Genomic DNA, 72,089 nt, shown 5'->3' on the forward strand with positions numbered 1-72,089 from the left:
CGTACTCGGCGCGTTGTCAGCGTTCGCTACGGTCGGCGGTGACGTGTTTATAAGTTTTACCACTGTACGCGCGGGTTGCGTACATGAATTAACTATTATGAGAATATTTAATTAGCAGGTGCGCTTTCTTGTTACAAAGTAAACCCTCTCAGTCTAATAAACAATGTTTCTTCAAATTTATGTTTGTTTTTATACATTTAATATTAGTGTTATTAATTTTTAATATATAATATTAACATTTAACCAGTATTGGGTAAATTACTTTAAAAAAGTTTTACATTACTACCAAACACCGCATTTAGTATAATATATTTATTTTTATTTTTGCATGTGCAACTAACAATGTTAATAGGGTTGGCAAAATACATGAATCTTTATCATTAAGAAAACAAAAAAAAAGTTTTAAACTGTTAATTCAAACTTGGTATTAATCACTAAAATATCACTAAATATCTTAAACGCTGTGTCTTTAGAGCTATAATAATAGTTCATTTATTAGGGATTGTTAATTTTAAAATTAAAAGTTTATTCAGTTATTCAGTTTACAAGTTACCATTTTTCCAATTTACCAATTTGTGTTTTATTTTAAAATGAAGCAAGGACACAAATTTACGTCATTTGAACAATTTGAAAGTTCTCTTAAGGTCTACAAAGATACCAATTTTGTAGATTTTTTTCATATAAGTCTGCAAGACATTGGCATCAATTAATTCCAAATATCTCAATAGCAGAATGGCATCTGTTATATTAAAATAATATAACATTACATTTTGTTGAGTGCACGGAGGAACATACAAAAAAAACTCGCCCTTGATCAACGAACGACATTGTAAGTACTTTCTTTTTAAATTAATAAGTTGTAAAAGTAAGATAATTACAATATTAAAATGTTTGAAGTACAATGCGCCAAGGCTGTGAGGCTTTACTTGAAAGTGTCAGATGGTGGGAAATCTTTCGAGATTACTAAAATTACTGAAGACTATAACCATGAAATTTCCCGAGTATTATATTGTTATCTTCCTAATCAAAGGAAAATTACACCTGAAAACAAAGCAGTAATATTAGAACTGATGGACCTTAAGGCCAATAAAAAAATGATACATTTAATGTAATAATATTTTAATATAACAGATTCTGTAGCCAAGTCCTTTAGTACCACCACCCCTTCTTTTATATTTCCAATTTGAGCACTGACCTTATCACACACCGACGGACCTGTCTAGCTTGTGTGTAATGGTGTTATAGCTTGGCTAGAATTGGTTGGGTTCACTGCGCAAATACTAGCGAGCTATGTGGTGTAGTGATCTGTAAGGTGTGTATATGTGTTTGTGTGTGTGCTTAAAAACTAATGATAAGGGGTAACTCTAATTATTAAATGGTAAAAGGTTGTATATTGTGTTACTGTATAATTCACAAATGTAATAATAGTAATGGTACAAAATATAGGCTAATCTCACAGCAACACAAATTTACAATTGATATAAAATATGAATGTTAAACTGCTAGGCTCCCACAATACAACAGTATAATAATAAAATATATGGTAAGCTATTTGAGCTGCTAAAGATAATACGTACCTAAACAAAATAATGATACAAGGCTGCTATTAGAGCTGTAACATAAATATAAAGACAAAAACAAACTCACAGATTGTGGAGCACAGACTGGCAGCTGGTCCTGTAGCTATGCTATAATAAATAACTGTGCAAAATGTATGATACAAAAATATAATAATAATATTTGGGCTTCCTAGCCCAACAGTGTAGAAATAATAAATTCTAGAGCCCGTAACTTGAATAATACAATATGCAAATAAAATATGGGCGTTTAGCGCCCGTAACAATGATAATTATAATGAATATAAAAATAGTGGCGATTCGCGCCCACCACAATAATAATTTTAGTGGAAGAACGCGCCTGGAAATAATAATATTATGATATCTAACAATGGCGACTTGCGCCTATTTATAGTAAGAATATTCACGAATAAATATAATAAGAGTGACGATTCGCGCCCACAATAATAATAATATATTGACGATTCGCGCCCAAAATACAATACATTTCTATTATAACGGCGAATTTGATTTTAATATTAATATTATATAATAAAAAGACGACAATTTGCGATCGTAAAAACAATAATCAGAAGCAGTGGTCGAATAAAATTTTCGACGATTCGCGCCCAAAATACAATACATTTATATTATAACGGCGAATTTGATTTTAATATTAATATTATTAATAAAAAGACGACAATTTGCGACCGTAAAAACAATAATCAAAAGCAGTGGTTGCATAAAATTTTCGATCATTAATATTTATTCTACCCATTACATTCGATCAATCGTATTCTCAAACAACTATCGAATATTGAATGTCTAATATTATTTTATTCGATATACTTCTTGATTATCGAATAAAACCATTGTTTTGTCTATAATATTTTCAGTTGTTATCACAGTGATTGCTGATACAAAATTTAAAATTTGAACTTGTTTGACACTGTTACGTGCTTACTGCTTAAACATATTATTTCGTATTTAATTGTCTACTGCAAAAATAACAATAATAGGTAAATATTACTATGAGTAGGTACTGAGAAAAAAAATTAAAGGCAAGAACGTTACTCTTGCGCAGAAGGAATGTCTTGTGGATTTTATTGAGACGCATCGAGAGTTGACAAAAGGCAAATTTAGCACAAATTTCACGCACAAAATTCTCAACATGTTTAGCAAAAAATAAAGTTAGATTTAAATTCAATGATTGGTGAAACAAAAAATTCAAATAAATGGAGAAAATTAATTATCATTTTAATTGTGACAAATCTTTAGGTAGAGTATGCCCATTATAAATTGCCATATGGCTTTCGAACAACAGTACCAATATTGTCTATAATTATTAATAAAATAGGTTTTTTTTAGAAATGTAATATGTAAAATAATGAAAACGATAAATTCAAAGAAGTACTGATGTCGGTATGCTGCAGTGTTGCCTCGCTTTACCAAATGAAATAATGTACAATTGAAGTTAAAAATCTCGTATTTTTAGTAAAATTATCGTACAATAATTTTTATCATAACCATGAACACTCATAAGTGATTAGATACTCTTTTCCTTCGACCACCATTATCAATTATCATTACATTAGGTTGTTTCATTATAAATTACTATCAAAATGTAAAATGAATGTTGCAACATCTTCTGTACTTAACCTCAAAAATCAAATTTCAAATACATATTCCCCAATCTCCAATATTTTATTATAAAAACACTATTGTAATTAAATACATGTAAAATATAGTATAATCATATTCACCAGTAAACTATTTATAAAATGTTATAATAATTATATAATCAGTTCGTTATTTAATTTTACTTCTTAAAATATGTCAAATAAATAAAATATAAGTATGATAGTCTTAGTCTTAGTTCAACTATTATAGTATTATGTATTATATTTGATTATTCAATTTTAAGTGTTGATCTATTCTTATGCCAAGGTATTTAATGAAAGGGTGTTTAATTAATTTTGGACAGGTGCATGTTATGGTTGCAATTAAATTTTTTGTGTATAATAATCTTGTTTTTAAGTGGTGTAGTTTTAATGTCATTGGTAAAAGCTATAAATTTTGATTTGTCATAATTTATTTCTAAACTATTATTCGAAAACCATTCATCAATTACTAACATATCAGCTTCACATTTTCGCCAAACTATCCCAGTTAGAGTCAGAGACTATGATGGCCGTGTCATCTGCATATGAATACATTTTTCCATTTATATAAAGATTACTTAATTCAGCTACGTATATAATGTATAGAATTGGGGAAAGTACTGTACCTTGGGGGACTCCGTTATGAATTTGACCTATTTCACTTACTGTGTTACCTATTCTAGTTTGTTGGGTTCTTTGGTTTAAGTATGATTCGGAAATTTTGAAAGCTGTCCCAGTAATGCCAAGATAGTGTAGTCGATTTAGTAAAATAGAATGAGATATGCGGTCAAAGGCTTTGCTTAGGTCTAGGAATATACCGATAGTTTTATTGCGTTTGTCTATGTTATTATATATTTCATTTGTAAGGTGTGCTAATGCATCTTCAGTACCTAAACCATTTCTAAAACCATATTGTGAATTAGGCAATAAATTATTTTCTTCTAAGTAATTTGTAGATTCAATATTAAAGCCTTTGCAAAATGGAATATATTTCGAGTTGAAGTCATTACCTATCCATGCTTCTGACGTAATTATAATATGACATTTTTCATTTAAAGAGATATATAAATGTTCTAAATCGTTTACATGTTAGTTTATACTTCTAATATTTGTGTGTAAAATATTGAGGCTTTTGTTATGTTTAGATAAGTTTATATTTATATCATTAATGTATTGTAATGGGGTTTTATCGGAGTCTAAGATTTCAAATAGTGTATTTGTTGATGTCATAATAAGCTTAGAGAATGTGCAATAACGTTGATTATATAACTGTGATTAGATTTAGATTTAAGCGGCAATATAAAATTATATGTGATTAAGGTCTTTTCGTGATGATAAGCTAAGAAAATAATTAATGAATATGTACACATTAAGATTAAAAAATATATATGCATGCGTTATATTACATAGTGATGTTGACGTTGATATTACACTTTTTCTAGGTCTTGTTGTATACTTATATGAACTGTTTTTGAGCTTTCATCTTTTTTCATGAGAATGTCGCCGTTGTTGACCCATATGAATTTGAACTGTTTATCTTTTCCAGTCTTTCTTGCCTGCCCAAATAGAGTTCGACGGTCTTTCGTAAGTCTTTCATTGACGTACACTTTGATTTCATTAGACCAAGAACTAAGAATGTTATTTGCCGAGAGTTTGGAAATTTTGTTATTGCGTATAAGGGTTCTTTTCATCTCAGTAGTTTCAAGTTTGGCAACAATAATACTGTTCTTGGAGTTGTTGATGTATATTATTTTTGCTTCTATGACGTTGATAGTAGTATTTGTTTTTAGTCCAATTTGTTTAACGATTTCAGAACAATTTTCATTTGTGGTTTGTGGTATTCCAGTATATGATGTATTTATTTAGATTTAATTGTTCAATATTATCGATTTTGAGTTTAAGTGACGAGACCTCGCTTGATAGATATTTATTTTCGTTTGAGACTTTTTCGTTTTCTATTTTTAAAACTTTTATTTCGTTGAGCATCGAGTCTACTTTTTTAATTAAAAACATCAAACTGTATACCCATAAATTCAACAGAGCTAATAAGTTCTTCAATTTTAGTTTCCATCTTGGTTGTTGGTTGAATTTTGGTTACGCTAGATTCCGTTATTTTGCAATCACAACAAACAAATTTGTTTTTATTTAATTTTGATAGTTTTTTAAAGTTGGTTTCAGAGATTCCTGTACAGTAGAAATGTACCGTACTTTTACAAACATTACATATTAGTGTATCTTCATTATGGGTTAGAGTTTCTAAACATTTGGCACATTCTGTATTCATAATAGTAACGTGAAATCTGAGAACGGTAATTAATTAATTGAGAGAAAAAGAAAGAGATAAGGGAGTCGACGTACTAATCGACTGTATCAGACGGTGCACAGAGCAGTACTGGCTTGGTCGCCAATTTTCATTTCTGACTGGGGACCGTCGAGGTAACTCTTTGTGAGTTCAATGAGGCCATTGCCACAATCAGCGGCATCCATGTCTTTCATCAGTTGTGGCCACCAGAGGCAGTCGAACGCGCCCGAGATGTCCAGGAAGATTGCATGGACGTATTTTTCTGTTCTTGCCTTAGACCAGTCGAGTTAGAGTTGGATTGCATCAATCGTCGAGAGGTTCTTTGTGAATCCGAACTGTCTTTTTGACATGACGTGCGCATCAGTGTCGCGTCGGATTCTCTCTACTATCACGTGTTCTAGCGCTTTGGATAGCACGAGTAGAAGGCTTATTGGACGGTATGATTTGGCCTCGGATGGATCTTTATCCGGTAATTTTTTAATCACGACGCGTGGCCGTCTTCTATGTGCCCGGGAACTTTTTCACCCGGAGGCAGTTGTTATACGCATGTGTTATGTTTTCCACGAGCACCGTTATACCGTCCATGCCTGGGAACTTTTTAGGTGCCATCCGCCATATGGCCCTTCTGACTTACTTGATGTCGCAGGGTTCGATGTGTCCGGGGTCGTCTGACCATTTACTGAAGGAGCCGACCATCACTCCCGTCTCCGTCCTGGCCGTTACTTGCTCAGGACTCTCGTTTTCGTAACTGTCGCTGGGTGTCCATCAGTCTTTCCCCTGTTTCCTTAAGAGACGTGGTCCTCTTTGCGGACGGCTCTCAGAGGGTCTAGTACCGGCAGTTTTTAGCCATTTGAAGACTGGGCCCCAGGATTTGCTATTCCCTGTTTCCGTTACAAAGTCTCGCCAGGCCTCACGCCTAGCCTTGAAGCAATGTTTCTTATGGGCCGTTTTGGCGCGTATTGCCCGTCACGCGAACGCACTGTTGGCGTTCCTGAGTTTCACCTTCCAACGGCCGAGGGTGCTCACTTCTCGGCCCAGCGTCTCGTTCCACCATGGAGGAGGTCTGTGCCTACATTTCTGCTTCTTTTTCATGTGCTTTTCGCACGCTCTTCTCAGTACGTCCGAAAGCGCTATCGTACATCTTTCGACGTCCGGACACTTGAAGTCCCTTATCCTAGCGTCTCTTAGGTCTCTTAAGGTCTTACAGAACTTAGTCCAGTCCATCTGGCTGTAATTGTAGCCTCGTGCATCTTCCTCGGTGTGCACGCGCGCGTTCTTCTGCACAATGATGTCGAAACTTATTAGGGCATGATCGCTCGACGTCAGTTCGTGAGTGGCGGACCAGTTCACGACTCTGACGTTGTTTGACGACAAGCACACCGACCCATGGTTTCTGAACGTATACCCAGCTGGTTATGGACTCTTAAATTTCTCTGACTTATAAAGTCGACACCACAATGTCACCTCGATTGCCATACCGTGGACCTCGTGTTCACGTCAGTACCCACGAGTACGTCGCCGCCCAGTCCATCCAGTATGGAGTCCAGGGCGTCGACGCACCCTTGGGTGGGTTCAGAGAACTGAAAGTAGGAAGAGATCAGCTGAACGTCGTTCCTTGCAATCATGGCCACGGCATTATGCGAGGTAACTCAACTGTCTTTGGCCCAGGACGCTTATGGCTTTATATTTAAAATATTGTCATAAATTTATTTGAAATAATGCAGGTGGTTAATAGGGCAGAAATTAACATGATAGCAAGTAAAATGTAAAAAAAGGTGGTACCTTGTGTCACAGGAGATTCGACTGCAGCTGATGTTTGGTCTTCACGTTCTTGTTCATCCATAATCTCTACTGTAATATAAAAAATATTATGTAAAAATATTGTCATAAATTATTTGAAATAATGCAGGTGGTTTATAGGGCAGAAATTAACATGATAGCAAGTAAAATGTAAACAAAGGTGGTACCTTGTGGCACAGGATATTCGACTGCAGCTGTTGTTTGGTCTTCGTGTTTTTGTTCATCCATACTCTCTACTGTAATTTAAAAATCAAATAAAATGTAAAAAAAATAAAATTATATAAAATGTCACTAAAAGTATATAGAAATAAATTATCACCTTTTTTTTGTTTCTCTCACATTCACAGTTTTCATTGTTCAAACCAAAAAAATGTTTACCGTAGTTCGCCGTTATTTCTTCTCCAGCATTAATTGCTTTAACTGTTTTTGCGTACCAACATTCTCCCTGAAGCTCCCATTTAGTATTTGGGGAGCAATCATGATTTATATATGCTGCGGGTCCTAGGAACAACATGTCTTTTCCGTTTCGAAAACTAGCCATTATTGAAAAGTCATTAACACCCACCTGTAAGACAAAAAAATAAAAAACATTTTTTTAATCAAAATATAAATATGTTATAGGTAGTTTTAGTTAAGCAAAACATACTTTTATGTCTTCAGGTTTAATTAGGGCAGTTTGTCCGCAGAGTGTGTTAATGACTTTTCCAATGTTGATGTTTCTGGTAGCTACAATTTTTACATAATTTTGTTTATCTTTAAAATTATTGTTTTTGGTGTATCTATATGAGGTATTGGTAATTGAAACCTCATACATTTCCATTTGCTTAGCAAATACTTGTTTTTCACGCTTAGTTTTCAATTCAAACTTTTCAGCACATGTCTTATGCGTTTTGAACGATGAAAACCTACGGTTGTTTTTATCAGAAGCAGCACCATATATGGTCAAAACAAGAGATTCATTAAAGGTCTTTTACCCAAATATCGTTCACGTAACATGTGTAGCACATATGTTAAACAGAGTAGCAGAAAAAGTTAGAGAATTGTTCCCTAATGTAAACAAATTGATTAACAATGTAAAAAAATGTTTTTTAAAGTCACTTTCCCGTATTCAACTTTATAAAGAAACACTACCCGGTTTGCCATTGCCACCTGAACCAGTTATTACAAGATGGGGTACATGGATAGAAGCAGTTATATTTAATGCAAATAACTATTAAGGTATTAAAACTGTAGTAGAAAAACTAGACAATGATTTGTCGGCAAGTGTAGAGAGTTGTAAGAAAATGTTCAATTTGCCTACAGTAAAAAATGATTTAGCATTTATAAAAATTAACTTTTCTGGACTCATTCAGGCAATTACGAATTTAGAAGATACTAAATTGACTTTAGTACAATCATTAGAGATTATGAAAAATATCATTTCAGAACTATCAAATATACAGGGTGACAAAGGTTCTATTATAAAAAGTAAAATAACTCAATTGCATCAAAAAAATAAAGGGTTTCAAGTAATGGAACGAATTGGACAAATTATATCAGGTAACAATGAAATACAACTTCCAGAAAACTTCAACCCTTGCTCCGTAGCCAACATGAAATATGCACCACTGACATCAGTAGATGTGGAAAGATCGTTTAGTCTGTATAAACATATACTGAGTGATAGAAGAACAAATATGACACCTGAGCACATGGAAAAATATATTATTGTCAACTCTTTTTATAAAAATTTAAAATCATACATTGTATCTATTTATCAAAATATTTTTTATTAATAACAAAATTATGTTTTTATTGGTTTAAATTGTTTTTTTTTTTTTTAAATATCTTTATATTGTATTTTTTTCATAAATATGTACCAAAGATATGGTATTAAAGGATTTAATAAATTTTTATTTTTTATTATTCTTAATTAAAGTATTTGTTTTATTTGTTGAATATATTTTTAAATATTTACTGTTCTTTAATAAGTGTTTTAAGTTGATGTCTATAATTAAAAATTAAGTTCATCTAATTTTGTTGAATTATTATTTATGGAAGAAATTAAAAAAATATATTAAAATGCATATATTTTGGGTATAAGAGCATATTTTTGCATATTATTAAAAAAAATAAGAGCATATCAAGTGCATATTTTGAAGTTTTTGATGCATAAATGCATACTATTTTGGCCTTTTTTAGTGCATACAAATCCGGACTCTAGCACATAAGGCTTTTCTTTAAATTTTATATCATATCCGTGTTAAATTAATTTTGCATTTCTTAATTTTTACTCAACTACTTAGATTTTTAAGATAAACGCTATTAAATATTTTAAAAAACGCTTTGTATAAGTTATGTTTAAAATAGTTTTATTCACAGGAAATACACGAGTTACACAATAAAAATTCCAATTTAAAATCCGACAATATTGAGGTAAATGAATTGAATGAGAGCCTTAAAGAAGATATTGGAAATGCTGTATTAAAATTGGTATACATATAATTAAAAATATAATTATTATTACGAGTAGTTTATGAGTTATAAATATTTAAAGTTTAGACAAGCGAAGTAGTGGACAAACATTTTGCGGGGTGAAAACTAATTTAAAAAATAATTTTAACTTAATTATTGATAATTACAGGAAGAATTCACGAAGAAATATGAAACCCTACAACTCAAATATGAGACAATTCACACAAAGGGTGAACATTTAAAACAAAAAGTTGTTGAATTGGTAAGATACACATAACTAAGTCTAAAATATTAAAACTAATAGTAATAATACAACAAATATTTTACAGCAGAAAAAGGACAAAGAAAAAATGGTAACTATAAACCACATTAATGAACTGTTGAACACAAAACTGGCAAAACTGGAAAATAATATTTTAAAACAACTTGAATCCAATGTTTCTGTGTCTAAGAAGTTTTCCGAGGTAAATTCAACAAACCTCGTAAATGACGAAATAAATCCAGTGATCGTCCAAAAACCAACGGAAAAAAACATTTAAAGTTGAATGTATGGAATTGGTCAAACAGGTAAATTGTTTACATTAAATAAATATTAAAACACAATTATTACACTGTTCTGTAAGTTGTCCTTAGCCTATTAAAAAAAAAAAATAATTAATACCTATGTAGTAAGAATTTATTATTTAAAAAGCATACTTACATAATTTTTTACTACCGTGCACAGAATGGTGGTGTCCAGTCCACTCTGATTTTAAGGCATTGGTAAAATTAGCTAAACCAACATCATACGAAGATGATTTAGTTATTAAGCGGGCAAAATCAAGATTTGCCTACTGGTCAAGAGGAAACACAGTAATATTAGTTGGAGTATATTTTTAAACTCAATATTAAACATACATTTATTGAATCATTTTCCATAACAGGTTCGATGTTGTACTTCTGACCAAAAACGTTCTGTAGCCCCAAAAATGTATTATTTACCATCATGCTGGCCCACATCCATGCATGGAGACATACAAAAAATGACGGATAATTTTAATAATTTAAATTGTTAACTATTATACGTCATACATATTTAGTAATAAAATATATAATATAATATACTTACTTGATAATCGTTTTCCATACTCTAAATGCATATCCATGTGACAAAACTGTCAAACTGAGGTCAGAACTTAGGTACCACGTTTTCAATAGTAGATTAGGACTTAATACTTAACCCTTCGTTAGTGTGTTGACGGTTTTTTGTATCTTTGATGTGTTAGGGTTAGGTTTATTACACCCCACAATGTAAAATAACAAAAAATCAAAATTATAGTTAAACTTTTATTCAAATTTAATTTCATAACAACTAGTTAGTAAAGAAATGTATTAAATAAAAAAATTTTTTTTTTTAAATTTCATATAATACACATATTATATATAGTTTCATATACATAAATTATGTGTTGGGGTTTGAGATACCCAAAAAATGATATTACTCAGTTGATTGTATGATAAAAGTTAAACATGAGGTAATTTATTAACCAAAACTATTTTGCATTGTAGAGTACTATGTATAGACAAGAATACTATAAATGTACTATGTTAAAAAGGATTTCATGGAGGTGAAGGTTTGATCTAGTTTAATCACTATTTGTATCACGCAAAATCTTATCACGTGGTGCTTAATAAACCGAACACACTAACGAAGGGTTAAATGTGTGTTGTATAGTGACTATAGTGTTGTATAGTTCTATAATATATATTATATATTATGTATATATTATATATATATAATATGTGCTCTTCTACCATATAATTACAGAATGAATAAATAATTGGAATAAGAAATAAAATAATTTTAATAATTTAAAATTCACCACATGTCACGAAGTCCCATCAATGGATGGTCTTTTCACTCATCCCCCCTGTCTGAATTGATGTAAATAATTGTAATTATCAACCTGTTTGTTACATTGTCCTATTATTTTGTCTTTTCTATACTTATACTTTTATCACTTGTGCTTATTGTAAACCATTATATTACAGATTGTACAATTGTCTAGTTAAAAAAAAAAAAAAAAAATTATTTCAAATATTGACAAAGTACGATCTATTACGTAATTTAATTGATCCGACGGCGCCACGAGTCCTGTATGTTTTCCGATATCAGAATAATTCTTATGAATTAACAGTATTTGATTCTTATCACTCTAACTTTTTTCTACTATTAGATTTATCTTACATTCGATGCAATTAAATTTTTTAATACATTTGTAAGCTAGGTCAGGGGCGTCATTTGGGGGGGGGGCAGACTATGGCAAATGCCCTACTCTAAGAAATTTTAAAAAGTCGGCAATTCTTTGTCCGGTGATCAAATGCTAAAATCTGTAAATACTAAATTTGTATTTACTATTTTGTATTGAGAAATCAGATAATCTAAATGGTTTATGGTTTATTAAAATGTTGGGAAACACTGGCTCCTCGGTTTATGATAATCGCTAATGCGCAAAACAAGAAAAATTCTAAAAATAGATATCATGGATTTACAACAAATTGTTAGTGTAGATAACATCGAACGCCAATTTTGCCGACTTCCATAATCCATGATGACATCTAACCATTAATCAGTACTACTATATAGTATTATTACTTTTATTATTGTTATTAATTGTTATACAATTTAGAATAATAATATGTGTTCAATTGATGATAGTCAAAAATTGCTTATGTTTTGGACGGTGTAACGACGTAACGTGCTTGTTTATTTGATATATTTGTATATTGTACTCATAACTCAAACGTGATTGTGGTTTATTACTTAGTAATTAAAATGAGTGAAGTTTCTTTAAAAAAAAGAAAAAGAATTAAACTAGAATGTTTGATTTGTAGCAGTGTGTTTGACGACGACTATCGTAGCAAACACGAAAATAAAATACATGGAGGAAAACGTGTACGGGTTAAACATGTCGGAGCACCAAATAATCCTTTTGATTTAGCTCGAAAAAATTTCCAAAAACAAGTAATTATTAAATAATTTGACTTTGATAACCTACTGAAAGAAATATATATTATAAAAACATACTAAAACCAGATATTTATTTTATACTTAAAACTCTATCGGAACTTCCAAGCGCATTTAAAGAAACACTAAAAATTTTGACTATTTTATTAACTTTGCCCGTCACTACAGCTACCAATGAGCGATTTTTTTCTTCTTTAAAACGCGTTAAATCATTCTTAAGAAGTACAACTGGGGATGAAAGATTATGTGATTTAATGGTAATTAATGTTGAAGGAACTATGAGTATGCAAGTCATGTTAACTTAGAAGAAGCTGTCGATATGTTTGCTAATCTTAAGAATCGAAGATATCCATTAATAGTTTAATGCGTTTAATTTTTAATTTTAATTTATGTTAATTTACATAATTTACATCTACGATAATTTTATGTTTTCATTGTAAGTTATTTTAACTGCTGTAAAGTATTAAATATACAAATAATTAAATAATAAGTATTTATTTAATTAGATTTATATTATTATTCCAATAAACTTATTGATAGCCGATAGGTAACTAATCCTGTAAGTAAACGAATTAATGTTTTACTATCTTTAATGTTGTTATTTAATTGGGTAAATTGAAACGTTTTATGTTCTTTATTGTTTATCATCATGTCATCATAATTCATTACTAATTTTGATCCCTTACATGTTTTGTTCCGAAAAAATATTTTATTGATAGTCTGTACGTCCATAAAATTAAATACATAGGTAACCTAAATTTTTTTTAATATTATGAAGTCGGCAAATTTAATATGTTGCCCCACCCTTTCAAAATCTGAAATGACGCCCCTGAGCTAGGTAGCCCGAAAAATATGTCACAGAACAATCTTCTAACGTAATAGATTCATTTATTTTTTTCGTGTTACATTTTTCTGATATTATTTTTGTGGGTGAAGAAGACGAAGACGAGGATGCTGTGTCCGAACATGATTCTGATCCTTCATAAATAGTTTTGTCAGGTGTAATAACATCTTGCACTAGGGCAGGATTGTCTATATTTTGACTACTTTCACAGTTGGTACCTTTTGAAGTGATTAAGGAAAACACACATGTACTTCTAAATGAAATTCTGATTGTTCTCGCCATAGGATTTTTATTATATCCGCCTTTTTGTCGGAAAATTGAAAAAAGGTTTTCTAGTGTATCTTGATTTAATCTATTTGTAAAAAGAAACTGTATATTATTATTTTTAAATTCATTGTCAAAAAAACTCAACACTCCGTTTATAGTTTGAGTGAATCCGCTAAAGCACGGTGGGCGAGTTATTTTGCCTTTCATATTAATTTTGTAAAGATCATTGAAATAATTTTTTGAATTTTCTAGAAATGGTTTAACTACACCTGAATTGGTTAATGCACAATTATATGGATTGTCACTGAATAAATTTCTACTGTTTAGACAGTCAAATAAAGTTCATAAAATCTATAAAATCTGCTGTATCGAGTGCAGTTTTACTTTTTAATTCAGCTGTAGATATACATGTTCGTAAAGCAGATGCCATTGAGTGGCTAAAAATTTGAGTAGCAAATTTAACGCTCATTTTCTGAAATGAGTTTGGATGTATATGAGACTCTGTTATTATAAGTAGAGCGTTACTTTTTTTATTTTTTTTGTCAATGTTATAAGTTGCTATGACATCGTTAAAAGATATTATTTTTTCATTTTTTTTAAACGTATTTTCTATTAAATTATTTCTTACACTTTTCAGGAGATGAGGCGTGTCAAATAAAGAAATAATTTTATTTTCATTTACATAAAAATAAGGCTTATTTTCCGTGACATTTAACGACTTCAGGGCACTTTGGTTGTTCGACCCTTGATCACAAATAATAACTTTGGGTAAAATACCAATATCAAAAAGTTCTTGCAATACATCGATAATAAGGTTTTTGTAGAACTGCATGTTTAACGGCAGAATGAGCAAGAAAATAAGTAACAGGGATTTTCCAGGGTGAATATATACCTCTTGCCATGAAGACTAAACAGCTATTCGCAGTTGTGGCTTAGCCCATCATGGCGGTGTTTGCATAAGCAGGAACCCGGTTCAAAATGATGGCGTCGTGGTCGGTTGGTCACGAGGTTTTTTGTCGATGTTCTCGGAGGCGTGACGTGTGGAAACGTGATCGTCGGTTGCAAAAGAAGGTACCTACGTATCGACAGGTCGCCAGTTGCAAAAGGAATAATTCGTTGAGTCGGCGACGGAGCTTCGTATTCGTCGAAAAGTGGGGCAGGTCAGTGTCGGCGTTGTTGTCATTATTTTACAATAATATAATTAATACATTTTTGGAGACAGGTTGTTCTGCCGGTGTTATGATGCCGGGTGCGACCTAGGCGCTGACGGCATCGGCAGTCGTAGGCAACGGCGTGTGGACACTGCAGGTTGTGGGGGTCGGGGGATATCTGTTACATAATACTGCGATCACGGATAGACCGGAGGGCTATTTCAATTATAATACAATAATAACAATATTAATATTAAAAGCTGATACGTCTGATATAGCTGAGCTCGTATCTGGTATAGTTCCTTCTGGATAAATACAATATTAATATATAAAACTATTACAGGTGCAGTTAAAAAGTTCACTTCATTTTCTAGATATACAATAGTATTGATTAATTTATATTACTAATATTAACACCAATGTTTCTTTAACTATTTATATTAAAACATACAAAATACGGCCGTGATGTAACACGAACTCACTAATTATTTGTTATTTAACCGATACGGATACGGGTGACGCTCCACAGTCGATAATTAAAATAAGATAAAAATTGAATCGAATGAATGACAATGTGTATGGAAAAACCCGATAACACTATTAAACAAAAACAACTTAACCCTTTCAGTCCCGACTTTTCATTTTTGAAAAAAAAAATTTTTTTTTGTTTTTTTTTTATTTAGCGCGTACATAAGTAATTCTAAAAATTTCAAAATTTTTGCACATCGGGACTCAACGGCACAAAAATAAGACTTCAAACCGAACGCTACATATTATGTTTTTTTTATACGTACCGATAAAACAATTTCGTTATCTTCGAAATGATTGTGGTGTTTATAAATAATAATCATTTATAAGAATTCACATAAGCATTAGATTGTATTTATAGTAACGCTGTACAATTATTTTTTCGTAACAACTTTTATTATTGATAAAATTAAAATTATAAATATGAATTTATAAAAAAAATAAATATCGTACTTGTATTTATTGGATGGTAAAATATAATGTAATACATTTTAAAAATCTAAACATGAAATGTCCTAAAACAATTTTTTTTCCCGTAAAACATAAATGTACATTGCATTTGTCGCAATAGACATGCGTTCTCCCTTTACAGCCCGTATTTTTGCATCTGGTCGCTTCTTTTCGAGTGTCATGATCCGGCAAGTGACTCACTTTATCAAGTTGAATAGATGTCGATGGTCGTGAGTCTATATGTTTTAATTTTTGATTTTCTGAATACAATTTTTTTTTTATTGTAGGTGATGGTGTATTTGGTGGTCTCCCTTTTTTCTTCGTAGGTGGAGTAACTGTTTTGCCCATATAAATTAATTCTTCTGCCAATCTCATTCTAAATTTTAATAAGTCCATAATTTCTTTTTTAGGGACTTTTAATTTTTTAGTATCTTCAATATACTCTAACCAACTATTACTCACAGCCATGTCAAATGCATGAGCAACCATTCGTAGTGTCCATTTTTTGGACTTTATGAAGCAGCGATAAAAACTAACAAGTTGGTCGTGTTTGTCGACACCCCCCATTGTTTTATTGTAATGCCGTACTATTTCTGGTCTTTCAATATATATATAAATTCTTTTTTTTTCGGTCCCATCTTTTAACTACGTCAACCTCTCCTAATGTTACAATATTTGAGCACAAATATATAGGTTTGTTGTCGTACCACTTGACAAGACCTATATTTACATCCGGGACGTTAGAACTGATCTCAAACGTAGTCCCTCTTCCCAAATTTTTCATTGTTTTATCCGATAAAAATGGAGGATTACAATCGATTCGAACGTATTGTACCTGTTGCATAAATTTTTTTTTTTTGCAGTGTATAAAATAAATTTATTGATGTAAAAAAATTATCCATAGTAAGATAGTGACGGTTACTTTTTAGGGGTTCAGAAAGAAACAAAACTACTGACCCACCTAACCCAAATACTTTCCGTAATTCTTCTGATACTTCAGGCATATTACCTTGATACATAAGTAAATTGTACACAATGCCGCTTTGACCACATAATAAATGAAGTTTTATTCCCCATGGATTTGGTTTTCCTCTTATGTATTGTTTTACAGAAAGTTGGCCTTTAAATGGAACGATTTGTTCGTCTACCGATAAATTTTTCTCTACAGGTAGTTCTAAACATGTTTTTTTAATTCGGTCAAAGAGAGGTCGAACTTTTATAAATTTGTCATTATTATTTTTTGGAATATCCATATTATTAATTACATGAAAATGTGATCTTAGGCTAAAAAAGCGATTTCTATTCATCGTATCTGCAATCATATTTATTCGCGTATTGTACTCCCAATACATTCGAATACGCGGAAACTTCAAAGCACCCATCACTAAATGCATACCAACGAATTCCTTCATTTCTTGGATATTTGTAGACTTAAAATTATTTGTATTTTTTTTGAACAGCGTACAAATTTGTAAAAAATGACATATTTTCAAAATCAGAATCGTTGAAATATTTGGAAAAATAATATATAGGGTTTTGAATTTCGTCTGGACAGTCAAATGGTTCCGTATCGTCTAAACTTACCTTGGGAGGTCTAAACGGTTTTTGTAGCCATTTCATATTTTTTTTATCAATTGTAAACCATCCGGGGACATCAACTTCCGGAACATCATTTATATTTTCAAACCCATAATCGGTGCAATCCGGCAATTCAAAGTTTTCATTTTCATCAAAATGAGCTAATAGCTCGTCAATCTCTTCATAACTTTCACTTTCAAAATCACTTAACTCGGATATATTTCCATCTAATAATTCTATAAGTTCAAATTGAGTAAGTTTACTCATTTTAGAAAATAATACTAAAATAAAAACAGTAAAATTTATGTAGCAACCGTTCAAAGATAAAATAATAAAAATAATAAAATGTCAGAATACAACGATGAGTTCTGAACGACTGATAATAATCATTCCGTATTAGCATTCATTATATTTGTTTATTTTTATTCAATGGTAATAGTCTATTTTTGTGTCGTCGGCCGTTCGCGTCTCGCGCGCTCGTGGTGAACCGGCGAGTCCCAATGTACATTATAATGTACATATGTTATACCGCCTATAAACTCTGTTCTATTGTATGTAAGATAACAAAAGTGGCGGCAAAACCTCAACAAGCATGTCAGTAATTTAAAAATAAAATTTAAATATTTTTACGTTATCATTAACATCGTGACAAGACAAAAACATCTGGAAAAATAATCATTATGTGATTGTCATATCCTTTTGCCTCTTATTTTTTTCCCTCGAATTATTGGTAACACTGTAGTAAGTATTATATTTTTATTGTGATTCTACACATGATTACCAATTCATAGACATCTCAAACAAGCATGTAGCTCTTATCATTCTTTAATTATTAAATATAAAAATGTGTGTACATTGTAATGTACATGGGGACTGAAAGGGTTAAATATCGAGAAAGCAATTTATCTTAAGATAATATTTTGAATAGGCTAAATTTGTATAGTAAGTATATTGAACAAATATGCATTGAAACCAACAAAAATGACCCAATAATGCTAAAAATGATCTAGTAATGAAAAAAACGTCGAAATATGCGAAAAAACGCAAAATAAAATGTTTAGCTTTGAAGCACTCGTAACATGAAACGAATTATGTAGGTACTTGGAAAACATTGTCTAAGAACAACCAAAAAAATATGCACTGTTCATTGAAATCCGGCCTCTAGTTATCATAGTTTATACACCTTTCTTTCTTTTTGGTAAAACATGTAGTTCACTATTCTCAGTTTCTGAGTCGGAAGTCATTACGAAGTATTATAAATTTTTAAACACAGTCAACAAAAATTAATAAACATAAAACATATAGTCAATGGTCATATAATAAAATATTATAATAAACTGATAAAATATATTAAATTTCAAAATTATAATCATAATATTGGTCTACGTATTAATCATGATAACTTATAGTGTCTATGAACTGTTATTAATAAACTATGAAGTAATGAAAAGTTATTAATAATTATTGAAACGTCCCACTGATTTGTTACGGCTGATAAAATACAAAAATATCAGTTGACTGCAGAAAGGAGTCATGTGTGGAGATGTCCCTTTCTGTTGTAAACTGTTATTTTCAAGTGCTATTTTCAGATGTTCCGACGGACGGATTTATCTCTTTTCTGCAGTAAACACATGTATATACACGTGGTTAGTGTAAAATATATTAGAACATGTGTTAAACCTGGTAGTTTCTAAATCATGTAGCGCGACACAAATAAGCGACTGTTTAGACTTAAGGGAAAGTCCGCGATTTCTTCATTTTTCCGAAAACAAAATTAATTCTTAAATTTTATATTAAAAATTCAACAGAAACATCCACAAAAAAATAAGTTGCGAAACTAGATGGATAGTATGCCATTGGTTACAGTTTCGCAATGGGACGATAACGACACTTCGAATAAAGCGTCTAGCGTATTAGAAGTTCTACTTTAGATATTGAGTTTTTGATATCATTATTCGTATTGGATAAAGGTTTTAGTATAGGTTTACCACTTTCAAAGTTCCTACAAAAATCATACTCAGTAATATCATAAGCTGGCTAACCATATTCGCTCAGAACCGTTTTTCTTACACAATGATATTTTATCATTGAATTCAAATTAAACACCATCCATTACAGTGACCCACTAAAACCAACCTAACCTACAGCAGAGCGACACACACTTGCCCACCTTATTTGTTTTATAATTAATTATACGTAAGTTGTTGGGTAACTTAAATATCTATTTAACTTGTAAGGAACTATAAATTATAGTAGGTTTATTAAAATACATAAAACAATTTTAGTTATCTATATGCCATAATTCAATACCTACATCTGCCCTGCTACTGGGAAAAGCAGTAGGTAACTACAAAAATATCAAAAATGAGGTTTTGATGTTATATTATTCATGAGATAATTCTAAGTATCGTTCTATTAAGGTTAAATATAGATAAAAGGACATTTAGTGAACTAAAGTTCAATATAAAAATATCATAACTATTGTTGGTACATTTGAAAAAATCGTACCTTTCCTAAATGAAAACTTAATATTTAACGATTCCTATAATTAAAAGCAGTACACTGTAAATACTACAATTACCGTAAGGACCAAAAAAATTAAATGCTTTTACTGCACTGTTTTCTACAGTAACACTTTTATTTTTTTTTTGACTAGTAGGTTTACTTTACAATTTATAAAATAAATTAATACCTAATATAATAATAATAATGAACTTTATTGCAACAAAAAAGTACCAAAGTACCAAAAATAATGACATAAAATACCATAGGTTACATATTGCAGCACTTCCTAAAAGCAAAGCTTGTGCTAGGGGAGCGAGTTCTCATCACACAGTTATTCAAATACAATTTTACATAATGGTCTTATTATAATTCTAATATCTTTGAAAAATCAATATACTTAAGATAATTGTTGAATGACTTTAAATTATCAAACTGATTAATATTAATATTGAGCACACGACATAATTCAAAACCAGTATACAAGACACTTTTTTGTCTAAAAACTTTTTGACACTTCAGTAAGCGTATATTAACATTTTGCTTATATCTAGTATTATGTTCATGATCTGATACAGCTATACAGGTATAAATGTTTATGTTTATACAAATCTACTAATATAGCTTGATTATAAATAATTTTAAAATTATTTACATTGGGTTTTTCATAAATCAAAACAGTACTTATTAGTTTGTATATTAGCTTACACATAATTTTTTTTAGCATACGAAAAAATAAATTTTTTTTTTCAGTCTAAATGGCTGCAATTTGTTACATATTATTTTATTTTAATGCGTGCCATGGGGCCAAAGTACAGAATATAAATTTAACATAATAAAAGTACAATACAAAAATGTGTAGAAGATATAACAATTAAAATAGAAAAGAAAAGAAAAGAATTACAAATTATAACTTAAAAACTAAAAGACGTATCCTCATTGGCAATACGCATACTATTTAGAGGTTTATTACGGGAATAATTTGTCGTACACAGTGGAATAGTGGAAGGATAGGAAGAGCGGACTTGGACACAAACATTACTAATTGGGATCGCGTGTTTCATAATTTACAAATTAATGATGCGGTTCGTGTGTTTTATCATATTATTTTTGAGATTATAGATACTCATTGTACCAAAAAAACATTATTTAATAATAAGCATCCTATATGGTTCAGCCCAATGTTGAAAGATTTAATTTATAAGAAAAAAATTGCTCACATGTTGTTCAAAAAGACTACTTCGCAAATTAATTACAATAAATTTTCTTTATTACGTGCTAAGTGCAAATCTAAATCCAAAATCGATTATAATATTTATATTTTTAACATGCAGAATTCTATTAAAACAAATCCTAAATTATTTTGGAAATTCCTTAACCATAAAAATGTGTCCGACCCTTCCGAACACCATGATATAATATGATAATGATCTATTTGTTAGAGGTAAGGATATTGTGGATTGCTTTGCTCATTACTTTTCCAGCGTCTATGAAAACCAAGTTTCTTCATCCTTCAAAACTCATCAGCCACCCATCAATAATAATTCAATTGAAGTAAATCTCAACTCATATACTTTAAGCATTACAGACGTCCTAAACAAATTAGAAAATATCACTAATAAAACGAGTCCTGGTTGAATCCTGACATGATTTCAAACTGTTTCTTTATTAATTGTAAATTCGTTTTAGCTATTCCTTTATTACGTTTATATAACTTATCCCTCTCTAGTGGTTGTTTTCCATCTAATTGGAAGATTAGTTTTGTTAAGCCTATCAATAAAGGAATAGATTTAACGAATGTAACTAAATATCGGCCTATTTCTATTATTCCAAAACTATTTGAATCCATTATTTATGATAAAATATATCCTTTACTTACTTCGCTACTTAATGATGACCAACATGGTTTTTTGAAAGACAAGTCAACAACGACTAATCTTTTAATCTTTCAAAAATACGTACTAGATGCTTTTGCTTCCGGTTATCAAGTAGATGTAATTTTTACAGATTTTGCAAAGGCCTTTGACAAAATAAATCACAATATTCTCTCAATTAAGCTGTATTCTATCGGTATTCGTGATCCTTTTTTGTCTTGGTTGGCTTCCTACTTAACCAACAGAATGCAAACTGTCAAATTAAAAAATTTTCACTCTGATCCTTTCAACATTCCATGAAAGGAGAATAATCATCGATTTTATTTTTCTATATAAAATAGTAAATGGTTTTTTAAATTGTCCCGAATTACTCAGCTGCTTAAATTTTAATGTTCCTCATTGTCGAACTAGATCTGCAAATACTTTTTACATTCCATTTCAAGGAACTAATTACGCACTTTGTTCACCTATTAATAGATTAATGAAAATAACTAATGACGTCCAGATAGATCTATTTAGTTTTCCTTCTTTTGATTGTTTTTGTAACTATATTGCGCATCTTTAAATTATTTCTGCTACCTATATTATAATTGTCTATATTATATTTTTATATTGTTTTTATTGTTTTTAATATTATATTTTTATTATGCATATACTATTTACTGTATTTCTTAATAGATTTAAGTCTACAAAATTGTTATTAAATTATAAAAAATTGTAATTGGGTTCTACCCGTTTGAATTAATAATAAATAAATAAATAAATAAATAATTATTGTATCGTCCGGACGGTTCGGGCGATCATAATTTTATATTATTATCGTAATCGTCGCTGTGCTGACATTATTCGCATGTGACTATTGTGACTTGTTACAGAGGTATATAGGTAGGTACTACAGTTGAGTTGAACAACAGACTGTTTTCTTGTAATAATATTGTTGACATTTAAAAAAAAATAATTTCTTATAATTAAATTAAATTTTAATGTTCAGTATTTATAATGCCCGGTAGTACGTTCCAATATTTTAACTGCGGTAAATCCTCCAGTAAATTTCCTAATTTAAAATTTGGTATCACGTCAATTGTTCGCCGAAAATAGTTCGCGCGACAATTGCTCGCGCGTCTAATGTTCTCCTGGAAATTGTTCGAATACGAAAATTGTTCGTGCAAAAATTGTTCGTATGTTCACATAACATTAAATAAAAATAAATAAATAATTGTAATAATAATAATAATAATATACTAATAATACATAAAAAATAATTATAATGTTAAGTATTTTTCCACGTTTGTGGATGTCAATAATATTAAGTACATAGTTTTTATATTTGTAGTTGGAAATTGTATGCAACACCACGGAGGTAATCCATTGTTACACAGTTATTATAAACTGCACATATTTTTTTAAAATTTTCACTTTTATTTTTATACATTTTTTTTGCTAAATTTCCTATGACTCCATGACTTGTAGCAGCGGAGGTTTGTGCATCTTGTTTCATGTTATACATTAATTCCTTTGTCTCCACTTGAGCATTAAATGGTACATGATTATGTTCATAACTTTTGACAACTTCGTCATTTTCCACATGAACACGACCACCACACTTATACTTTTTATACAATGAACATTTCCAAAAAGTTTTTTTTTCCGTTTGTTTTTCGCGGTAGAACATGTAACTTTTATGTACGAGTATATCTGTATCACTTTTTACGTATTTTAAAACCATAGTAATTAAATACTTATTGCGGTAAAATAAATGATGGTCAAAATTATTGGTTGTACTGTTGTTTGATTTTTGTGACAGGTATGTGTTAGTATTAGTATTGTTATTATTAGATAACTACTATTCCAGAACACATTGGGATTTTTGTGCTTATTATATAATGTTTGATAACGAGATACGTTATCGATATGGTTTTAAAACTTCACACATTTCACACTAAATCAAATAGTATGTTATTTATACTGGCGTATAGATTACAAAATATATTACGTGATAATCAAGTCTTATTATTTTTTTCTTTTACGAACAATTCATGCACGAACAATTTTCGTATTCGAACAATTTCCAGGCGAACATTAGACGCGCGAGCAATTGTCGCGCGAACTATTTTCGGCGAACAATTGACGCATATCCGGCTCCTCTGTTATTTTAAGTAGAGCGTTACTTTTTTATATTTTTTTTGTCAATGTTATAAGTTGTTATGACATCGATAAAAGATATTATTTTTTTATTTTTTTTAAACGTATTTCCTATTAAATTATTTCTTACACTTTTCAGGAGATGAGGCGTGTCAAATAAAGAAATAATTTTATTTTCATTTACATAAAACTAAGGCTTATTTTCCGTGACATTTAACGACTTCAGGGCACTTTGGTTATTCGACCCTTGATCACAAATAATAACTTTGGGTAAAATACCAATATCAAATGTTCTTGCTATACATCGATTATAAGGTTTTTTAGAACTGCATGTTTAACGGCAGAATGAGCAAGAAAATAAGTAACAGGGATTTTCCATGGTGAATATATACCTCTTGCCATGAAGACTAAACAGCTTATCGCAGTGTTACATGTCCTTCCGAATCTACCCAGATCTTCGTAACCTTCTATAAAATCGAAAACTTTAGAATATTCTAAAAATTCTTTTATTGAAATTTCATCAAAGGAAATACTACAAGCCTTTTCTTTGTACTCCTTAAACTCAAATTTTTTTTTCAAATGGGTCATTAATATTTTATTAAAACCTGGTAAAAATTTGGATTGACCAATCCAACCTAGGACTGTCGACGGACCTGGTAGGTTAAGGTTTTGTAATCTTAAAAATTTGGCGATTTATAAAACATTGTTAATGCTAAATTTTTTTCTTCAGTGGTCCTTTGGCGACGTTTATTTCGTAACTGCATAGTAACAATAGCTCTTGAATGATTGAACCAAAATTTATGTGAGGAAATCAAATTATTTAAATGGTTACGGTTTTTAAAATTATTAATTCTGTTTTTCAATTTGGAAATGTGTTTTTTTTTTATTTTGCATTTGATGTTGTTGAGTAAATATTTTTGTTTTAATTTTTTTTCCTAGGAGTATCATCGTTCATAATATTATAATTTTGTTTTCTCTTTAGGATAATGGTACTAGGCATATCAATTATATTGGATACATCGGTTGTAGTATATTTTGAAGGACTAGGAAATACTAGCTCAACACACTCTGTATTTCTGACTTTTGTGTAATCTTTTTTAGGTTCTTCAAATCTAATGGGAGTTGTAGGCAAAAGTTCGGAAACAACTAGTCCAGCACTCAAACTACTTCCTACAATTAAGTTAAATAAAATATAGTTTGTTATTAGACAACATGAACTAAATTTATTTAGAACTAATTTTGTTGTTGTTTCTACTCCAATATAGTGTTAAAATGAGAGTGATATTTTACAAAGTATATTTATGAATAGGTAATAATCACGAACATTTATTTCCGAAAATAGTTAAACCAAAAATTATGTTTTAAAAACATTAAGTTTTGGCTTTTTGAAAAATGAGCATCCCCCCCTACCTTAAACTTACACACATCGTAGAAAGTACCCCGAGCTACCATGCCTGCGAGTTTGGTGAGTCTGCTACAATTATCACGGAGGCGACGTTCTCATTGTGCATTGGTGGTATACCGCTGTATTCACCCGGCAACAACTAAACGCCATTTAGAAAATCGTATAAAATCAACCCTTTGACCTGTCGTTTTGAAACTTACACACATCGTAGAAATTAACCCGAGCTACCAAGCCTGCGAGTTTGGTGAACCTACTACAAATATCACGGAGACGGCGTTCTCATTGTGCATTGTTGATACAGTGATACGCGTACAGTACCTTTAATGCTAAATTACGTATAATCTTCTTTAAAAAATTCCAAAAACCGTATAAAATCAACCCTGGTAACACAGAGTCTATAGGTTCCTTCACAGGGTCGCAATAGCATGGGACGATCGGGGGATGGTCGTTTTTTCGCCAAATAATCGAGAGGTACCCCCACGTTGAGAACTTTTATCATTTGCCGGATGAATCCCGCGGTAGACCAACAATGCACAATGAGATCCGTGACGCCGTGATATTGATGTCATGGTCACCAACTTCACAGAGACGGTTGTAAGTATTTAATTTTTTTAATTTATATTTTATTTAGTTTAATTAATTATGTTATTATGATGTGTATAACTTTTTTAAAATCTTTAATAATGTTGTATTGTGGTTTTTCTTATCTATATTAAGTTACATATATAATGATTCAAATATTTGTTTTGTGTTCTTCAATTAGCTTCTAAAAAATAAGTCACTAGAAACGTAATATAAGTCTAAAATAATTTGTACACTTTCCATCCAGTTGAATAAAACAGACATAAAATACCTACTATTGTACTTTTATTGTAATTACAAAAGTTGGTAAGCTTGTATACATGATAATACTGAGTACTGATTATTGCGCATTTGCCACGATTATAATCATAGACTTAAAGAAATAGGCGGAACATAAGTCCCGAGGACTGGGAGGCGTGGTCGTGCCAAACGGATTAAGAGAGATAGCATGAGTTTTATGGTAAGAGTGAGAGAATTGGCCTCTGCTCCGAGGACAGCCAATTAGCGGTTTTTCAACGCCCGATCCTTGGAACAAGCTCCACCCACTTGCACGCGTTATCATACCTAATGTTCCGTCTATTTCTTTAAGTCTATGATTATAATGAACAGGTTATGCGTCGGCGCAACTTACCAGTAACAGGTGGTTGAACAACAATGCAAAACGATCCGTCAAAGGGTTGATTTTATACGATTTTCTAAAGGGCGTATATTTTTTTTTCAAAGGGAGTATTATTAACGAATCAAATGTCGATTCACACAGCTGATTGGTTACATATTTTTATTGGACAATTATTGAATTTTCATACATTTTTATTTTGTTCCTTATATATTGTCTTTGTAGTTTTGGTACTGATTTTATTGGTTTGAATATCCCATTTTCGAATTGTGATCGAAAAGGTATAATATTTTTTATTACATATACGTATGATCCTTTCCCTGGAAATGTACTGTCACCACTTCCCCTTCGACACTGGCTACTATACCAGCTAGGTAAGGTTCTCCTCTTGATGTTGCTAGAACTGGAGTTCCAACTATTGGCTGCTACAAAAAAGAATAAAAAAACAACATTTACTTTATATGTTGATAGAAGTTATATTTTGTATTAGAAACCCAATTTTCCATTATGTCACGAGAGGAGTTCGAACAGGATGGTACATTTTCGTGGTCCACTGCAGGTTCAGGCTATGAACAATTAAATCAGACTTATGAATTTTCATTTTTATTATTTTTTTTTCATAAAATTAACGTTCCAGATACATCTAATCTCGAGAAACTATTGAGTTCCATTTAAAACGTGTTCTATAATTTCAACTCACCAAATCTATTGACGCTAGTCCCCAACAGGCTGCCGAATTACAACAACATGGCTGTAAATGGAAATCTTCTGCTGTGGGATGATGTGCAGTGTACTTTGACGGCTGCGATTCCACAACATCATTTTCGCGTCGACGTTTAGGGGTCATTATTTTTGACATAGGGTTTACGGGGTTGTGATATACTTCGAAAATATAGTCAATATCAGCTAACGTCTGTTGTGAGGGCGTGAAAGGATCACAGCTGGAACATACTTTCCAAAAGTATCTGTTAATGTTATATGATTGGCTACCACCCCTGATAGTTTCGTGTAAAAATACGAAAAACCCTGGAGGCACCGACCTGACGGCTGGAGAGTGCCGGAGATTGTACACGCGTACTTGCAATTGCCAAAGTCAATTCGCATGATATTGAACCGATTGGTTAAAGACTTGTAAATCGGATTGTAATTGCTCAAAGAATCATAATTGAATCTCGCATAAAAGTCCGTAGGACTAGTATTTATCGATATATATTATTGTAAAAGAGTTGAATAACGATAATTTTTGGAATTTTTTAAAACACGATTATACGTAATTATAAAAATATTATGTCTTTCGAAACTGAAATAAACACCCAGTCAGGGGCGTATTTAATGAGCCTAATTTAATATTATTCGTAGTCGGCCTAGTTACGACTAAAAAATATTTTTATATTAGACTCACCCGGCTAAGTATATAGACTCACCCGGCACATTACATTAGACTCACCCGGCACTTTATATTAGACTCAATCTGCACTTTATATTAGACTCACCCGGCTCATTACATTAGACTCACCCGGCACTTTATATTAGACTCACTCTGCACTTTATATTAGACTCACTCGGCACATTACATTAGACTCACCCGGCTCATTACATTTACTTTAATTGAAGAACACAAAACAAATATTTGAGTCATTATACATGTAACTTAATATAGATGAGAAAAACAACAATACAAAATTATTAAAGGTTTTATAAAAGTTATACACTTCATAATAACATAATTAATTAAACTAAATAAAATATAAATGAAAAAAATGAAATACTTACAACCGTCCCTGTGAAGTTGGTGACCATGACATCAATATCACGGCGTCAGGGATCTCGTTGTGCATTGTTGGTATACCGCGGGATGTTCTGGGATTGAGATTGTCTAATATGGGTGATACCACAGAGTGGCGCCCAACGGGGTTCTTATTCACGGGCGGAGACATTTTTTTTTTTTGTGCGTGTGCCCTGGTATCTCAACCTTGGCACGTTTAATTTTTCGAAGTGTTTATGTACAAGAAGTACAACAGTTTTTACGTGTGGTCTGGGAAAAATTCCCTTGGTACACCAATTTGTATGTACAAGTTGAAGTACGACAATTTTGGGTAGTAAAACCCGGAGGAAGTTTAGTGTTTTTATTTGTTAAAGTAAAATATACTTTTTGTGTGTGTTTTGGGGTGCAGTAGTAACCCAGAACGCAATTTTGTGCGTGTGTATACCGAGTGAGTAACACATACGCGTTCGATAAATTTTTCTTACGGAAAAAGCAACGCTTGTACCTCGTGAGTACACCAATATATAATTTTTTGTTTTTTTTTTTTGTACAAGTGAAGTGCGACTAATTGTACATTTCTGGTAGTGTAACCGGGAGCAAATTTTTAGTGCTTTACAAGTTAAAATAACAGTTATAAGAGTTTTGGGTACAGTAGAAACCCAGAACGCAATTGTGTGCGTGTATACCGATTAACTAACAAATATGCGTTCGATTTTTGTCTTACCGACAAGACAACGTTTGTGCCACGTGAGTACAATTTTGCTAACCGTGCGTCTACACATATACGCCAAGGTGAGCAACGTTTTGTAATATACTTAAATATTAATATTAGGATTGTAGATTAGTTTTTTAATAATTTAAATAATTTTTTATTAGTTTAATTTTCGTTCGCCCTTCAAAATTGTATTTAGTTTATTTCAAAAAAAAAAATATATTTTAATTTTTATTATTCAAAAATTAAGTAGTTATTGTTAAGTATAAATATATTAATAAAAATCAACTTCTTTCATTACAAAATTTTTCTTTCATTCAATTAAATCTTAATATGATATGAATGACGAAGAGCTTATAGCCTTAGGTTCGAAAATTACTAAATTAACAGATATTTATTCACATAAAAAATCAGAACTTATTGAACTATGCAAATCTAAACAATTAAAAAGCGTAGGAACCGTAGATAATCTAAGGGCTAGATTATCAAAATATTATAAAGGGATCACAGAATTAGACGACATTGAAGAAACCTTAAGCGAATTACAAAAACACGAAGTTCAAGAAAATTCAATAAAAGATAAAATCGACATTAAAGATTTACTCATACAAAGTAACTTAAGTGATTCAAGTCCGGAAACAAGTAATAGTACAAAAAATAAATCAATTACTAACGATTACTAACGAATCATCTTTTTCAAATGATAATTAAACCAGATAGTTTTTCCGGACAAGGAGACATCAAAACATTTCTTAGACAGTACGAAAAAGCAGCACAAATAAACAATTGGGATGACAATGAAAAAATGAAATTCTTATCAATATTTCTGAAAGATACTGCCAACAAATTTTTACAAAACTTGGAAAACAAAGGAAGAAACTAGTCATGGGAAAATCTAAAAAGCGAGTTCATAAACGAATTTCAACCAATAGGATAGTCTATAATACTGAAAGACAAATTAGAAAATAGGAAACAAAACGACTTAGAGTCAATTTCTAGTTTTGTTACGGAAATAGAATATTTATGTAGTCAAGTAGACAAGGATATGAAAGAGGAAGATATTTGTGTTTACATACTAAAAGGTATAAGGGAACCTATATTACACGCAATTTCACTTCACGACAACAGTAACTTAAAAAAGTTAAAAGAAAATTTAAAAAAATATGAACTTATGCAATTTAGAATTAATTCAAGAAGCTCAGGACTTAGCGAATACACAGACATTTTGAACAAACAAGTAATGCAATTAAATACCGAAACAAAAGACAGCAACCAAGAAATTAAACGTTTAAATACAAAATTAGAAGGAATAGACAGTTATTACAAAAACAAAATTGATCAACTATGTACCGAAATGAACAATTTAAAAAAATACGACAAGACAGTAAATTTTGAAGATAGATCACGCAACAGAGACAAAAGTCCATATCCACACAAATCAGATTACAAAGGCAGGAACAATTATACGGAAAAAAGTCCTTATCCCGATAGGTACAACGACTATAAGTTCAGAGAAAATAGTAAAGATAGATATAATAACCATAAATACAGAGATAACAGCAGAGAAATTAGCAATAATAGAGATAGGTCTTATTCAAGGGATAGGAAAAACTTCTACGAAAGGTCCAGAGATACAAGCAGGAATAGATATAACAACAGAAATCGTGGAGATGACGCAAATAGAAAACGGCACAGTAGGGACAACAGCAGAGAAAGATACTCAACACTGGAAAAATTTAATGGAAGAGAAAACATAATATGCTACAAATGCAATGAAAAAGGACACTATGCAAACGATTGCAATTTTTCAAAAAAACGAATAGCACCCGAGCTAAGAGAAAAATCGGAATATCTACCTCGGGGAACAAATAATATTAATTTAAAAATCGACACCTCTAAATTTAACAGAGATAAGAAAATTGAAAAAAATAATTATATTCATTTTGTAGAAAATTGGTACAAATCAAAAAATTCAAATAAACTAATAACTAATGAAGTAAACGACGATGACGAAAAAGCTATAGAAAACATCGTAACAATAAGTAGTTTGAACCCACTAAACGAATTTCAAAAATTCCTACTCAGCAATAACGATAGAACCGACTTCCTATGCGATTACAGTGAACAGACGGTAAATATTTTATCATTACGAAATGATATCGCAATCGGCCATTGCACAAGTCAATGCCTTACTATGTTGAAGGGGATCGCATTACGATTTAGAAATAAATTTAACAACGTTCAAAATTTAATAGACCTAAGAAAAAAAATAAGCGAAATTGCTTATTTGAAAAACGGAAGACAGTGGGTTCTATATCTCATAACAAAAAATGAATATTACTTAAAGATGACGATCTAGCGTTTATCTGTGACCAATTCAATTTCAACTTATATTTAATACACGAAAATGCCGAATATACAAATGCCATAATTTACTGGAAATTAAATAGGAAAAATATAGGGATATTCAATAAAAATTGCCATTGGACACCAGGAATCATAACAGAAACATATAACCCTCGTCAATTCAATAACATAACAATAAACACAGTTTTTCCTGACTTTAATACTATAGAAGAAAATGTAGACCATTTCTTACACGAATGTTTCGATCGCTTAAGATTATCCCAACAAAACCCTATAGAGAAAAATAAAACCGACAATAATTTTAAAACAGACAAATCCACAATATGGTACTCAAAATTTTGTCAAGACTGCGAATATTTGTCCACATCCAAGGACATACTAGACGACCAAGATGACAAAGAACAGTATTGGAGCGAGGGGGGAAACGTTATGTTTTGCGAAATATGCCGAAACTACATAAGGGAATATCGGAACCGGCTTATACAAGAAGACGAGAAAGCCATAGAAACCGAAAACCAGCTAATTCAACACAAAAATAAAATCAAAATCAACAATCAAAATATAAGCGTAGATTCAGATACTGAACGAAAACAAAGAGTGTTATCCATAAAAATAAAATTAGACGGCAACGAACAAAATGCAATTATAGACACAGGCTCAAATATATCATGTATAGATTATTCCCTAATAAAAAATAAACAAGTCACAAAACCCAAAGAACAAATAACTATAACAGGCGCCGGCAACAACGAACTGATACAAATAGGAACAACAGAATTAATAATTACAATCAACACACGCCAATATCAAATCAAAGTATACGTCGTTGAAGGACTAAATTGTAAATTACTATTAGGAAACGATTTTAATATTAGATACAACCTAATAGTCGATTTTAAAAATAAAAACATACAAATCGATAATAATTCTATAAAAATGGACGAAATATGGTACGAACATAATGTGAATCACAACTTAAACATTTATACAACTGAAAGCATCGAGTATAAAACTCAAAATAACGAAACTATGATACATGAGAATGAAATAAGAGACGATCAAGGCACAATAATAAACATTTCTAAGGGACTAAAAAATGATCAACGCATGAAAGCATCAAAATTAATAAAAAGGTTTAAACATTTATTTACGTCCGACCCATTAAATATAGGGTGTGCAAACGTGGAACCCTGCGAGATAAAATTAAAATCCGACAAACCTATATTCCAACCCCCATACAGAACGCCCCCAATTCAAAGAGAAAAATTAAAAACGTTAATTGATAAAATGATAAAAGCTGACATTATCGAACCAAGTCGAAGCAATTACGCGGCACCAGTATTTTTAATACCTAAAAAGGAGAAAGGCGAATACAGATTTTTAGTAGATTATAGGAAACTAAACAATGAACAATTAGTGACAAACACCCTATACCTAGATCACAAGACCTTTTCAGAAGCTTAGAGGGTGCAAAATATTACAGTTCTATCGACCTTTGCCAAGGATATTTTCAGATCCCAGTAAAAAAAGAGGACCAAGATAAGACAGCCTTTATTACGGATTTTGGTCTGTATAACTTTAAACGAATCCCCCAAGGTTTTAAAAATTCGGGCCCAATTTTTCAAAGAGTTATCAATAATTTATTCAGTGACCTTTTATATAGAACAATGATAGCATACTTGGACGATATATGCTGTTACGGAAACGACTTTGAGGTAGCATTAGCCAGATTAGAGGAAATACTCAAAAGACTAGACGAAGCCGGATTAAAATTAAAAACTAGCAAATGCGTAATATTAGGTACGGAAATAGAATTATTAGGTCATAAAGTATCAAATATAGGACGAACACCGCTGGAAAAAAATTTAAAGGCGATAACGCTTTTCCCAACACCAGCAAAAATTAAAGACGTAAGAGCTTTCATAGAATTAACTAGTTATTACAGAAAGTATATAAAAAATTTTGCGAAAATCGCCACACCACTGACCAACCTAACAAAAAAGGAAAACAGATTTCATTGGGATAGCTCTCAAGAAAATGCATTTTCAATTTTAAAAAAAGCCAAGATGGCTTTTGCAAAGGCTGTTACAAACGCAGATGCAGCAGCAACCATCGATTTTCTATTCGATATAATAACTACCTACGGTACACCAAAATACTTCGTCAGCGATAGAGGTACACATTTTAAAAACATTGAAGTTAAAAATATATGCGAGAAATTGGGAATAACTCAAAAATGTTCTACTTCGTACCACCCACAAAGCAATGGAATGACTGAATTAATGAATAAAATCATATGCAATGCCCTGACACATTACGTCGACAACAACCAAAAAAACTGGGCACTATACTACAAAATGGTAATATTCGCGTACAATACACACCCACACGCAAGACTTGGCTACTCCCCATTCTATCTAATGTACGGCACGGAGGCAACGCAACCACTAGACAACAAAATCTACCCACCCGAAACAGAACATAATAGAATCGAAGCGATTACACAATTACAAAAAGTTAGGCAAGAACTGCCTAAATTGATAGAAGCAGAACAAATTAAGTAAAAAAAACAGTACGACAAAAGCCACAAGGAAGTAGAATACCAACCCGGCCAAAAAGTACTAGTACTGGCTGAACTTCCCGCCGAATCTACCAAAGTCCAAAGGCTAAACAAGTCACGTGATCGGCGCGGAATGTTCGCGACGAGTCGTTCCCCCTCCACGGTGTCCGCCCGCCGGCCGGCGTCCACGGCTCCCGTGCCGACAGTGTCGACACACACCTCAACCTCGTGGACGTTCCGCTGCTGTTTTTTTTTTGTTGTGAACACCGCGCTGACACTGTCATGATGGGCTAAGCACAACACACGGGCCCGATAATGGGCAGCGCCAGCTATTACAACAACACCACCGGTCTCCACCGCCTCAAGACAGCAGTCGTCGTCACCTGGCGGCTGGCATTTTGAAATGTATTGAATTTCCCCTATGTTTCCCCCTATAATACTGTTAGCTTCCACGGCGCAATCCGTAAGTCCTTTTTATATCTCCCCCTCCCTTATAACACAGTTAGCTCTCGAGGCGCAAGCCGTGAGCCCTGTAAAAAATTCTTTCTTTTTTCCCTATACACTGCCGAGGACGGTTTTGTTTGTTGTCTTTTACCTACGCTCGAACTTGGCGGATCACGCACCGCCGGTTCGCGTTGCTTCGTGTGGCTGTGTTTAGACCTCGTGGTCATTATTATTAATTATTTATTATTTACGATTATAATTGGTGCACGTCTATACCGTCGTAAACTTGGAGACAGTCTAAGTTTGACGGATTGTGTCACCGCGCACCACCGAATTTATTTATTATACGTGTCAACGCTGGGCCGTCGTTCAACTGCGCCGCAGTGCCGATTTTGGTTGTTGACGAGGAAGACGCTGTCGCATTTCCAGCGAGGACCGTGCTGACCAGTGACCTGTCCCCGAGGTGTCGATCAGGTCATATTGTAAAATTATTATTATTGTTTAATTGTTCAAATTATTATTATTATTATTATTGGTGTAGCGCGTGTTACATTGTACACGGCGTTTACATTGATTATTATTGTGTAAAAAATATATATATCGCGTCATTACGCATCAATCCAATCCATAAGACTTGTACGAGGTAATATCTTGTGAGTTCGCCCCTTCCCGTCCACAGCATTGCGCGAGTCGTTGTCGCTAACCGCGATTTTTAAAAGTAGGAGCGGCACGGCGCACACTATACAACAGTAAATTACATATTTATATCAAATAAATGTCGTTATTGTGGCTTGGTGTGGCGCAGTGCGTACACTCAACTGTGGAAACGCACTGAGTGTATGTAGCGGCCAGAGTTGTTAGTTCTCGGATGGGTAACCACCTGGGATTTTTAGCAACCAATCCTTGCCACACATACAAAACGTGTTTTAAACCGTTCCCCACATACTAACAACCTACAAATAAACAAAAAAAAGATAGCTAACGCCCTAAGTTACCAGGCTCAATGTTAATAAAAAAAAAAAATGTCATTACTTTAATGATTTAAATTTTAAAATGAAAAAAATAAATTCAACAATATTTACTACTTAATATTAGTTATTTATTCAACCAATGAAAGTTAGTTTATAGCATAGATTTACAATAAATATATTATGTATATTAAACAAAGAAAATTAACTGAAATTATTTTTAAACTGTACCAAACTGTATACAGAACTAAATCAATCATAATAAATCAAATTGTTGTTCGTAATAATATCATTGATGTAAAAATTTGATTATTAGCAATACAAAAACAATAATTATTAGGTAGGTAAAAAAATTATTTGTCAAACTCAAATAATTGCAGACGTCATTATAGACAGCATTGGGGTGTCATGACAATACTTGTAAATCAAATCAACCAATGTAATACAAACAACTTGAAAAACCAAAATTAATAATGATTTAATTAAATTGTAAGCTGTAAAGTAATTTAATATAATACACAGAGTTAAAATACATTAAAGAAATATCGAAGCAACAAAATAAAATTATTGAATGCTAAAAAAAATATCTTAATTTTTAGAAAATGTGTTTCATCAAATTGTTTTCTTTTAAATATTAGCTCGTATTAAAAAATTGAATAGATACAATCATTACACTTATTTAAAATTTAATCGGTGTAGATACGTAAAAATATTAAATGTATCATATTATACTAGAGGTAATATTCAACATAGTACTTACGACTTGTTCGCGTAGCAGTACAGGACAGGAGTTACGACTTCGAGTTCAGAATACAGATTACAGAATGAATTATGTACAGGCAAGGCTCAATCTAAACGGCTACGCGGCGGCGGCGGCGGCGGCATAATATAATGTTTATTAATACCGCCTTGCCGCAGTCGAGTGTCTCCTAGCGGCCAACGATCGAGCTTAAGAGCTCTTTCACACGAAGCCACCATGGCAGCGCCACCATGGTCGCGCCACCATAAGATATTAATAATTAAACTAGCGTATTCACACATGGTGGTACCACCAAGTTGGCCGCGCCACTCATAGGAGTTGTAGCGACCAGACATAACAAACGCGCGACCAAAATAGAAGCGCGACCAACTAAATTTACATAGTTCTAATGTAAACACGCGTAATCTTTTCATTCGTATCACAGCCAGTGGCGCGTGTTGACATTTTTTATTTTGCCAGTTTTTTTATTTAACATGGATAACTTTGATTCGGAAAAGTTTATTATTGAAATAGAAAATCGCCCGGCAATATGGAACTCTGCTTGTAGCGATTATTCTAATCGTGATATTAAAAAGAAATGTTGGGAAGAACTTACAGATATATTTTCCTGTGAAGAAAACACAATCCAAGAGAAAAAGGAAATTGGTGAGTAGTAATATAAAATAGAATGAAAATCTCCGGTCAAAAACTCCGAGGACAAAATATCAAAATTTAAAAAAATAGAAACCGATCACTACAGTAATAATATATATAATATAATTATAAATGAAAATTAATAGAATATTTTGTATTTTCGGAGTTTTTTTCTGACAGTAAAAATGTGCTCGGACTTTTCGTCCGCGATTCAAATAATAAACAAAAAAAATATTAAAATATCCAAAATGTATATTACCTACTTTTTCGTAAATTATTTTCTATTATTATTACTACATTGTACAAACTACATAAATTTAACTTTATTTATATATTCAAATATTTTATTTACGTTAAGAATTATTTATATAATATTTAAATTTTATTTAGATATAAAAACTTAAATTTTACTATACTGCCATTCAACTTGACCATCGGTTACAAAATAATTTGCGTACTTATCTCTCACAGTTTGAGCATTTTGTGATCCTCTTGTTACATTTGTGTTTTCTATATTTTCCAATCCTTGAACTGTTAAAGTATCATCATACCGATATCCATCTCTTGCCCGTACAAAGTTGTGTAAGATACAACAAGCTTTGATTATATTTTGAGCCAAATCAAGTTTCACGTTTAATGGTCGATGAAAAATCCTCCATTTATTGGAAAGGATTCCAAATGTACATTCTATGTATCTACGAGCTCTCGACAGCCGATAGTTGAATATTTTTTTTGTCATGGTTAAATTTTTTCCACCATATGGTCACATTATATTTTCCGATAATCCAAACGCTTCGTCACCTACTATTACATATGGCATTGGTTCTGAGTTCAACGTTGAAATCGGTTTTGGATTAGGAATATTCAGAGAATTATTCATCATTTTTTTATAGAACATAGATTCTTTAAAAATTGAAGAATCACTACTCTTTCCATAAGCACCTACATCTATGGATACAAATGAATAGTTGGCATCACAAATACCAATCAATACAATCGAAAAATAATGTTTGTAATTGTAATACAATGAACCAGTGTCGGTGGGCTTAATTACTCTGATATGCTTACCGTCGACGGCGCCTATACAATTAGGAAAATTTGCAAATGTTTCAAATTTATTTGCAATTTCGAGCCACATTTGTGTTGATGGTTGAGGCATACATTCATCTTTCAATCTATTCCATATAGCCTCACAAACTTGAGTAACAAATCCAGAAATAGTAGAAATTCCTAGACGATATTCATGGTGTAATTCCGTAAAAGAACATCCACTGGCAAGGTATCTGCATAAAAATTAGAACCAAATAATTTAGGTATCGTATTGAGGTATTCGGGAAAAAAAAAGTCATAATATAACACTTTTTATTATATTATGTACATTTCATAGTTTTAAATTTTTGAACAATTTACCTCCCTATATTTATATATATATTGCAATATAATTAATAATGGTGTAACACTTTATTTGACATAGGTATCTATAACCCTATATATATATATAATATCCGTTTAATAATTTAATAAAATACTATACCAAATATTTTAAACTATGTATGTTAAATAAGAGATTAAAGTATATATATAGCAATAAAAGTAATTTACATTTGACTTTATCTTAAAAATATTGTAGATTCCTAGTTGGTACATTTGAAAGGTCTTACTTAACTTATTTTTAACTAAAAATTGAAATTTTGTAAATATTATTAAAAATGGATAAAATAAATAGTATATATGTTTATACATTTTTTAATAATTAAAAAATGCATGATGTAGTTTTAAATTTAAAGCGCAACCTATATATTTTTATGTACGATTATTTTTTTAGGAATAAATTTACAACGCAAATGGAAAAGTTTACGTGATTGTTTTTCAAGAGAATTGAGCAGAATTAAAAAACTTAAATCAGGGTCTGAAACTTCCAGAAAAAATCCATATGTTTACTACAATCAGTTATTATTTTTAAAACCAATTATTCAAAATAAACCCACAGAAACAAATATAATACCAGATGCTGATGAAAGTGGAGATGATTTAGGAGGTCCTTTTAATACTAATGTATTGAATAACGAACCTAATTCTAAGAAAAAAAAGGTTAATCAAAGAAATTCAGTTGAAAACGAAATAATTAACGCATTACACCAAAGTGTAGAACTTCGTAAAGAACAAACGAAAAACTATGAAGAAGACGCCGATAGATTGTTTTTATTATCTTTATTAAAGCCTCTGAAAGAAATACCTGAGCATTTACGTTTTTCAGTTAAAATGGATTTAATGAAAGTAATAAATAATGCTCAAATGAATATGCAATCAGTTTCTTTAAGTATGTCTCATCATCCTCAACAATATAATCTTAGCAGCCAAAATGTAATGTCTCCATATACAAGTTATCATCCTATATATCAAACAACCCAACTACATTCAGATACAAATTCTCAAAGAGTTTTACAAAATCAATTCAATAGTCAAATAAGATCTACATCTGTAACACAACATCAGTCAAGTACTTCAACTCCACTGCCCTCACCAAGCTATGCTTCAACAGAAAATTCTACAGACTCATTTATACAGACAGATATATTCAACTAAAATAAATTATAATACTAAAAGTACACCATCTAATTTTAAAACAGATAGTGGATATGTATTGTGTTTTTTCATTTTAATATGTCTATGTTTTTAATTTGTAATAGGTATTTTTATAATAAGGGTATTATAATATAGGTTTTGTATTTGACATTCATCTTTAAAATAAAAATGTTTTAAGAAGATCAATATTATAGTTTATTAATAGCTTGTACGTACACGTAAGTATTTATTAAACAAAATTATACTTTACCTTAAAGTTACGACTAATTTTTCAAGAGGTGAAATACATTCTCTCATATTTGTTTGTTGACCCGTTAAATCGTCTTGAAGTTGTTCCATTAATTCATCAAATGAACTAACAGACATTCTTAAATAGTTAAAAAATTTGTCTTCATATTTTCTTAAATCATTATAAAATAAATTGAATAGACCTTTCGTAGAACGATCAGACAGTAGTGGGTGTACCCAATATTTTCTATTTTTTTTTCGTTTACGTACAACACGAGCGTACAGATATGCTACACATGCAACCTCTTCCACTTCCATTTTGGAACTAAATTAAAATTATATTCTATTCTAAATTCTATCGAAAATTAAAATCACAGAGGCGCTTCTGGAAGCATGAACTGTGGCGATGCTTTTCTGGTGGCGCGACCATGGTGGCGCTGCCATAGTGGCTTCGTGTGAAAGAGCTCTAATTATGACAAATTCCCCATACATGTATTGACTAATTTGTGGTTAATCTAGCTATTTTTGAATTATTTCTCCCGATTTCCGGCCGACGATCATCGCTTATTGTATATTATAATATCATATATATATATATATTATTAATTATATTTTTAAATTGAATTATTGTTTCTAGCAAGGCACGATCCCGAGTCAGACGAGCTATTATTATTATTGTTATTATTCGTCAAATAGAATCCGTTCTAAATGAATAAGTTATGTTACATATACAGTACTAAATTTATTACTTGTTAGTTTTTACATTGAATGTGGTTCCCAGAGTTTTTGATTATGGAGTGGGTGGAGAAGAAGGGTGACATAAATGTGATTTTAAATTAAATCAAAAAGTATTTGAAATACAAAAAAAGTATTAAAATACAAGTATTCGATTACTTAACAAGACTGTCAGGGGCGCCCACAGAAAATCAGCTGTGGGTGCAAAATTAAATTTATGTTTTACATACATAAGTAGCTGGCGCCCCTGGATTATATTATAATTGTTTACGCACTCCGTCGTAAATAAAGACTGACCAAAATTACGAAAACAAATAAAATAAAAATAATTCATAAAATCTTTGTAAAAAGATTTCACTAACGGAAATTATTAAACTAAAAAGACATCGTAAATTAAATCAAACGATTAATTAAACTGATTCCAGTTTTCATATTTTTCAAGCTCGCGTTAATCGCTCATTCAGAGTCGCAATAAGAAATCTCCACCATTCCACATTGTGTACGGAAATTTCTGTCGCCTTGTCGGAAGAAGGACATTCTGTGAAACAAGTTATCAATGTCCAAGATAAAAATAGACGCGGTCTCCCATTATTTTTTGTTGATTTATATCGTCAGAATAATAACAAAGATATTTTCAATATCACTTCGCTACTTGATACCAAAGTTATAATCGAAAAACCTCATCTGTCCCGCCGTGGTCCGCCTCAGTGCCATAATTGTCAAGCCTACGGCCATACCGATAACTACTGTCAACATGAATCTAGGTGCGTCAAATGCGGTGGAGACCACCGCTCCGTGAACTGCACAAAGGACCAAGCTAGTCCAGCCAAATGCGCACTCTGTTCTGAGGTACACACTGCCAACTACAAAGGATGCCGTGTTTATCAATCCGTTACAAAAAAACGCAAAAATACAAATGTACCAACGCCTACAAAGTCTTCGTCAAACGATGTCCCAGGAGATCATGCTCGGCAGCTTTCAAGGAAATCCTATGCTGCAGCGACCAAAACGGTAACCTCTTCCATGGAACCCATCACAAATGTTTTATCAGAATTTATTTCTAATTTTAACTCTAATTACTCCACTAATTAATCTCCTTACCGAGATTGTCAATAAACGTTTCTGTCCATAGTGTACAGGTTTTTCCCTTTTTATCTATCTTTTCATCGTATATCAGACCATACCTACAATTACTTATCTTTATTTACTTTAGTTTATATAAACACGTTGCTATTTTATCTATTTGTATACATTTTGCTCATGCTAACAAATATCATTAATTTTATATGTCATACTATATTTTATACCAATTGCAATCCATAGTACTAAAAAATTTTAATTATCATGTTATAATGTTAAAAATTATGTAAACTTTCAATATCCCTAGATTTAGATAGCCTTAGTCTAGGAAAGTCTTATGTTTAATTAATAAAAAAAAAAAATAAATAAATCAAACGATTACGCTTTAGGTCAACTTTTTATTAGAATATGTTATATACCAACAATTATTAATATTATTTAAACTTAGAAACTACTACGCTGGCAATCATACACACAAACAGCACGGATCTAAGGGTAAAACGTTAAATATGTAAATATGACGAAAAAAGTTCAAAATAATTATTACTCAAAATGTTAAACGGATATATATATTATACCATAAGGAAATACGAATAATCACATAACGTGTTTTTAACTTTTTGCTACCCCGGTTATGGGCGAAATAATGTTCGTACACACTTTGACCATAAATCCTTTTCAAATCGGCGTACGCCAAAATATCAGGATCTCGACTTTTGTAGAGATCAAATGAAAATTAAAATTTCAAAAACCCCATAACTACGTAATTTTTTAAGTACAAGAAACACGAAAAATATTAACTCCCGTTTGGTGAAGATACGGTTACCCTAAGTTAAAACACGGCTGAGAAATACTTAACTAAAAAAAAAGGGGAGGGAGACTTTTAGTATGTTATATGCGCGTGTTCGTCCCCGTCCGTAAGCTGTTTACGAAATCGCGATTGAAAAAACAATTTGCGACTGCGAAATGGCGGAAAACGCATTAAATAATAGGTACGGCACGGGTTTAAACCAAGGATACTAGGATAGACGACAAAGCTACAACAATTTCATTTTATCAATCTATTAAAGAAGGTATATTTTCTATTTTTTTTTTCGAATAACAACTTATTTTCTTTTGCTGACGTTGCCTAGCCTATTGTTGCATATTCACTATAATATATTTGCCTATCGTTAGTTATATCATTGAATTCAAAATTTAACAGCATTCATTACAGTGACTCACTTGTAATCTAATGTATAGCAGAGTGACATCCACTTACCAACCTTTTTAAGGAATACAATTTATTGTAGAAAATATTATAGTATTATGGTATAATCTATTGAAACGAACCATGGGACGCTATCTGCAGATTATTCCATTATTATTATAGACCAATACCTATTAAAAACCAAAAATATACTGCTAATTGAAAACTCAAGATTTCTCACATTAGGAAACTCTCATTCGATGAACATTCTGAGTTATTACACCTACTATAATTTTGAAACGAACTTCTTCAATGTAGCGTGAAAAATCAATATTATATAATAGCAAGATACATATTATAAAAAATTTTAAAATCATTAAAACAATACTAATTACTATTAACATTAAAAAGTCATGTAAATAATAAAAAAAAAACTCCTCTCGAACGAGAAGTGAATCAAAGATATAACAGACCACGTTTTATACAACTCACGATAGTATGAGAGTAAGTATCAATTTCTTAATTGAACTTACTCCTATTTTAATTGGCCTATAATCAATTTTTGAAAGCCACCAATTTATGGTGGCTCATAATAATAAAGATAAGTAAATGAACGTCTTATAGGAAATTTTCCAAAAATACGAAAAACGGTCCACTGGGCTGGTCTGTCGCATATTACTATGTCCCCGAAAGTCGTGTACACTTTTGAATTATGAACGTCTTATAGGGAATTTTTCTGGCTTTCCGAATATATAGGTTTAAACTTGCGCCACCTTCCGGAACATGTTCAAAAAAATTAATAACAGCGCATGGGTACTGGCACTGTGGCCGAACGAAAAACGGTCCCCTGGGATGGTCGGTCGCTGATTACTATGGCGCCATCTTGTGGTTGACAGTAATACAAATGTCGGGTGCCTCGAATATAATAAAACGCAACCGTGTATACAATGTTTCTTATCTCTACCCGTCCGAGAAAATAGTCCCCTAGGTTTGGTCCTCCAACTTCACACCCGTGCCAATATTATAACTATTATTTACTATGTCCTAAAAACCTCACGATTACCTTAAACTTCACCCTTATTGTTTCATTTTTCTTAATTAATATCATTTTTTCCCCCACATAAATCTTCAACTTTCACTTCTTGATGCGTGTAAAAAACCTATGAGTTCCACCGATTTGACCCTTGGGTCACACGTGGTGCGGCTCATAGGTCACGAACAAAGTGTTCTCCTTTGGTCATGGGTAGTCTTTGGTAGTGTCAAAACTCCAAATTCATATACTAACCGTCTAATGTGTAACCGTAATAATTTATAGTTAACAATATAGGCGGCCCTTGAAGTGGTAATAAATTGACCACCAATAATATTTTTCTACACAAGCTCAAGATATGTTGTCAAATTATTTTTCAATCGTACTTTAATGATTTTGATATGTCGATAATGTCTATAAGGCGATTAACGTCTGTTATGCGTCTTGTACTGAAAACTAATTGGTTAGTTGATATTATATCGTAGATGAGGGCATTTATTAAGAGGACGTAACACTAACATTTGTTGTCTCCGTTTAAGATGTACAATTAAATATAAGTAAACTTAGCATTCGACATAGCAAACTTAGGAGATTTTTTAACAAAAATGAAGAATCTACTTTTTTGTGTTTTTGCATGCTTTAAACATATTTCACACGAGTGTTTGGTTAGACATTTACTCGTAATATATCCACAAACATAAATGAATGAATTTTGATCAGGAATTTCTAAATTATTCTATAATTAACATGCCCTATAGAAAGTGGTCACGTTTTCAGACTGAGCGGAGCGATGAATGTATTGATTTTCCCACCATGACCTAACCAAAATGGTACTTTAGAGGGGTCATTTTTAGAAAACAAATTAAGAAAAACCGCTAAAAATAGGATATAAATTTATAACACTTTGTCTATCACCATAGAGACGAATAAAAAAAAAAATATTTTAATATTAATTCAACCCATAGATAATAATTAGCCTAACTAGGTTAGGTAAGTCTTTATTTTTATTTTATTTTATTTTACAATACGGGACGAACCCTTTAATTAATATAAAAGTATAATAATAATAGTTTTAATAGTGTATGGAAACGTGGCTCAATATCAGAAAGAGAATGAAGGGTCAGTGTTGGCAATGCGCATAAGACGGATGATTGGTGAGTTAAGATAGTAGTTTGAGGAAGAGAAAGGTATATGAAATGGAACAGATGATCGTGTACGGCGAGAGGGGACATTAAATGAGACATGAGATAGTAATTCAGGACTGTCAATTTTAGATGAAAGGAGATTGGATAGAAATGTCAGGTTAGCTGAATGACGACGATCGGTGAGGCTTTCTAAGGAAAAGAGGTGTTGGATTGGTGTGTAATCGTGGGGTGGACAGACTATCTTTAGTTTGTAAGCAGCTTGACGGAGGAATTTTTTTTGAACCCTTTCTATCATGCTACGTGCGGAAGCGGTGGACGGATCCCTGAGGACGGAACCATGCTCAAGGATGGGACGGACTAGGGAGCAGAAAAGAGTTTTTAAAGGGGAGAGCAAGTGGAAATCAGAAGAGACACGGTTTATGAAACCAAGCAGTTTAAGAGCCTTACAACATATTATCTGAATATGCATATTAGGGCACAAGTTCCGTGTGAGAGTAAATCCTAAATCCTTTACATAATTATTACAGGTTTTTAAGGCGGTATTGTTTACGGTGTAAATATGCTCGATTACAGCATTAATACGACTAAAAGTCATAACTGAACATTTAGCTATATTAAGAGCTAGCCCCAAAGATTCACCCCACGCAACTAATCGTTGAAGGTCGTTTTGAAGAAGGTGACAGTCAGAGGTGGATTTTATACGGAAAAAGATTTTCATATCATCAGAAAAGATAAGGAGTTTGGCATGCTGGAGGACGGAGACCGCCGAGTTTACGAATAGGGCAAACAGGAGAGGAGAAAGAACAGCACCTTGTGGTACACCTGAGGAGGGGGTAAAGCGGTCCGAAGAGGTGGAATCAACAGTTACCCATTGGATCCTATTTGAAATGTATGAGCGAAACCAGGAAAGTAATGGTTCGCCGATTCCTATGGAGTCTAGAGTCGATATAAGATGATTGTGATCAACACGGTCGAAAGCCTTGGAGAAATCTGTGTAGATTACATCTACTTGGCAATTATCGTGAAAAGAATCATATATATATGAATGTAGACTAAGGTTACAAGTAAGAGTAGATCTTCCAGGACGGAAGCCATGCTGCTCATCAATTAGGATATGGTTCAAGGGAGAACGAATCGAATTAAGAACAAGCGTTTCAAATATTTTGGATAAATGTGGGAGGATAGTTATGGGACGATAGTTTGAAACATCAGTTGAATCACCAGACTTAAGTATGGGTCTAATAGAGCCAAGTTTAAGTGCAGACGGAAAAATACCCGAGTCGATAGAACGCCTAAACAATAACCATAATGGTTCTGCAAGAACAGATCGAAGTTTGTACAAGAAATCACCCTGGATACCATCAGGACCAACAGATTTGACATTGCGAAGGGAACATAAGCATTTGTAGACGTCACTGATCGAAAAATAGGAATTTGACGGGAGCGGAAAGAGGCAGATAGGATGAGGTGTTTGGGACGGAGTCGGTGAAGGCTGAGTGAACACAGAGGAGAAGTAAGTAGCAAAAAGGTTAGCAGTGTCGGGAAGAGATGTACATTGCTTTGTAGTGAAACACATGAAGGTATAGATTGAGAAGAGCGGTTTTTTCTGATAAAACTCCAAAAATATTGGGGGTTGTGTAATAGGGATGATTCGGTACGAGAGACAAAATTGCGGTAGCATTGTTTGGAGATGAATTTAAATTTAGCGCGGAGAAATGAAAAATGCTTGTAATCTGATAATAGCTGGGATGACTTAAACTTGGCATGAGCGCGAGACTTAGCAAACACAAGTTCTTTGAGCTCCTTAGTGTACCAAGAGGGGAAAGTTGAGGGACGAAAAGAGATTTTCGGAACGAAAGTTAAAATTGAATAATGGAGAGCATCAAGGAAGACAGACGTGGAATCATCAGGGGAGTATGACAGAAAGGTACTTTTCCAATTGAAATAGTTAAAGAAGTTGGTGATCTGCATGTAATCAGCCTTACTAAAGTTATAAAATGATTTGAGGGAAGCAGGTAGAGGAGCATGAATGGGGAGATTTATAGAGAGTAAGAGAGATGGATGGTACGTGTCAGGAGGCACGACAGGGTCAAGAGCATGTTTAACAGTTATGGAGTATAGGTTAGAGAATATGAGATCGAGAAGAGATTGGTGAGAATTTAGTATGTAGTTATGTTGGAAGAATCCATGAATGGCGAGTCTTTCAGGAATGGCAGTATATTCAGAGATTGTTTGCGATAGGAAACATAGGCCATGTGCATCATTTGACCATGAAATGAATGGAAGATTATAATCACCAGTGAGGATAAAACAATGGTTTGGGTAGTTTTGAACAATAAAATCAATTGTGTTTAGATGAGTGGTATAAAGCTCAATGGGTGACGAGGGTGGTATATATACACTGCTAATTATAATATTCAAGGAGTTAAGAGAGAAGCGGACAAATATTTGCTCAACATTATTATAGGGTACAATAAGGGGGGAGGAATTAATGTCTTTACGAACAGCTACTAACACACCACCACCGCGATTAAAGGAGCTGGTTTGTGGAGACCTGTCGCATCTATATATATTGTAATTATCGAGACCAAGCTCAGAAGAGTAAAAACTGTTAGTGAGCCAAGTTTCCGTAAGAACAATAAAGAAATAGTTAAAACATGCAGTATTACAATTAAAATTTACAAGTTTAGTACGAAGGCCGTGACAATTCTGGTAGAATCCATTGATGTTGTATGTAATGGGGGTGTTGGCGATGTTTATTGTTTAGGATGATGTTGAACTCGGATGTCGTTTTTTGAACGGGAAATTACGCACGGAGAACCGTTTTTGAACGTGATGGTTAGGTTGTTTTCGCCTGCAGCAACTCGACGGTCTAACTCAAGGTGACAGGTACGAAGTTGTTGACGTTCAAGTGAAGTTTTGTCACGTACAATGCTAGTAAGTGGTAGAAGAGACGAATTATGGATTTTAGCTTGACGATAGGACGTCAGAACAGCAGAAGCAGCTTCACAGGAGCCAAAAATAACTTTTAGAGGTCGAGTTGAAGATGGGGTTGGTTTACCAAGTCGAAACGATTTGAAATCAGAGTTTAAATCAGTAGAGAGTTTAGAAAATATGTCACGTACCGAGACCTTGTCGTCGTTGATTTTAGTAGGGAGATCGCTCGACGTGGATTCAGGTAGACCATACATAATGACATTGAGTTTGCATCGATCACGCTCGGTAAATTCTTGTAAGACATCCGAAATTTGGGTGGATGGGACAGTTGATGGATTTGAAGTCTTTGACTCTAGAGTTAGAACCTTAGATTCAAGGAGGTCAACTTTGGTACGGAGTTCAGAAATTTCAAGTGAGAGCGAATCAAATCGCGATGTAAGAGCATTGATACTCGTTTTAAGGTCTGAACCTAGGGATTTGTGGTCAGCCAACAGTTTATCTTGAGATGATTGGATATGTTGAATAGCTTTTAAGATGTCATCGTTCGAAGTGGATATCTTAGAAGTAGTGGAAGCTGTAGAACCCGAACGGGTAGTAGGTGGTGAAGGCCTGGACATAGTTTGAAGTAGGCAAGTAGAAGTAGAAAAGAACGAAGTATATGTTGAGGGACAAATGGCGTGTACTACGACACACTGTATAAGTGAAGTTTCTGCGCACACAGTGTATACGATGAGAGTGAACGGGTCGTATCTCAAATCGGCAGAAGTAATTACCGGGCGGAGCAATAATGAATCGGTGTGTCCGTCGAGCAGATAATAATAAATAAAACTTACGTATTTACGGCGGCCGTAAGTAGAGAGCGAACGGGTCGTATCTCAAATCGGCAAAAGTAATTACCGGGCGGCGCGATAAGGCAGTCCGTGTGTCCGTCGAGCAGATAATAATAAGTAAAAACTTACGTATTTACGGCGGCCGTGTATAAGTATGAGGAAATCACAGTAGTTGTCCTTTTGGGGAGAGTTTTGATCGAATTGACACAAAAATGACACCAATATAGGGACGCACTTAAAACAAAACAGATAAAACAAAGTACGCAAAAAACTGGCTACTATAAGCAGAGATATGAGCAAAAGAGTCGGGAGCGATTCTATTACGTTACACGATTATTTTAGATTTTTAACACTTAAGTACACTTTGAATTCATCGGATTTGCAATTGAAGCAGTACCGCTCCTACTTTTAAAATACTTTGTGGTTTTAACGGCAAACACTATATTGAGGAATAGATAAAGATCTTTTAATATTAAAGTGATACCTATACACAAAAACGAGTTTTGGACAAAAGTTCATTAACTATATGGATCCTGTTAATTTTAACTCGTTTCCAATAGATTTTAAAAGAAATAAGTCAGTGATTATGTTTATGATTCGGTATTACAAAATCTAGTATAAGAAACATTGACTGTAGGTATATATTTTCTTTCTATTATTGTTATTTTTATTACCATTTATTTAATTATGTAGTTTAATTTAATCTTTCGACTCCCTACACTACCACAAGCATAGCTTACAGATGTAGGTAATTTTATTATTTCCTTCAATACTTTTTGTGGATCATTTAGTGTTAATCAAATAATAAAAAAAATGGTAGTACCGATTTATAATATCATAATATACATAACTAACACAAAACTCGGTGAATACTAAGATAGCAGTCTCATATAATAATACATAGTTTTTAGACATTAGTCTCATCAGTGCTCGAATTGGGAAACATTAAGTAGAGGAGCTCAATCCAACGATTTAAAAACTGCGTTCCAAGGGCGAAATTATTTAACACAGACCCGTGGGGGCTTTTCCTCCCCCCACCCCCAACTACCTTACATACATTTTGAATACCACTTTTCAGCAACACATTTTAAAATCCAAACAGGTATAAATATAATATATTTTATTAAATAATAATATAATATCTTAAAAGAAAAAATTAATATTTATTGTTTTTTATTAAAGAGAGACCACATATTTTAATAAGTATGTTCTTTATCTTTAACATTTCTTTTTGGACAACATACTTCGTCAGCTGATCTATTACCACTGCGTATCCAAGATGTAACATAACAGCTTGGTTCAAATAAATTAACAGTAGGACCAATACAGTGTATATAATATAATAACGATTAACGATGACATGTTTGTAGTTGACAAAGCATTTCTTTTTATTTATTTGTTAACGGGCTGGGCCCTATTCAACAGTTTAACATAATACAATAATACATAATTTAAAATAATTAATACAATGACATAATTAAATATATATATAAGATAATAATTACAGAATAATAAGTATAATAATGATAATAAAAAATATAAAAATATATAATAATAAATGTATCAGTTTTTATAAACAGTGCTCTCATTGGCCAGCCGCATCATGCGGTCTAACGGATTATTTCTGCCATAATTGGTAGTGTGCGCAGGAACAACGAAAGGAGAATGGTATCTAGTAGTACGGGAAGGAACTTAGAAATTGACTATCGAGAGAAGAGAGGGAGCATCTATACGACCATCAACCAGTTTATTCAGAAACTCTATGTTAGCGTTAACTCGCCTGTCAGCCAGTGAAATGAGGTTGAGTTCCTGCATAACTAAGAAATAGTCGTGGGGAGGATGATTTATTTTTAAGACAAAAGCTGCGCAAGATAAGAACCGTCTCTGAACACGTTCTAATTGACATGAGTCAGATACCGTATAAGGGTCCCATAGGACCGATGAATACTCTAAAAGTGAACGGACCAATGAGCAGTATATAGTTTTTAATTAGGAAGATAGATTGAACTCCTTTGATATGCGCATTACAAACCCAAGCGTTTTTAAGGCTTTGCAGCATATCATTTCAGTGTGGGAGTGAAAATTGAGATCGGAATTAAAGATAATACCTAAGTCTTTCTTACTACAAACCGATGTTACACTTGAACCATTGATGGAATAAGTATAGTTAATAGGGGCAATAGTTAACAGCAATTGCAGTTCTCAAACAAATGACCAACATGGTTTTTTGACTAAGTGTGGTCGACTCATCTACAATAATACATATTTTTCTATTATGTTCAATTATATCTTGGCATATTATTTTCTTCATTTCCGATGAATGATTAATTATATTAGCGCAAGACTTATCACTCTGCAGTACACGTTCCATATCTAAAGTATTCTTAGTTTGTAAATATATAAATTTAGGCATGTCACTATAGTCGGCCATTCTCTGCGGCCCTGCCTTCGAGGACTTGCCGCTGGATCACTCAGTGAGGGCCGATGTTCTTTACAATGCGGAGGAGACGTTCAGGATCTTTTACAAGATGGTTGAAGAGATCCTGACTCTCAAAGAAGAGGAAGATAGGGCCAGACAGGCGGAAGAAGCCTAACGGACAGGCTATGAAGGAGGACCGCTGACAGAGGGGCAATCTGGAACGCGATGTCAAGGGCGGCGGACTCCGGTCGGCCCGAGAAACCGGCTCGGCGGCTCAACAAAGACTATAGTATCTGATAATAATGTATTCATGTTTTTAATTATTCATTATTTTTAATGCATAATAAACGATGGCGACGCTGTCGAAGTAATGCGCAAGCAGTCCCGGCAGCGTCGTCGATAGCAAGAAAAAAAAAAAAAGGCATGTCACTATACGGTCGTTGATTTTTTGCAGTTAAAAAATAAACTCAGATTTCTTAGACTCAATATTAGATAATTTCATTATTTTTTTAGGCATCACATCAAATGTACTTTTTTCAATTACCTGTTCACAGTGCATATGAGCCTTGGAACTTCTGTGCTTGCATATTTTTTTTCGTAGATAAGCTTGTTGCTTATCATTCTTTTGCACAATAAACACCTTTTGATTTTAACAATGTTGAATTTGTATTTTTACAATACTTGCAGCCCAAGTTTTCTCCACTAAAAATAACCATTGGTACTCATCAGAGAAATATTTAACTTGTTTGAGGTCCCAACAGTCTGGTTTGACAATTTGCTCTATGTCATCTTCGTCTGATACAGGGTGTGTATCTTATTTCTACATAACCACAAAATAATTTAGTAGGTAAAGTATTATAGTATGATTTGATTACTATTCATAAGAATGTATTATTAAAGTAGGTACGCATTATATTTAACTGATGTATTGGACTCCTCAGTCATAATATTCAGTAAAAAAAAAAAATAAGCTAACAATAAATAGTTACAAAAAGCAATATTTTATTTTAAATATAAAAATGTAAGCTTTTAACCAGAAAAAGGTGACTAGCAATCACATTAAAAGTGAAGCATTAAATGTTTTTTTTTTGGAAGCTGTAGTATAAATAATAAACTATAAATATGTCAAAAATTACCAGATATATTCAATTAATTGTAATATTATAGCATAATTTATTATTTAATATTTTTAACCAACTAAATTAAGCTTAGAAAGTTTTTTTTTTTTGTTTTTTTTAATTTATTTAAGCATATTTACAATCTATACAATTTGTACAATAAGTAAATTTGATAACATAGGTAATTAAAATGACTTGAATGTCTTGAGGGGGGAAAACCGTCCATCAACAGTGCCTCCTATTTAATTTGATGGGTTCATATAATATGGAGACCGTTAGGCAAGAGCGTCTCTTGGCCATTTTCTTTTTAACCTTCACGAAAGATTGTTGGGGATGGTTAAAGAGGACGTGCGGGAAATTAGAGGGTTTTGGTTCGAGTGCAGTTTGGAGTGAAACTTTTTGTAATGACGAGTTGCTATTTCGTTGACTGTTGGGATTTGGAGATCTTTATGTAATGCGTCGTTGGTCCATATACCATGGGGCTCCAGTTATTTGTCTAAGACATATAGACTGGAAAGCTTGTATGGATCTTATATTTGATGGTTTGGCTTGGCCCCAGATTTGGATACCATATGACCAGAGGGGGGTAATTATCGTCTTGTATATTAATATTTTGTTTTTTAAATTCATTGAAGAAGACAATAATGGATGGAGGAGATGTAGACGTGTGTTTGATTGTTTTCTTTTCTGTTTTGTGTGTTGGGCCCAGGTAAGTCTTTTATCTAGACGAACTCCGAGGTATTTGGTTACATTTTGGACAGTAATTGGTGAATTATTGAGCAAAAGTTGTGGACATTCGTTTTTTTTCAGAGAAAAATTTATTTGAACTGATTTGTTTTTGTTTATTTTAATTTTCCATTTTTGAGTCCAATCGGAGATTAGATTTAAGTGGTATTGTATATCGTGGGGTGCTATGTTTGGGTCTTTATTTGATGCTAGTATAGCGATATCGTCTGCATATGTCGCTAGAGTTGTATGGTTTGTTTTGGGCATATCTGATGTGTAGATATTGTAGAGTATAGGTGATAGGTCACTTCCCCGGGGTACTCCCGCTTTGATTTTATGGTAGACAGAGTAGGAATTGTTAAATTTAACAGTGAAATATATCGGTCTTCAAGATAAGATTTTAGGATGAGGAAATACGGAGCAGGTAGAAACGATTTTAATTTGAACAATAATCCGTCGTGCTGACGCGATCAAATGGTTGCGGGATATCAAGGAAATATATACCAAGGAGGTATATTCGTATTTGATGGTGAAGAGGTTGAGTCTGTTATTGCTCCTTGGATAGTTGTAATGAGGAATTGTGAAGCGCTGTCTATGTCATCGCGAGTTTTTAGTCGGATATTTAATGAAATGTATTCGTCTAATTTATTTTGGAATAAATTGAAATTAATTTGTCTAGAGTGTAGAGTGTTAATTACGTTTTCAGGTTTACCACCTAGGTGGAGTAGAACTGGGGAGTGGTCACTGGACAGTTCTTCAAGGTTTTTTATATTATTATTTAAGTGGTTTGGTAGCGAGGTTATGAAAAAATCTAGTATGTCTGGGTGACGATTTGTTGGGATGGCCAGTAGGTTGGGGCACTAGGCGAGATGAAGGATAGGTGATTATTTAAAATTGTATTGTAAAAAGTTTGGCCTCTAAGGTTAGTTGATCTATATCCAAATACGGTATGCTTTGCATTAAAGTCACCGCCAATAGTGAATGAATTTTTAAGTGTTCTTAAGAATGTTTGGAGTCGAGGTGGTGTTATTTTTTTACTAGGAGGGCAGTAGACTGATGATATTGTAATGGGGATATGGTTGAGTACTATTTGGACATTTGTAGCTTGTATATAGGTCTTTTGATATTCGGTAATGCGTAGTGTAATAGCGTAGTGGATATTAAGATCGCGGTACCAGCGTGTGCAGTACCATCGGGGTAATCTGTTCGGTGTGTTGTATAACCTGGTATGTTGAAATGTTTCGTTGGTGTTATGTGTGTTTCTGTAATTAGGGCGATATTTATTTTTTTGTCGTAGAGTAAGTGTTGTAGTTCATTTTTATTGTGGGTTAATCCATTGGCGTTCCAGAGTAGGTAATATTGATAAAGGAGGAGTTTGATTATTATCAGTTGACATTTTTCATTAATAATTTGTCGATGACTGTTAACCTCATAATTTTTAATTTTCTTAGTAAGATTTTTTTGCTTTTTTAAAAATATTTTTGACTTATGACATTGCGTATTGTATTATTTATTTACATACCATTATTTTTAATGATTTTTACTAATATACTAATAATTAAAATATTTGATTATTATTTTAATTTGGTTATTTATTTACATACTAATATTACTATTTACTGCGTATTATAGGTGTGCGGTCCACATATTATGTAGACCGCATATCTGAGCAGAAAAATGTCGGAATGACATCGATTTCTTTAAATATTGTTGCAAAACAATTTAAACATAATTTAAATTTACAACATTTGTTTGTTTATTTTGAAAGTCAAATACAAAGTCAAATAACAATAAAATATATAATATCATTCCCTCTAAAATATTATTCTCTATTTTTTTTGTAATGGGTGATTTTACTCTGAAATTACTTAAAAACATGAAAAAACGATTCTGCGGAAATTCGTTTTGTCTATGTTACGCGTGGGCCAGAGAGAGTAAACAAATAATGCGCTGACATCCTCTTAAACAATAAACGTACCCACACGATTGCTGCGCTCGCTTATAAGTTTTATATACGAATTCAGAATATTGCTTGTACGACGCTGCCGGTCGTCCAAACTGCTCGTGTGTACATGCGTACCCATATGCTTCTGGTATCTGAAAGAAACAAATTGAATTTTCGCACACGACAAATGTAATAGACCAGGGATTCCCAACCGCCATGCCGCGGTGCATAAGTGTGCCGCAAAATTATTTGGGTGTTCCGTGTAATTTGTGTCTTACATTGTAATTGAAGGGCTTGGTGCAAGAACAAGATATGTCCACTTTTTTCGAAAATGCACTTTTTCGTGGATTATTGTGTAGGAAAAAATTATCTATTTTGGTGCAACAACCAGTTAAATCCGATAAATATATATATAACTTTTAATGAAATTGGATTTATCTTGTTTTTGATTTTGGTGCAACAACCAGATAACTTCAGAGTTATCTGGTTGTTGCACCAAACTGTGGTCAAACTGTTTTAGTTGTAGTCTCGTTGTTTTCATTAAATCGATTATTTAACGAGCTAATAATAGAGTCTAAATATGGTATATACATTGATGCTCTGTAATAATCTTCAATAGAATCATTTGATGAACAGTTATGATTTGATCGTTGACTCTGATGATTTGTTCTTCGAGGTATTTTAAGTACAAAATCTAAGCTATTCACTGCTTTAGTGATTTCCTCAAAAATTTTATTAAAACACTATGCTGTTTTTTCTATGTTTATTTAGTATGCCAAGAAGTTCAGTTTTAACAAATGTATGAACAGAATGGAGTTTAACACTTGTGCCTTGAATTTGGTCACAACTGGTTCTAGAACAGAAGAATAATAAGCAATTACTTTTAATCTACCTAATCAAAAAAGTACAGTTTCATGTGGCTGATGAAAGTTGGAATGCACGATTTCTTGTAACAGCATTTGCTTCTGAACTAATGATAATTTTTCAAGAATAGTTTTAATTTCAACGACATTTTTATCAAATAGCCGTATACATTTGTACTATTCTGAACAACGTGTCTCACAAAATAATGGAATATTTGGAATAAGTTTTCTTCTCAAAATACTTTCTCTAAAAAACTTGATTATTTCTGATTTCAGGAATTGAATTTTGATCGTTAACTACTAAATGTAGCTTATGTGAAGCACAATGAAAATAACAAGCTGTTGTATACTTTTTTCGTATAATTGCCTGTACACCATTTTCTTAACCACTCATGGTTGAACAACCATCAAACCCTAGGCCAACAAGTTTCAACATATTTAAACCATATTTCTCTGTTGATTCTAATATACTTCTTGATACACCTTCTGAATTTAAAACATGTATTTCACTAAATCCAATAAATCCTCATGCACTACATAATTAATATCAATATATCTTACACCAATAGATAACTGTTCATTTCCTGCAATATCTGCTGTTTCATCAGCCAGTAAAGAAAATGCAACTGAATTATTGACTTGGGTACAACATCATTACGAATTACTTGACCACAAACTTGAATAATTTCATTTTGAATTCTATGTGACACATATTTGGATTTCCCATAGGCCATTTCAAAATGGTTCGATAAAATATTATATCACCTGAATTAATCCGAAATTTCAATAAATCAACAAATTTACCTTTATCAGCAGTGTGTCCTCTAAAGGCAATATCATGTTGTCAACAAAACAATATTGATTTTATGATTGGTCTCAATTTTTTTCTATTATCTTCAACTTCTTTATATACTGTAGAATTAATTTGTTCCACGACATTTATTTTTTTTTTTAATTCATACTGTAAAAACAATTTTGCTGTAACTTTTGAATCATTATGCCACTGTGTTTTTTCATGTTTTTTTGACTTCAATAATCTGATAACATTTTGTAAATGGTGTAATAATAAAATAACCTTGTTTACCTCTGTGCACATTAGGTTTGAATAAAATGCAAAATTTACAAAAAACCCCTTTATGTTTAGGTGAATAAATCATCCAGTCATACATTTCTAAGTACTTCAAATTAAATGCACGTTTAGAATTTGATGCCATGTCATTTTTAAAATTATAATTTATCGTTGGTTTGTATGGATTAGTTAGTAAACAGTAATTTTTGTCTTCTGGAATTGGATGAATATTAATAAAATCTCCAACATCTGACGAATCATATATACTGTTAGTATCTTAGTATCTATGCAAAGTGCTACAAAATCCTTCTATTTTTCCTTTAACACGTTTTTCAAATTCTTCCATTTCCAAATTACATTTATAACCTTTTTTTTTTTTTTTTTGGCATGTGCTCTCCATAACCACTTGGGGGGAACTTTGCCTTTCGGTAATCCTACCCCAAAGTGGTCGAAAGCCGTTTATTTAAGAAAATAGGATACACAACACAATGGACAGTGGTGGGCCAATCTCCCACTCACTGATCCTCACAATACATTATTTACAAATTACTGAAGGCTCTATCCCCTCAAATCGCCCTTCGGGCCACAACAAAAAAAAGAACTTAAATAGTTTAATTTTATTCGTTGTTCGCTGGATCCCGCTGACGTTGTCGTTCCTCTTCCTCTCGGATTTTCAGGACATTGACTATGAAACCACTCACTGCATCCCATTTCTCTTTGCTTTCCAACATCGCGACATCGTCTTTACCGCCGTTTCAGGAGAGAATTTCGCGTCCGTTGTCACCTCTAGTTCTCTGCGTAGCCTCCACCAGCGATCACATAAGAAGAACGCATGCTCGGCGTCATCCACTGGAGCCATACAGTCATGGCATACTGACACATCACGCCTCTTGGACCTCCATAAATATTCTCCAAAACACCCATGCCCGGTCAGGAATTGCGTGATGTGGTAGTTCACTGCCCCGGACGACCTTGTTACCCATGGTCGCAAGTCTGGAATCAATCTCTTAACGTATGTCTTAAATAAATAATCAATGCATTTCGTGTTTCATAAGAACTTGTATGTAACATAAATCCTCCGTTTATGAGAAATTCGAACAAACAACGATTTGTTACGGTTTTCGCATCGTCATCATTACCTATATATAAACAGAATAAAACGAATATTTTAATTCCGGGCAAATTGGGGCAACTAATCAATAGCGTATTGAAATACTTATGCATTTAGCTCTAAGAAAAAAAAAATTGAACCTCCAAGAACTCCTAAAAAATTTTGCCACTCCTTTCAAATTAAAAATTAGCGTATTTTTACTAATAAATAATTTGATAACTAGGGTTTAAATTTAAAAAAAAACATAATATAATAGATGAAAAATTACCTTGAATAATAGCCGAAGTATCTTCTATTTTTATTGCAATACAATAATAATTTATTTCATATAACAAAATGCCAAAAAAAATAGAATGAAGCAGTTTAAATGATTTCATCAAACTCATGGTAAGAGATATGATTATTACTATAGATAATATAGTAATTAACTTATCTATAGGTTGTATAGTTATTTGTATAAAACTCGATGGAAAATTTTTATATTTTTATCCAGCTACATACTTATTTGACATCACTGCGTCGCTACCATTCTTGAAAACAATGTTGCCAATCGCTTTCAATCAGCCCTTTTAGAAGTTCTGCCATTTTCATTTTTACGTCATCAACCGTTTGAAAATGGGTTCCTTTAAATAAACTTTTAATTTTTGGGAATAAGAAGAAGTCACAAGGAGCAAGGTCTGGTGAGTACAGGGGATGTTGAAGTATAGAAATATTTTTTTCAGTTAAATAACGCTGAATTCAAAATGCACTGTGAGCTGGAACATTGTCTTGGTGAAGAACCCAGCCATTTTTTCACAGATTTGGTCGCTTTTTTCTAACACGTTCTCTTAATTTAATTAATACCTCTTTATAATAATATTGGTTGACAGTTTGCCCACTAGGGACCCATTCAACAAAAATTATTCCCTTAATGTCAAAGAAAACAATGAGCATTGCTTTGAATTTCGACTTGCTCATTCGTGCTTTCTTCATTCTTGGGGAAGTTTGTGTCTTCCAATGCATGGATTGCCTTTTAGTTTCAGGATCATATATAAAAATCCATGTTTCATCCAACGTAATAATATTATTTATTAATATTTTTTAAGGTGTCAGAACAAATTTCTTTGCGATTGAATTTTTGATCAACCGTCAAATTTTTAGGGACCATTTTGGCACACACTTTTTTCATATTTAAATTTTCAACTAAAATTTCACGAACACTTTCTCTATCAATATTTACCATATCTGCTACAGCCCTAACACTTAATCGACGATCTTGCCGAATAATTTTGTCAATTTTTTCAACGTTTTCGTTTGTTGAAGATGTGGTAGGACGTCCAGAACGATCATCGTCTTCGACGTCCTCTCTTCCACTGCAAAACCGTTTGTGCCAATCAAAAACGCGAGCTCTTGATAAATATTCTTCACCATAAACTTCACATAACATACGAAATGATTCCGTGGCAGTTTTTTTTTTAATTTAACAAGAAATTTAATGTTGACACGTTGTTCGATTTATATCTAACATTTTTCGGCAGTATAGTCGAACTCGCACTAATAACAAGGCTACTAACGTATAAGTATCAGTAACGTCTAACGTACAGTTATCTGCTGTACGTCGGCCTGTACGGTCGTATTGCATTTTTCGTCGGTCGCTTATCGCTTTTTCTATATTTATTACCTATATTCCAGTGTATATCGATATATCATTCGTTTTTACGTACTTTATATTTATTTTATTCTTTCTCCGTCTATTTAAGATGCCCGTATGCAATAAATGTTCCGTTAATATTACTAAAGCATCCTCCATAAAATTGATTGTGACTTAACATGGCACGCAAAATACCAACAACTCACTAAAAAGGATATTGACTACTTAAAAGAAGCCAATAACATATGGCGATGCAGCAAATGCGCTAGCGCCAAAAGAGCCTCTCTTAGACTCGAAAATCCAACCAACTTAGAAAGTAACGAACTACTTGAGATCAAAGAAATTATTTTACAACTCAGGGATTGCTTTCAAAATCACAAGGACGATACAGCCAACAATTTTGAAATTCTGAATAATAAATTCAACGCTATTTATAAAAATATCACAGAAAACCAAGCACTGAAGACACACATATCTAAATTGGAAAAACAGATTGAATCCATAGAACGTCGCCAAATCGCCAACGACATTATCATTGATGGTGTCCCCGAAAATAAAAATGAAAAATGCGCAATACTTATTAAAAATATTGGTAAACAGCTAAACGTAAACATAAATGACTCTATGATTAATGATTGTCATAGATTTGATTTTAACCATAATAATACGCACCCTAGAAGAATCCCAGTCAGCTTTAGTTTGACCAAGTTAAAGTTGATTTTCTCAAAGCTCGACAAATATTTAGGAATTTCTCTAGTAAATTTATTGACATCCAACCGGATGTACCCATATATATTAGAGAAAACTTAACAACCAAAGGAGATAAATTATTCAAAGAAGCCATAGACCTAAAAAAACAGCTAAACTTTCAATTTGCATAGACAAAAAACGCAATAATCTTCTTACGCAAAAACGAAACAGATAAGATAATACGTGTCGACAGCGAGGACACAATACAAAACATCAAAGGACAATATGAAGATTTAAACTCCTAAAACAAAAATTCGTAAATACTAATCTTACATATTTATTACTATTTTACTATATATATCTTTCTACTCAAATTGTAACTCTTATACTCATAACATATCATATAATTTGCTCTTATCTTACTCAATTACCCATCATTATTACCGTGTATCAAACCTTTTATAATCACTATGTTATTGTTAAACAATTTATCAATTATTATTCTTTAATATTAGCCTTAATGGATTATCTGTTAACACCATATTCATATCGATCCCAGAATTGCAAAGTACATTTATCCAGCTTATATTACTTTCTCTCAAATCATTATTCGAACGGTATCGCTATCTGCGTTTCCATAACACTAATTGGCTCTACGATCAGTTTTACGATATAAATAACAAATTGTATATTATACCCTACACCATATTATAATGAATGATAACACTAATTATGCATTTGTACATGAAAACGTGAATATCATGAACTCGGTTAATTGCTCTTTTGATAATCTAAATACCTTAGTATACAAACAAAACCCACTCAATATATTGACAACAAATATATATAGTATTAAAAAACACTTCGATGAACTATGCGTTATTCTTGATAACATTGAAACCAAATTTGAAGTGATCGCTTTAACTGAAGCATGGCTAGGTTTAGATAACATATCAATTAATAACTTCGCAATAAACAGCTATACAACATACTCCACCACAAACAATAAAAATCAAAATGATGGTGTTGTAGTCTACTTAAAGGACACATTAAGTGATATCATTGTTACCGAAACCAATACACAAGCATTAACAGCCCTAGAGATTTCTTTTAAGATGTCAATAATTGACTTCTTGATTTACGCGATTTATAGATCACCCAATAGTAATACAGACGTAACTTTACTCGAGCTTAATGATATAATACTTTTAAATTCCACTTTAAAAACGCACTACCAGTACAATAAGGCCACAAGTCAGAAAAATTGATTTTTGAGATATATATATCCCCGAATTTGTTTTTTTTTTCTGATTTTTTTGATAGTGGCGCTATCTATCTGTTATTTGATTACAATGTATAGTTATGGAAAGAAACTTATTGTACTGAGGATGTATGTAACGTGGCTTAGTGCAATATAGCCGTAAATTGAATTATTTATATTTCATTCAAAATTTATAAAAATAATCGGAGCAATAACGCCGTATATGCATATGTGGCGTTATTGTCATAGAACTAATAAATATTATTGGTGCAATTGCGCCATATTATACTGATAAGATATTTTAAAAATCACACATTCACACAGTTGATATTGTCATATTTATTTTTGTCTTATTAAGTATTGTAATAATCATTAATATAATCAGTTAACTTTAGTTGAAGTTCTTTAACTGTTTAAGTTGTTATGCATTTCTTTATTTTTTATATTTTAATACAGTTGTTAATAATATAAACAAAATAAACATGACTGCACGAAGTAGAGTACAGAAGCTTGTGGAAATGGCCAAAGCACAATATCCAAAAACCACCAAGGAAACTGTTGTAAGTACCTGTCTATCTACTATTGTTAAAATTGTAAAATTAAAATACTATACTTAGGTACTAAGATATTATATAAAATACCTAGTATACCGATAATTCTAATATTATTATTTATTATGATGTTAATCAAAGTAAGTTATAGGTATTTTTTATTATTATTAATGTATAATGTTAGTAAACTATAAGTAGGTACAATGTACTGTCATAAGATAATATAATCTAAAAATCTATATTTTATAATAATTTAATACAAATACTATATTATAATTATTATTCAGATAAGTTTTATTCATTTTTTTTTTTTATGAGGCAACTACATTGAGTTACAGTCTTGATACAGTTACGCCAATTCCTAGCATTGAAGAAATTGATAAATTGCTCTTGGAATTTGAAGTAAGTATTTCAAACAATATTATTTAGTAATACTGTAATATTATTATTAATTATCAATTAAAATTTATGTAGGACAATAATATTTCTTATGGTGCACCCGCTGACATTGATGGTACTGTTTCAACATTTCAAGAAACACTAAAAAACATTAATTTATTTGAACTTATTGATGATGATCCAATATATTTATATAATTATGAACCTAAACAAATAAATCAAGATCAGAATATTGTGAATATTGAAACAGAATCAATAGATTTAATCACACTTAAGTCTCCAGAATTATACCAAGTAGAACCAACTGAAAATTAAAATCTAAAAGAAGATCCTCAAGTACAACCAACTGAAAATGAAGATCCTCTAGTTGAACCAACTGAAAGTGAAAATTGTATTTTGGAAAAAAACAATTGTACTCAATTAGACCAAACAGAAAATGAAAATCTGAATGAAGATCCTCAAGTCATGCTTACAAAAAAACGTACAAGAAACCCAGATAATTGGAAAAGAAATATAAAAAAGTTAGCAAAAAATAAAGGTGAAGAGTATGTTAGTGAATTAGGATCAATTGTTAAGTCAAAAGTATTAAAAGCTCCATGTGTAAATTGTCGATACAGCTGTAGCTCTAACATTAGCTTAGAAACAAGAGAAAAAATTAGAACTAAGTTTTGGGAGATGGGTGATAAAAATAGACAGCGTGAGTTTGATGTACGTCATGCGGTACAAGTTTCACCTAAAAATGTTAAAAAAATGTTAAATTCCCACAGGAAACTTAACAACATGGCTTACTACCTAGAAGCTGAAGAAATTGGTAAAGTAAGAGTATGCAAAAAGATGTTCGAAGCAACTCTTGTTGTTAGTGACAAAATGATAAGAAACTGTTTCAATAACTTAGATTCTGAAGGAGTATTGAAAACACTGCAGCAAGGAAAACATAAGAACCATCAAAAAATTTCAGAAGAGCTAAAAAAAGGAGTGTTAGACCATATAGATTCATTTTCTAGGATTGAGTCTCATTATTTAAGAGCACAGACACAAAGAGAATTCATTGATGGTGGTTTGACAATTGCAGATATGTATAGACTTTATGTGATACACCAAGAACAAAATGAAAAAGAATATGTTTATAAACATGTCTATTATGATTTATTTAATAATAAACGAAATATAAGTTTTTTTGTACCTAAGAAAGATCAGTGCACTATATGTGAGTCATGGAAAAGTATCAGTGAAGAAGAAAAAAATGTAGAACGTGTAAAATATGATGCTCATGTGGAAGCAAAGATTCAAAGCCGCGAGAAAAAAGCAAAGGATGTTGCAAAAGGAAGAGAAGGTATGGTACTTGTATGTTGTTATGATCTTCAAGCAGTTTTGCAAACGCCCTGTGGGGAAGTAAATATGTTTTACTACAAACGAAAGTTAGGAGTATATAATTTTACTGTGTACAAAACTTCATCAAGACATGGATTTTGTTATGTGTGGAGTGAGGATAAAGCCAAGAGGGGTGCCAATGAAATTGCATCATGTCTATGGAAATATTTAAATAATTTAAACTCCATTACTAATCTACCAATTATTATTATTAACTATCAAATATTATATTCTACTCGGATAACTGTACCGGCCAAAATAAGAACAAATATATTGTATGTCTATACATGCTTGCTACCATAAAGTTAGAAATCCCTTCAATTACCCATACATTTTTAGTCTGTGGCCACTCACAGAATGAAGGCGATGCAATGCATGCATGCATTGAAAAACAAAAAAAGAAAGTTCTTAAAAGTGGACCAATTTATGTCCCTGATCAGTGGATTCCAGTTATCAGTATGGCTAGAAAGTCAGAAGCATATTTTGTAAATCAATTAATGACAACAGATGATATGATAGATTTTAAAAAATTAAGTGGACAAATTGGCAGTAATTTTAATGTTAATACAGATAACAAAAAGGTATTGTGGGGAAAAATCAAAATTATAGAAGTCCGAAAAGAGTCAACATTTAAAATATTTTATAAAGAAGAACTGTCTGAAAATACTTTTAAAGTTATTGATGTTAGAAAACAAAAAATAAGAGGACGAAGGCCAACAGTAAATCCAATAGAATATCTATCCTTAAACTTGGCATATTCAAGACCACCTGGGGTGAAAATGCAAAAAAAAAAAAGATTTATTAAGCCTTTGTGAAGCAAATGTCATTCCAAACATTTACCAAGAGTTTTATAGGAACCTAAGTACAAACCTAACAGCAGATTCGGATGATGAATAAAATTGGGTATTCATTTTTATTTTTAACCACTAAGAGACTAAAGAGAAGTCTTAACTTATGATACTAAATATCATTTTTTTTGATTTTATTAATTTAATTTTAAGTTTTTCTTGTTGATTATTATGATATTATTATTCAAACTAAAAAGAGAATCATGAGAAGTTTTAACTTGTGATGCAATATATTTTTTACTAATACTAATAGAATATAAATAAAGAATATGGTATTAGATTTTTTTTTTCACCTTTTGTATAGTAAAGTAGTTATAATGCTCCAAAAAAAGTAAAAACATGATATTAAAAAAAAAAACATTGATTGTTTTAACTTTCAGATGGTTATAATATTATTATTATGAAGTTAAAAACTGTTATTAATGGTATTTATGGCCAAAGATATTATATCAAATGAAAAAAAAAGTAGTGCAATAAGGCCACAATGACAAAAATGTTTACTTTTGGTTTTTAAAATTAAATAACTAGACTGACATTTATTATTTGTTAAAATATGAATCCTACTTTCTTTATCACAACAATATTTTCTGTCAAATACAGTACTGAATAATAAATATGTGCCAACAGAATAATTATCATTTAACGATGAACATTGAATTTGATTTCCTGAACTATTGCTGTTTTTGAAATGTGGCCTTATTGTACTGGTAGTGCGAAAACAGCTAGTTACAAAATGTTATTAGGTGACTTAAATGTTGATTTGATTAAGCATTCTAAAATACGAGAAGAGTACCTACTGGCAATGGCACAGTTCGGGTTTGCATCGCTTATTAATACTATCACTAGACCAATTTCAAATACCTGTATAGATCATATTTTTATTAAAACAAAGTCCCATGCTTACATAGTACCAATAATTGTACTCTCTAACATTACGGATCACTACCCGACAATACTTAGTTTAGGCAATATATTAGATAAAATAAATAATATGCCAAATCCACTTAAAATATTAAAAACTGATAATCAAAAACTATCAAACTCAATTGAAAACCACAATTGGTCAGAAATACCTGAATTCACTGATGTAAATAATGCCACTCAATATTTCACTAGCACTTTAAATAACCTAAAAAACCAAGCCTCGGCTGAAATATCCATCTCTTCAAAAACTAAAAAATTGAAACCATGGGCAACTACCGCGATTATTAACTCAATAAGACAAAGAGACCGTCTCCATTTACAAGTCAAGAAACACCCACTTAATTTAAAATTAAAAGATTACTACGTAAAATTTAGAAACAAAATTACAAAAATAATAATAAATGCAAAGATCCTTTACTACAAAGCAGAATTACTAAAATCTGGAAATAACACAAAACTTAAATGGCAGACTATGAACAATATCTTATCAAAAAATAAGAAATCAAGTAACCTTAAAGAATTATTAAATAACTCTAAAAACAAAAATGATTATACTGATGAAAACCCCGAATATGTTTTATCTGAACAATTTAATAAGTATTTTACAAATGTAGCTACCTATTTAATTACGTCAATTAAAGACCGTAAAAATACCTACAATTATACTACAAACTTCGACAATAATTCGCAAAACAAAGTTTGCTTTAATAAATTCAACCCAATCACTCATACTGAAATTTTTGAAGCTATCTCTAAATTAAAAAGCGGATCTTCACCTGGTCTTGATAAGATATCCTCCGATTTACTAAAAAAACATAATTTAACATTTTGTAAACCATTAAGTCATATTTTTAATCTATGCATATCACAAAATAAAGTACCAGATGCCTTTAAAGTAGCTATAATAATCTCCATACATAAAAAAGGTCCTATCTCAGCTCTCGAAAACTTTCGTCCGATATCAGTTATCTCACACATAGCTAAAACAAAGTTTTTTTATAATATATTTTTATTTGACTTTGTTGCAATTCACCTTTGAATGGGGTGAATTGAAACATTGCATTAAAAATCATGTTATATTCATTTAAAACAATTTATGGGTGAATTGAAACACTACATACATTTTTTTTTTTAAATAGGCAATTTTTTGAATTTATTGATATAATTTTCAATTTTTTCTGATTATTATAGGCAAAATAATAAATATCTCAAGTTTTAGTAACATAAAAATATAACAAACTTTGACAAATTTCAGTCTTTGAAATCACTTTATTATTTCATAAATTTATATAAAAGTGTATCTCCTAATTACCATATAGTAAGTAATATAACAAAATTACATTTTTTATTAATACAGTGAAACTTCCATATAACGAAGTCGAATAACCAGCAAAAAAAATTCGTTATATAGAGGAATTCGTTAAATAGAATTACGTATTTTTTTCAACTTTTTTTTTATTATTTTTTTATTATGTATATTGTATGTATGTAAAAACAACATCAAACATCATATTACAGTTTAATTTAAATTTTCATTCGTTTGCATTTGATTGGTTACGTTTTCACGGTTTTTAAAAATGGTTGATAGAGAACTTGTTGGAATACTATATTTTGCGGCAATATCTTTTTTTTCAACACCTTTATCAACTTCGTTTAAAATTTCAAATTTATCGGCGATGGATAAACATTTACGTTTTGACATTTTTTTTGTACGGACGAAGAGAAAACGAAAGAATGTATACTCGTTTGCACCAATATTGGAACTGAAGTGTACTACAGTAATTTTACTGTATTTAATTTTAATCAGTTTGCCTACCTTCGGTGTCTTATCTTTAGCGGGTACATTGTTCATGTACAATTTTAGAACTATGACATAAACTATCAATTTAATAGTGACAACATTTACAAAAACTGGTTTTTATCGAATAATTATTTCGTTATATAGAAACATCAGATTCGTTATTTGGAGATAAATTTACGTGTAATTAACAATGAAGGTCTTAGTTCTTAAAAATATTTCGTTAAACAGAAAATTTCGTTAAATGGAAGTTCGTTATATGGAAGTTTCACTGTATCTTATAAAATAAAAAAAACAAATGAGCAAGTAAGTAATAAAGCAAACTTATATGTTAACATAATACAACAAATTTAACAAATTTCAGTCTTTGAAATCACTTTATTATTTCATACATTTATATAAAAGTGTATCTCCTAATATCTGCCAGGATCATCAGATAAATTAGTTTCATCATAATTAATAATATTTGATGATGGTACACCTTCAATTGATACTTCTAAATTATTAAAATAATTATCAATTTGTTCTGGCGAAACAGCAGCCCTTGCCCTTTTTATGTTTTGACAAATCCTGGGAGTAATGCTCTTTGCATGTCTTTTTAAAAATGACAGTGCAAACTCATGACCAGGCATATTGTCTTTAAACCGTTTTATAACTATACCTTTTTTATCACAAATATGTTTTACTATCATTCGTAGGTCCATAGTGTCCATGGGATAGCCCCATTCAGCACATTTCACTAATCTTTCAACAATCATATTTTCCATGTCTGCATCTAAAACTGTTTGACCTCCAATTGTTCTCCTTTTTCCGTTAGCTTTAACCCATCTTTGGAGTGTTGAGTAATGTACACTATGGTTTTCAGCAGCTTTCCTTAGAGAAATTCCATTTTTAACTTCAGTAGCAGCAGCATTTAAATCACCTTCATTTCTTTTTCTATACTGTTTCCCTCTGGGATCAGAAATATATACTCTGGGCATCTGAAAAAAAAATGTATTTTAAAAGTAGGTTCATGAAAGTGTAAAACAACACATTTTTGGTACTATTTATGTTTTTGTTGCAAATCACCCCATTTTTGGTTAACTACTAAAAATGTTTGATTCAAAAATTTATAATTAATTGAAAAATGTACTTACGTTGTTGTATTGTAAATTTCTTATAAATTTACAAAATTTTCTATTCAGAAAAAAAAAATTACTGTGATAGTGACATTTTAACAATATCAACTGAACTAGGATTTTGGCGGTTATAAAATGAGTAAATTGATAAGCGCGAAGGAAATATTTTGCTGTGGAGGTAGAAATAATCCGATAACAATAATTTTTTTTCCAATAGATAACATTTATCACAAAGAATTTAATTCTTATTTTTTCATAGTGATAACACATAAATTGAATATTCGTCATCAATAATAAACAAATTACTGAAGATTTGTTGCAATTCACCTTGCAGTTGCAATTCACCCCGTTTTACGGTAGCTAATGTCACAAAACTTATCTATACCGCACTCGATAAGGAAAAAAAATGTGCTACAATTTATTTAGATCTGGCTAAAGCCTTCGATACAGTGGATCACGATAAACTTCTAAGTAAAACACAGAATATAGGCATAACTGGATCGGCCTTGTCTCTCATTAAATCCTATCTAGAAAACAGAAAACAGAGGGTAAAAATAAAAAGTAGTATTTCTAGTGAAAATATTATAAAATGCGGAGTACCTCAAGGTCCTGCACTATCTCCGGTTCTCTTTAACATCCATTTAAACGATATAAAATTACTTAAGTTAAATAGTAAAATAGTGTGTTATGCAGACGACACCGTACTGATCTGTATTGGTAGTTCTTGGAATGAAGTATTCGAAAACATTGAAGTCCATCTTAAATCTATCCATAATTGGTTGAGCGATAACAGTTTATTTCTAAATCTCAATAAATCAACCATCTTACTCCACTCACTGTCTGAACAAACTTTACCACCCATACACAGTATAAAAATCCACGAATCCAACTGTAATACATTGGAAAGCTGTGATTGTAACTCGGTTAGTATTGTCAAAAACTGTATGTATTTAGGCATAGAAATGTGCTCTGATATGAAATGGTTAAACCAGATTACATCCGACACAAATAAACTAAAAAAAAATGATATACATAATGAAAGAATTACGTGAAATATTGCCTTTCAAAGACATAAGAACTATATACTTAACACTATTCGAGTCAATAGTATCGTATGGCATAATCGGATGGGGTGGTGCCTACAACAACGCCCTTCTACCGCTCCAGAAATGCCAAAACATATACTCAGGGTTGCTAACAAAAAAAATTGGAGATATCAAACCGAAAAACTATTCGAAGACTTTAATGTCCTGAATATACTCTTATACCTAAAAACAATCACCATATATCTGAAAAAACATAATCAGTTGGATTCTATAAACCATGGGGTCAACACCAGGTAAGCAGCTAGTAAATTTTCCTTAGATTGGCCCTCAAAAACTAGTTGCCGAAAAGTTTACTATTTTTTGGGAACACAGATACTTAACTTGATGCCCAATGATATGGTTAATTTACCGCTACCCATATTCAAAAAAAAAATTAACCACTGGCTACGATATGAATATGTATGTAAAACTTAAAATTGTATGTAACATACTAATTTAACGCTTGTAGTAGTTGCTGGAATTATTTGTGTGATTTATTTATGAAAAACTCCTTATGTGTTTTTTTTTTTAAATGTAACATGTACCTTAAAACAATAAGAATTATTTGTAATCTAAGATAACCCATGGGCCTCCACACGAGTTTTCCTCAGTGAGGCCCAGTAATCTTTCGATATTAATTTAAATAAAAAAAATAAAAAAAATAAATAATAAAACTAACCGATTTCTTCAGTGCTTAAAGTACTTTTAGACAAATGTTTCCTAATCATATTTCAATAATCGTTTTATAGATAACGTTAATAGTTTAGGTTATATTTAGAAAGTCTCGTTATTTTATTGTCACACCTCGTATGCAAGTTTTTGAAGATAAATTTAGAATTTTATTTTTTGTTTATAGATTTCTTGTGACTTAAATGTATTTTTAATTTTATAAAAAATATAAAGGATTTGAATGTTTATTTACAACAAATTCATCTATATCGTCTGAAGAACGAAATAGTTTCTAAGATTTATTAGAATTTTATTCACCATTAGTTAATCACAATGTTACTACAGCTATAGCAGAGTTTAAGCTGTAAGTTTAAGCTATAAGTTAGTTCTTAAAACCAGCATTGATGCACTTGCCTTATGTGATAAAAAAATATTTCCTAATGTACATTTATTATTAAAAATTCTTTGCACATAGCCCGTTTCCACAGCTACCCCGGAAAGAACGTTCTCAACATTAAAAATACTTAAAACTTACTTGAAAAATTCTATGGGGTATTCAGGTAGGTATATAGTATATATTTATAATAAACACATTTTAATATATTTTTATTTTCCATTTTTTTTTAAATTTATTTACCTAGAAGCGACTGAATGGGCTTGCCATGTAGTCTGTTCATAGGACAATACAAGTAAAACCCGATGAAGTCATTGATGCAATGACACAGTCATTAAGAAAATTAAATCTAGTTTTGTAAATTTAGTATAGAATAAAGCTTATATACCTATACATATTATGTGCAAAAATATTTTATATCCCCTCCCATGAGAAAATCCTATCGCCACTGATTTGAATATAAAATTATATCTATTCATTACGAATCGGAAGCTACAAATTGTTTCCACCAGAGCGCGTATCATTAGTATGTTTTACCAATACGTCTATGACCGCCGCCGTCGCAGCTGAACGCTCAATGTCTACGTGACCATGACAAAATATATTTTGTCATGTCCATGACGAGGCTCATGCGAAGTATTCGTGGGAGGAGCGTATTTAGTGATGGGACTAGTCGTTCACCAAATTGAACTAGTTCACTGAACGATCAAACTCGACGACTGAACTATACGTAAAAGTTATATAGGTAGTTCATTGGTACCAGATCGTTCTAGTAGTGATTACTGATTAGTGAACGAAACAGAAAATCGCTCGTTTAAAGTTTTAGTAGTTCGTATTAGTGAACGTATAAGATATACCTTGTATACAGTATACAGTGTAAAATGAACGATGAACGACGTCGTTCTTGAATTAGTTCGAATTGTTCACTTCGCTTAATAGAACGGCGCATTTATTATTTCACGAACGCTCTTGTTGAGTGGGTCCATACAATATTGATATGGACCATTGCGTAAATTGTCATCCGTGTATTTCTAATGTATGTATCACACCGCACGCTCGATCCTCGCTAGACTATTTAATGAAAGCTCGTGTTTACTTAAATATTATGTGTATCAATACATACATTCAAACGCATTTAACATGCTTGATTTACATTAGTAACCTAATTAGTAATTACTTTTTTAAAATGCACATGGAATAATAAATTTGTTACGAGTAAATTTATTTTTTAGTAACTGTATTGCGTCTTTAACGTTTGAACTTTAGGTAACCTGAAGCACTTTTCGTACGATGGTTAATTATACTCCTATATACGTATCTATTATAGTAGCACAGACTAAGATATAATTGACTGGGAATGAGCAGCTTATCAGTGGCCTCGAAAGTATGTAATAGAAGCAAATGCGGGGGGG

At 31.9% G+C, this 72,089-nt stretch overlaps 5 protein-coding genes and 1 pseudogene across 6 annotated transcripts; 1 reads left to right on the plus strand and 5 right to left on the minus strand.

The window, feature by feature from the left end:
- Positions 1–7,154: 7,154 nt before the first annotated feature.
- LOC132952472 (histone-lysine N-methyltransferase KMT5C-like) lies at positions 7,155–8,133 on the minus strand. The gene is made up of 5 exons (XM_061024783.1): positions 7,966–8,133; positions 7,659–7,884; positions 7,487–7,555; positions 7,302–7,370; positions 7,155–7,198 (listed from the first exon to the last, which is right to left on the minus strand). The coding sequence occupies exons 1-5, from the start codon at positions 8,131–8,133 to the stop codon at positions 7,155–7,157; spliced, it is 576 nt and encodes a 191-aa protein (XP_060880766.1).
- Positions 8,134–16,591: 8,458 nt separating this feature from the next.
- Positions 16,592–17,865, minus strand: LOC132952482 (piggyBac transposable element-derived protein 3-like; annotated as a pseudogene).
- Positions 17,866–26,921: 9,056 nt separating this feature from the next.
- On the minus strand, positions 26,922–28,557 carry LOC132952494 (uncharacterized). Its single transcript, XM_061024801.1, has 4 exons — positions 28,493–28,557; positions 27,420–27,660; positions 27,214–27,285; positions 26,922–27,144 (listed from the first exon to the last, which is right to left on the minus strand). Exons 1-4 carry the CDS (start codon positions 28,555–28,557, stop codon positions 27,016–27,018), a joined length of 507 nt encoding a protein of 168 aa, XP_060880784.1. The 3' UTR covers positions 26,922–27,015.
- A 7,930-nt stretch (positions 28,558–36,487) lies between these two features.
- Positions 36,488–39,724, plus strand: LOC132935660 (uncharacterized). The gene is made up of 2 exons (XM_061002261.1): positions 36,488–36,940; positions 38,754–39,724. Exons 1-2 carry the CDS (start codon positions 36,769–36,771, stop codon positions 39,512–39,514), a joined length of 933 nt encoding a protein of 310 aa, XP_060858244.1. The 5' UTR covers positions 36,488–36,768; the 3' UTR covers positions 39,515–39,724.
- LOC132935661 (uncharacterized) lies at positions 36,972–40,206 on the minus strand. 2 transcript variants are annotated; one of them, XM_061002263.1, is made up of 3 exons: positions 39,765–40,206; positions 37,997–38,211; positions 36,972–37,876 (listed from the first exon to the last, which is right to left on the minus strand). In XM_061002263.1, the coding sequence occupies exons 1-3, from the start codon at positions 40,058–40,060 to the stop codon at positions 37,692–37,694; spliced, it is 696 nt and encodes a 231-aa protein (XP_060858246.1). In that variant the 5' UTR covers positions 40,061–40,206; the 3' UTR covers positions 36,972–37,691. The 2 variants fall into 2 exon arrangements, with proteins under 2 accessions (XP_060858246.1, XP_060858245.1); XM_061002262.1 differs by having other exon boundaries at positions 36,972–38,211.
- A 27,618-nt stretch (positions 40,207–67,824) lies between these two features.
- On the minus strand, positions 67,825–68,573 carry LOC132952512 (uncharacterized). Its single transcript, XM_061024822.1, has 2 exons — positions 68,548–68,573; positions 67,825–68,391 (listed from the first exon to the last, which is right to left on the minus strand). The coding sequence occupies exon 2, from the start codon at positions 68,389–68,391 to the stop codon at positions 67,825–67,827; it is 567 nt and encodes a 188-aa protein (XP_060880805.1). The 5' UTR covers positions 68,548–68,573.
- Between the last annotated feature and the right edge of the window lie 3,516 nt (positions 68,574–72,089).

The sequence above is a fragment of the Metopolophium dirhodum genome, chromosome 1, assembly GCF_019925205.1.
Source record: "Metopolophium dirhodum isolate CAU chromosome 1, ASM1992520v1, whole genome shotgun sequence".
NCBI lineage: Eukaryota > Metazoa > Arthropoda > Insecta > Hemiptera > Aphididae > Metopolophium > Metopolophium dirhodum.

Coding starts and splice junctions, on each gene's coding strand:
- LOC132952472 (XM_061024783.1), bottom strand. CDS start 8,133: ATGTATGAGGTTTCAATTACCAATACCTCATATAGATACACCAAAAAC. Junction 7,885..7,965: donor TTAAACCTGAAGACATAAAA/GTATGTTTTGCT, acceptor TTTGTCTTACAG/GTGGGTGTTAATGACTTTTC. Junction 7,371..7,486: donor CGAATATCCTGTGCCACAAG/GTACCACCTTTG, acceptor TTTATATTACAG/TAGAGATTATGGATGAACAA.
- LOC132952494 (XM_061024801.1), bottom strand. CDS start 28,557: ATGCACAACGAGATCCCTGACGCCGTGATATTGATGTCATGGTCACCA. Junction 27,661..28,492: donor CCAACTTCACAGGGACGGTT/GTAAGTATTTCA, acceptor AGTATGTTCCAG/CTGTGATCCTTTCACGCCCT. Junction 27,286..27,419: donor GACTAGCGTCAATAGATTTG/GTGAGTTGAAAT, acceptor AATTGTTCATAG/CCTGAACCTGCAGTGGACCA.
- LOC132935660 (XM_061002261.1), top strand. CDS start 36,769: ATGGATAACTTTGATTCGGAAAAGTTTATTATTGAAATAGAAAATCGC. Junction 36,941..38,753: donor CCAAGAGAAAAAGGAAATTG/GTGAGTAGTAAT, acceptor TTATTTTTTTAG/GAATAAATTTACAACGCAAA.
- LOC132935661 (XM_061002262.1), bottom strand. CDS start 40,060: ATGGAAGTGGAAGAGGTTGCATGTGTAGCATATCTGTACGCTCGTGTT. Junction 38,212..39,764: donor AAATTAGTCGTAACTTTAAG/GTAAAGTATAAT, acceptor ATTTTTATGCAG/ATACCTTGCCAGTGGATGTT.
- LOC132952512 (XM_061024822.1), bottom strand. CDS start 68,391: ATGCCCAGAGTATATATTTCTGATCCCAGAGGGAAACAGTATAGAAAA.